The following is a 72,089-nucleotide window of genomic DNA, read 5'->3' as shown; positions in this document are numbered from 1 at the left end:
AAGGAGAAGTACTAGAAGGTTAACCATTTCATGCCTAGTTGTTAAAAAAGAAAGAGTTTTAGAAGACACTATTTTTATTTGCACAGTCTAATTTTTTGGCAGTGGACATCTTCCCATGATAACAAACTTCAACTACTCTCAAATCCTTCTAGTAACTCACTGTTACTGACTGTGGTTGAACAATGGACTGTGCTAGCTCCTGTGGTCCATATTCCTGCACGAGGCTCCAGCTGAAGCTCAACCTAGTATTTGGAAAGTTTGCTGAGGCAGCTGCTTGTACCATATGCACCTTCCTACCTCAATCCAACCATTTGGTAATTCTGTGTGCCTTTGTCAGAGTGCTTTGTCCCAGAAATCTGGCAGTGAGCAACTTAGCCGTAGGAGAGAGGTCAACATTTTCTTATCAAAGGAACCATTCTCCCATCCATGAGTGTCCTTTATTTGTCAGATTTCAGAAGTCATCACTTTAGGAAAGAAGTCAGCACCTATTAAAGAAACCAGATTATCAAAGGCTGCAGTTAATGGTGAATATTTGGTCTTGAAGAGAGCTTAAATGGATGCTGACTTCTTAAAAATCTCTTCCAACTACACATATAAAATTCTGGCATTCTTTTTATTGAAAATCTACTACAGCACCATGCTGCACTACATGGATGCCCAGAGAACCTTTATTTTGGACCTGCTCCAAATCCATGTGGAAGAAGGAAAAGCAGTAAGTGCCCATTTGAAGAATTACCTGTGCAGCAGATATGTCTGCATACTTCTTACAGTAATTTATTGAATTTAATATAACAGGTGAACTGGTGCTACTTGCTGTAATAAAGGTTTAAGAGGGATTATTCTAGGAGATAACTGCTAGTTTATTCATGGATTTTAATGGGAGCTGGTCTGGGCCTAATACAAGTATTACCTGAAATCTTAACCAATGCAAGCATTACTTAAAATCTACAGAAAGATTGCTGTTTTCACTGTGACTATGACAAGCTAACTACAAAGCATATGGAGTCAAAGAATTAAAAAGTACTCAATAAATAGTAACAATAAATCAGTAAGGTATACTTCTTGTAGTCTTTATATTGATAGGAAATTAAATTCATGTTATAGTAGTCTGTGTATCATAGATTATTTAAAATGTGCAACTTTAATAGAAATGGGGAAATAGTCTGGCATTTCAGAAACTGTACATATAGAACTTCTTTTTTCAAAATTTAGCTTTAACTTCTTTTTGGGCAGGCATGTTTGAAAGGACTTCAAATACTGTGGAGAAGCATTAAAATAGTTATCAAAGCAACCCTGAACACCTTCTGCAGTGTCCTTAGCTAATAACTCCCTCTACCCACACTGATACCAATGGATATGGAAGCAACTATCCTATGACAATTCAGTACTGAATTAATTCTCATACCAGAATGGAAACACTCATCCTGAATAATATTCCAGTACTGACGGCAAAATAAAAGACCAAATTCTGTACTGTACAGCAGTGTCAGGAACCTAAGTGCTGAACAAGTGAAATTGATATTATTCATTTATTAAATGAATTTGTCTTAGTTGTCCAAAAAGCTGATGGGAATGTATATATGATTGGATTCCTAAAATGAATGTTGTAACCTCATTAGAAAAAATGTAGAGCAGGTAAGCAGAAGTAAGAACATAATCAAACAACAGAACTGTAGGTACTTCCTTAGCAATTTATTTTGTGAATGACATGGTGTCTTCAGGTTTCTGAACCTGTTAGATGAGACAGGAGATTCATGATGAAGCTTTGAATCCCATAATGTCTTTGAGTTGAGTATAGGGAATAAGAGTTTCAAAATTGAAGACTTAGTTTGGCTAACATGTGCTATAACCACCAAGTAGAAGAATGACATCTTTATTTACAAGTTGTGACAAATTGCAAACAAACACTAAAACATGAACGTTGTAATGGAGCAACAGGGGGTGTCCACTGCAGAATATCAAATCAGACTGTTTGGCAGTACTTTAAGTACCTATCTGTAGCAGTGGAGGGGGGAGGATTGTTTTATAATTGGGAAGATAACAAAATAGCATTCACCACTGCCCTTTCCAACAAGTGCAATAGAATTTATAGGGAAGGTTATTCTTAGCAGCAATAATTTTTTAATTTAGAGTGTTGAAGGAGTATCTCCGTGACGGTAGAGTCGGCGACAAAGTATCTCTATAAGCAATGTGCAGGGTAACACGTGGTTTATTGTGAAGGCCTTGCTTGTAGCTGCTGGGCACAGCTAAAGCAGGTCAGGAGAGCAGGAACAGCGAACTGAGCCGAGAGAGGGGAGCCCCGAATCCCGTACATTAAATATCTTTCTAAGTTGAAGAGTATGAGTTGGACCAACCAATCTAATACAAGATAACAACACATACAGCCAATAGAAATGTCTTACCCCCCAAGGCAAGCAGAAGGGGATTGTTTAATCAAACGATCTGGCCCTCAGCTTAGCAGGAGTATATTGTTTAATCAAGGGGGCTGGCCCTCAGCTTAGCAGGTCGTTGTTCACAAGCTGATGGCCCTGCACCCCACACCCTAAATCTCAAAGCATGCTTTCATTTCTATCTCGCTTGTTGAACTCAGACTCCCAGAATCTAAACCACCATATTTGCAAGGTCTTTCTACTTCATCCTTCCCAACAGAGTGTTGCATCCACTGTAAGACAGAATTAGGGGACAGCATCATATATGAAAAATATGATCACAAAATTAAAAAGATAAAATGGAATGATTTGATCAAAGCACATGATGAATAAACAGTTTTCAATTTTAGAGCAATAGAAGAAGACAATAAACAGCAGCTACTAAAGCTAGAGATTTTGAAATAAATAGACATAGATAACTAATATTCAAGAGTCTTAAAAAGGTTGGATGAGGTTTTGCTTTAACATGAATATAGATTTCCAATAAACCTAGGAAAACAAATGAAGTTCTAAAAGAATGGAAGAATGCAAAATCTCTAACTGTATTTCTAAGTGGTAAACAGGACAGCATGGACAGGCCTGTCAATCTGATATCACTACCAAACAATGAATGAAATACAGGCTAAGCGATACACGGGGGAAAAGGAATGCAAACTGTGCAGAAGATATTTTCTGGGAGAGAATGGGTGTAAGACAAAAAACCTGTGTTGGAAAAGAACCAGCAGTATTAAAAATCCACAGGGATCAGGATAAATAATCAACCAAACAAAATTCCAGCTCAGGCATCAGTGCTAGGCTGTGATCAGAAGGAATGTGTGTCTGCAGTTGTAGAGAGAGATGGTTAAAACCTGGAAAAGGCTAATGGAAGAGTGACAAGAAAAAAAAATCATAATATCTGCAATATGTTTTGATAATAGTGGGGTCTTCACTGTAGCAGACAACATGTAAGAGATTCCAAAGGATGACATCTGCAGTGAGACAAATTCAGACTAAATCACAGAGGAACAATTTTAAGCATAAGATTGTTCTGGACAGTGAGAATATTCTGGCATTATTTCTTACATGCTGTCAGATTCCCCACCATAATCGATTTTTAAAGGAAATCTGGGTATTTTCCTAGGAATATATTATTATAGAATAAAAAATCATTCAGAAAATTTGCATATCCTAAGTGGTGCAGGTGTTAAGGCTCCATTAACACAAAAGCCAGGTCTGGCTTTCCAGTGTATGAGCAGTGTTCAGTTAGAATTGTCATCACCAGGTACTTAATGCCCCACGAAGATGAATGGGACCATACATGATATTCCTTATGGTTCCTCTTTCAGTATTTTATTTCATGAAGGAAGATATATGCATAAACAGAAAAAATATTTCTAAAAGAAATGTGTTGTTGTTATTATTATGAATATTTAAGGTGTTTATGTCAACAGCAGTTAACACTTGCAAGCTGAGGACTCTGTTGTATCATGCACTGTGAAAAGTCTTTCAGTTAGCTTCCAATGGATCCTACAACACAATTTGAAGACAACAGTAATCTGTAGCCAGGGAACAGATGTAGTCATTGCTCTTGAAGGTACACATCCTTCTACTTGGAAACACTTCTCCACCAATTCATGTGGCATGCGTCACTTCACTACAGCATGGAAAAAATTCTGTGTTCAAAGCTTAGCTGGATTCTGTTTTGTAATTATTCTTGATCTTTTATTAATGTGCTGAAATGAGTGGGAAAACATAAATATGAAACTACTGACAGCACATTTGCAAGTATTTAGTGGTTCATTTGTTAAACAATAGTTTAAGACGTAAAATACACTTCCTTGGTAGTCCACAAAATATCTGTGTAGCAGTAGTAATGTTGGTTTTGTATTTGACTTCTCTGTAACATTGCAAATGAGAGGAAAATTTTGCAATGAAACAAAGGATCTAACTTCTCTGGTAAAATAAAGGAATATTCCTCACAAACTAAGATTAGAGATATTGAAGACATTTACAAGTATTTCATCCCCCCACCCCATCCCCCATTCCCCATTCTCTTATCAATTCAGAGTGAAGACTTGAGGGCTGAGTGCAAAAAAGTTTCATTTGAACTAGCCTGAGCAACTTCTGTGTTCATCATTTTCTTAATTGCTTTTCACTGTCTTGTCCAAGGAAGACTTTGCAAGGCATAGCTGCATGGGCTATGATGTAATGAGATCTTATTAGTTAAACAAGACCAGACCTCAAGCTTAAGCAAAATAAATTCAGATAAAGTCTCTGCCCCTTGACCCAGCTATTTTGCAGTCTTTGAACAGCAAAGAAACTTGGAATCTGGTCACAGATGGCAGTGTGAAAATTCCCCTGGCTGAAGGGAGACTGTCAAACAGTGTAAAACCAGAGGAGCTGGTTCCCACTGCTTTCTGCCTTGTCCTGAAAAGCTTCTTAAGGGAAAAAAAAAAAAAAAAAGCTGAGAAATTCAAAGGGAAGATGAACTGTATCTTTATTGTGGTGATTTCTCACCAGAATATGGTCCAGTAGGAGCCAAAGCCAGCATAAATCATAAATCATAAATTACAATCATATAGAGCTGACAAACTTACTTTATATTGTAACTTCAGCTGAGGAGCAAAACAAGACAGGACAAGAGCAGACTATGAAAGAAGAAAGTTTAACTAGTTCTGAAAGCCCATTCAGCATTTCCTCTGAGCACATTTTTGAAGAGGAGCAAATATGCCCTTCTATGAAGCTTTTTGCAAAATCTGCATTGTTTGTCCCCAAAAAGCCTACAATAATAAAGAGATTTACACATGTATGCAATATACATATATAAAAATGCAAATATATATAACACATATATAATAAATAAATCTGAATAACACTGAAGAAAATAAGGATTATTTCTACAAAATAGAAATACTACATCACATATCATGTATACAGTATTTTTAGTAAGAAGTACAATTAAACTATTCTTTTCTGCCTGCTGAATGTTTCTTTCTCTTCTCATTACTTACTGCCTCCTTTGAGACAAGTTGGAGGGATAATGAATCAGTGATATCTTGAGATTATATATAGTGTCCTTACTATAAGATGCGACAGGATATTCCTACTCAGTATACCTGTAAAGTCTGTAATTTTGTACACCACTAAAAATAGCTCAGATAGTATCTTGGCTAAATATTTTTCTTTTGACCAAATCTTACAGCTTAATCGATTTTTTAATAGAACTGTAAATTTTACAGCTACCTTTCAACTAAAACCCATCATATTATTAAATTCTTTGGCTAAGAGGTGAGAAAAGATGTTCTGACCAATAGCTGGGATTCAGGAGGGCTAATGCTTGCTCTGACAGTGTTGCTTTGCAACCTACTTTGCAGAACAAAAATACAATTTGAAGAGATTTAATTGGAATTTTTAGAATTGGAAAGATAATTTAAAGCTATTTAACCCAGTCTTTGTATATGTTCTCAAAACACACTTATTATTACAGTATCAGTGATGGGTTAATATAGAACAAAGGAAAGACAATTGATCTTCACATAGCAAGTTGTTGAACTATGGCATTCAATACCGGGATGATACTGACTACCTTTACTTTGAAAAGTCTTTCTTATCAACAGCAACATGTAAATTTATAACTGGTAGAGGGAAGGTGACCACCTTGCTTACTTATCTCTGTGATATTCAGATATCCACCTTGCCGAGTTGTGCCTGAGAATTGTATCATTCTTATGGGAATATGTTCTGAAAGAATCTTCTTCCAGAGATTGAACATTAGGGCCCAGGTGATTCACCAGAGCTGGGCTATCAGTGCTCATATATGAAAACAAAACAGAGACTGGAGAAATGGTCACTACCAACATCAGGCAACCAAATTCCTTGAAAACAATACTGAGCTTACTCTGGCAAATATATTTAACATATCTAAGAACTAGCATTTAGCCTGTAATTAGCAGAATTCTGGGAACCAGTACTTCTCCAAAAGAGTTGCAGATCAGAGTTCACAGTCATCTGGGTATAATTTCCCAATGTGACATGGTGCACAAAATGTCTAATATGAGCTTAATAAATAGGTATCAGAGGAATAATGAATGAAGATAGGTGTCGAAAGTTATTATGTTACTGTTGTATTTAGCACTGATGAAATCATTACTGTAATATTTTGTCCACAGTTGGGGTCCATGGTTCAGGAATATTGTGAAGAAGTTCAGAGAGGAGTCACAAGCCTGACTGGGGGACTGTTAATCATGATTCAGGGTAAAAGATTCAAAGCATTCAATCTGCTTAAGTTTATCAGCTGAGAATACTAAAGATTGATTTGGACCTAACCTCTAAGCTGTTACCATGGGGAATTATACAGATTTGATTATGGACTCTTAAATCTATCAAAACCATGAAATTAGCAATATAAGGAAGTAAAAAAAAAATAGGAGGAAAATCTGGACAAAACCATTCTAGAAATAAAGATGCTTTTTTTGCAAACTGAAGTGAGCAACTTCCTGTGGTCTACGGTCTCAGTATAAATCTTTGAATATTGTTCTAAAAGATAGTTTGTAGCTCAAATAAGAATCAGCTTGCTTTATACAATAGCACTTCTGGTTTTATCATCTGCTAAATTTTGAAAAGACCAGGTTGAAATACCGATCTTTGGGACCTTGCAGCCATCAAAATAGAGGCCTTCAAATGTATCTGTACAAAACCTGTGAGTCTAAGGAAGGAAAAGAGTCCTCACTCTACTACTCTACTCTACTACTCTACTACTACTAACTGGTAGCATATTGTTCTCAGAACAAGATTTTAGGAGATACTGCTCTATTTTTTTTTTAATCTGAAGCCAAAAAAAATTCCCCCAAAACCAGGAAAATTTCAAGTTATAGGTATGGCACTGGAAGTTGTTTTACAAACATTTGATTAGTTTGTTAACTAATAAGTATACTAAAGTATACTAAAGTATACTACTTTATAAAGTATTAATAATTCTGTAAGTAAAATTTGGGACTTTCATATTACTTGCCAGCAAAAAAACCTCATAGACAACAATTAATGTCACATCACTTAGAAATCCTGAGAATTAGTAACTTTTATTATTTGTGTTATATAGAGAACAAATTGAGGGACAAAGAGTGATAAAGATCAAAGAGGAATTCTGGAAAGGAAACAAAATACCTTTGAGATGCTGGCAGGTGACATGCCTGTTCAAGTGTCAGTATCAACCCAATGCTGCTGTGTCCAGTGCAAGAAGACACACTGATGCTGAAAGTATCACCTCTTTTCAACAACACATGGAAAGTAAACATTTACTCTGTCATTTATCCTCAGTGCACTCATGTGAGGGAGAGGTGATACTGACTGTGGTGTCTTCTCAAAATGCCAGTTTAGGGCAGTAGTTTATTCTTACTTAAACTCCTAGAATTTCTCTATTGATGACACTTTTAATAAACCTCCTTACAGAAAAAAAAAAAAAATCTGTACTATTACAACAGAAAAGTTTGTAGTATTAAATGAACCAAAATGCACAGCAATATAATACACCTTCCACTTTATACAATTTTTGTAAAGATCCCTGCAGGAAATCAATTAACAGTGCATCACTGATTTGAAACAGGTACAAATAAAAATAAATTATTAAATTATATTTTTATGCAAGACTGTTCTGTGCCTGCAAATCTAAAATACATTTTTATACCTTTTTTTAGAAAATTTAAGAATTGCCTTCATGTTATCAAATGTTTATTCTTATGATTATGTTTTGGTTGGCAGACAAATTTAACTATAATTTATGAAAACTACAACAAATTAAACAACAATCAGCTTCCTGCACTAAAAGCAATTTTTCTTTACAAGAAAAAACCCAAGTCCCATCTGTTACTAGCACTGAACAAAATCAAAACAAAATGAACCAACAGTATTTTGGCCCTTGATCTCTTGGATGCTTTATGACAGAGGTCATAAAGCATGTAATTATTATTTGATATCAAGACAGCTCAAACTAACCTCATATTCCTAAGGCAGTGAGAGCCTTCATCACAAGTCAAAATCTGCTTGTGTGGAATAAATAGCCTTACAAATCTCTTTCTTCTCAGTTTAATCTGGGCTTTTGAAAAGTTCTTAGTAGTTCAAAAATGGAAAACATCATACTGAAATTCACCAGATCACAGGCATTTCCTGTTTGTTTCTGAAAGCTGTAGTTATGACTTGTAAATCACAACATCAGTTAGGTTCTGGCTACGATTAATTGTAGACTTCTTCATTCCTTTTGCTCCTCTTCATCAATGGAGGTCAGCTCAAGATGGCTCTATGTTTTGGCTGCTGAGACTCAGGAAAATTTGTACGGCCTTTAATTCTGACATTTCATTTCTGACATTGGTATGAAACAGCCTATATTTATGAACTTCAGAAAACACAGAGGAGAAAAGTACACACTTGGATTTTCTTTTCTCCAGTAGGCAGTATTGAATAAGACTGGGCTTTGGTTTTTTACCTCCTTGAACAGAAAATTTCCAGGAATATCTGTGCTTCCTTTTTTTTCTTTTAAACATTTTAAAAGTTTTTACTGTAAATTGCCCAGCAGGAATGATGGGCACATCATGATTAAAACACCTTATTTTTATGTATACAGCAGACAATCATTTGCAGCAAGCACCGTACATATATATTGTGAAAAACAGGCTCACAATAGAACTTCCTTCACAAAAGAAATGTACTTTTCCAAAAGAGTGATGTACCTGAAATACCATGTAACAAAAATATAGCAGCTAGACTAAGAACGTCAGAACCAGGTCACACAGAACCATGACCAATAATTCAGCATTTCGAGTACAAGAACAAGAAAAGAGGACAATACATAAGCTTCATAATGAAAAACATAACAGAATAAACAGAGAAGATTCTTTAACTGGCAACACTGGGAGGTGAAAGGCAGCTCAAAGGGAGATGGGCCGGGTTTTGTGCACGCCCTTACAGGATTAGGTAGCTCACAGAATGGTCTGTGTTTGAAAAGTTATGTGTAACTGCTGTCCAGGCAGATGGCAGGTCCTGTGTTCAGGCAGCCCTTGCACTGGTTTCCCCACCACTGAAATGAAAAACTAACAATAAACACAAATTTGAGAATCAGGAGGTTTTCTTCTAGTAGCATGTCACTTTTACTCTGATCAGTGTCTTCATGTTAGATTTAACCTCTGTTACTATCCAATGTGGCCAAACACTTCTTTGCTGCACTCTGCTTTTTGCTCTATCACTGTGCCTAATGGTGCAGCAAGATTATTTCTCTGCTTTTTAAATTTTTGACTTACATAGATGTAATAATAACAAAGATGACTGCTCAGATTTCTGAGTACTTAGCCAGAATTTTATAGACAGATATTGTATTAGATACCCCCATGATGAGCACAATGAGCTCCAGGCCTTGTGTCCATGGATGCTACAAGCTAGAGCTGGAGCTCAAGGCAGCATGGAAGGTGTGCAGAGTGAGCTCCCACACGGACCAGAGCCTTGAGCTAAAGGGCAGCACAGGGGTGCCAGAAGCTGGGGTGCTGTGCAGTCAGGGCCACACTGAAACAACCCTTCTGTTTTCTGCAAATTCTGCTTTTGTCACTGCCTTGGCATTTGAAAGAGATTATTAGGATCTGAGGAAGGTTCCTATTGCCCTTTTGTTCTGCATTCATGCATAAAAGATAGGGACAGACCCATCTAGTTCACAAAAACCCAGGCTACAAGGCACTGACTGTGAATCACACATCTAATAACTTGTCTAGTGCATGGGCAATAAAGTCCTACAGAAGTGAGCAAGCAAAGTTCACTGTTTTCGTAACTGAGACAGCAAAAAGTTAGGAGATTTTCTAAAATATTGAAAGCCTAGTTTCACTGATTTAGATGGATAATTCTGGCACTAAGGTCATCATCACTACTTCATGACTCAGTGTTCCTTCTTCATAACAAAGAAAGGGCAAGACAATGTACAGTATGGCAGAAGATCACGTATCAATCTCATGAAGAGCTCTGAAATTGTGAATGAAATTACATAATTGGATATATTCCATTTTGTAATGAAATTATATAGTGAAGCTACGCAAATTATGGTATACTATAAAGTTTATTATAACCAGAAGGAATGGAAAAAAAAAAAGACAAGATTTCTGAAAGAATCTACAATCACTATTACCTAGACAAGACAGCTCCTTTTAAACAAAGTCCACCTTTGACACACTAGTATAAATTAGGGTGAAAGACTCTGAAAATATTAGACATACTATTAAAATCTGCTGCAAAACACAGTGAAATATGACTTAGAGTCATGGGACAATGTAGCAATAGCAGTTCTTTTATATGTATTACATATTCTAAGCAGGTTAACATTAAATGGTGCAACTTCTTGAGTTCCCACAAATCTTCACAGGGGTGTCTGAAAGTTCTTTATTCTGCTATGCAAGCTATGATAGAAAAGAAAAATAATAGTAAGAAACATGTACACAGTCTGTATTTGAGTCTGTGTAATGGTAGATCCCAATGTGGATGCCCAAGAAGCACATGGCTTCATGCCAGATTTCTGTTCTCTTGGAATTGGGGCTGACTCGAACATCAAGTTAAAATAACTTGTCCTTTATGTAAATTGCATTTGGTCTAGCTACAAGTGAAAATGAAGCTAAGGGAAGCACTGCTTTCTGAACAAAATGTGTTGGACTCATCTTCATCTCCTCAATAAATATCTTTTTGGTAATCTTGCTTGCAAATATCCAAGAATGTCAGATGACCTCAGGCTTCTCTAAAGAGATAAATCCTGGGATAAATCCTGGGGTATGCAGTGTCTTATGATTAGAATAAGTAGTCACCTGAAAGATCAACATAAGTCCATAGAAATCAAAAGAAATCTATTGACTTCAGGGAATTTTAGATCAGACCCTGGAAGATCCTGGGGGTATAACTCCACTTGCACATCATTCATCTGCTCAGCAACTACAACTACCTACACATTTTGTGACAAGTGAGAGTCTGTCAAGTAACTCCCACAGCATTTTCCCCTTTCATCCTGTAAACTCCTTCATTAGTGACAAGCCTCTGTGCTCTAGCACCCATGTACCAGATGAAGGGAGGAACCTGTTTGTAAACCAGATGCTTTGACATATTTGGAACTTGGAAGGGAGGCAGCAGTTGTAATAAGTGCACTTTGTTTGAAATGTTTATAATTTTTTTCTTGAAAAATATGCTGAGAAGATGGGCACTAGACACGCTGCTCAACTTTGAAGTTCAAGTTTGAAGGTAGGGATCCTGAATACCTCCCAAAGAGCATTTGAAAAAAAAAAAAACCAGCCTAGTGCTCTATAAAGTAAAGAATGTGCTTGAGGAGAGGGGGCAGAGAATGCTACGAAGTCCCATTGTCATGCCACCTGCAGAGAAATTACCAAGGTCCAGAGAACGGCAGCTTCATTTCTGAAGCAACAGGTTCATATGAAACCCTCCTAATTTGCTGGTAGATCTTTAATAGGAAGCACACAGGTATACCAAGCACCCCTTCCAATCCATGTGAATGCTTTCAAGCTAGTAATACACTCAAAAATTAGGCAAATTTGTAAGCAGAAAAGGAGTCTCATTTTCTGCCTCTTGCTCTTAAAATTGGACATATAAAGGAGTTACTTTGCTTAGCTGAGATGTATGTGATGCCTACTTATGACCCACAAAATGTAATTACCAAGGAAAGATCAGCATCTGGAGGTCCTCCAGGACACGATCTCATCAAAGAGGAAAAAAACTCAGGTGCTTAAAACGTGAAGACTTGAAGGTTTCTTTCCTTTGACAGTCCCATTGATCTGGGGACAGAGAACTGCAGGTATGGAGAGTAACCTGAACAATTTTCTGAAATCAGGCTCAGCAAATTTATTGATGTTTAGAATTTGGCTAAATAAAAAGGAGGAAAGGCATGGCATTTTTATAGCTTCTGTCTTTGTGAACAAAGGAATTCGGCTCAGTGCAGATCTCAAGCTGGCAGGGGATGTTACCACATGAAGGGGAGTTGAGGAAGTTCAAAACCCTCAGGGATATTACACCCAGTTCACCTCCTACCAACTCCATTCCTTTTCCCTCTGTACCTACCTTCACTGCTTCACACTCCTATAATGGCAGAAGCCCTGCCTTTCCTGTAAGTCCATAAAAACCAGCGTGAACCAAAAAGGACAGGCAGACATGGAGCTTGTATAGCAAATGGCTATCCAGACAGGAGATACCTCCTCGACAAGAAAAGTGGTTGGTTATGCAGGGATCTGTCTTTGAAGATGTTGTGGAGCTCTGGAGGCAGGTGGAAAGCAGGAACCTGGCATGAGCAAGCTGAGTTGGCTGAGGCTGACTTGGTGGGCAAAGCAATAAAGGGCTCCAGTGGGCTTCTCTTGGAAGGCAACTGTTAGAAATGAGATGTATTTCACACCACTGGCAGGATCTGGAGTACGGCAAGGTTGGAAGGCTGGACTGAGGCATGTTAGCTTGAGACGAAGTTTCAACAAGGAGAAAAGGACTTGTACTCCAGGCATGGTCAGTGTGGCTGAAGGTTGGGGACCTAAAATCCCACAGAAAAAGTAAAGAGCTGAACTGCAGTGACTCGGGAATCACTGCCTTAGAGTCTAAGTCAAAAGACAGATAAGATGCAAAGAGCCAAGGAAAAGGCTACCTAGGGATTAACAGTTGCATAAAAAGCAAAATAATAATATCACAAAAAATTCTGTGTTAAATTAAGCATGTGACTAGTTTCAATGATACCTAGTGGGACTGTATGAGTAAAAATAAATACACAAGATAGAAACCTAAAATAGGAAATGGAGCATAAAACTGGGAAGAATGAATACGGAATAGAAAGGGCTGAGGAAAACAAAAGTGGAGAGAGAAAAGAGAAGAGCAAATATAATTTTTAAAGGAAACAGATGCAGAAAATACACTTTATTGATTATTTTCTGTTGATAGTTTAAATACACAAAAACATACTTGATACTGATAATGCTTTTAAAAGCTCAACTAAGAATATATTAAATCAAGTATATTCAGTTCCCTTGGATTAGTAAGCCAGCAAGATTTGCATTTAAAATAAGTGTCCAGATCGTGCACCCTCTCAGGCAGGGTTAAACCAAACCAGAAAAAATGGCAGGGTCAGGGCCAAGGCAACTGCCTGCACGCCTGTTATGTCTGTCATTGTTTGTTTTGTCTTTCTGCACTTGTAAGCCCTTCAGGCCTGGAGCACTCCCCATGGGGCCTGGCCAACCTGCACTGCCTTCGGTGGGCACCAAGGAAGCCTTTGTTTGTCCAGCGTTTGGCTCAGGGGAGTAAAGCCTGGCTGAGACTCATAAGTTATAGATAATAAGAGTAATAGCAGCAAAACATCGCATACATTCACTGAAATATGGCAGTGCTTGAATGCATTTTCTGATACTGGGACACTGCAGCCATGAAGTTGTATCCATGCAGAGCAAGACAGTATTGGGTTCTTTGACACCATTATGATTGGTGTGATTGCGATTTCACCCAGGACAGGTGAAAAGGCAGTTTAGAATCCTATTTTAAAAGCACATATACTTATTTTCTCTCAGTTGTGGTGACAGGAGCTCTACTGGCACTGGCACCATGGAGCAGCACTCAGAGCAGGAGGGTGTTGGGTGATTGCTTTGGTGAACGCAGATGAATTGCTGTCCTGTTTCCACGTGCCAAGAACAAGTACTACAAGGGCAGGGAAGAGCTATCAAAGGTGCCAGAGAAACTCTGCCAAACACCCTCACCCCGGCGCTGGTAAACGCCCCATTCACACCTGACTGAAGGCGCAGAGTACGCCCGTCGCCCGCGGCACCCTTCAGACAGCTCTTCCCTTCGTCCAGTGACCTGCTGACGGGTTAGGGTGCAGCGGGGCTGCGACCCGCGAAAGCCGTGCCCTCAGGGTTCCGCCGTGCCCTCAGGGTTCCGCCGTGCCCTCAGGGTTCCGCCGTGCCCTCAGGGTTCCGCCGTGCCCTCAGGGTTCCGCCGTGCCCTCAGGGTTCCGCCGTGCCCTCAGGGTTCCGCCGTGCCCTCAGGGTTCCGCCGGGCTCCGCTCTGCCGGGCTCCGCTCCGCCGGCCCTCAGCGCTCCGCCGGGCACTCAGGGCTCCCCCGGGCCCTCAGCGCTCCGCCGGGCTCCGCTCCGCCAGGCACTCAGCGCTCCGCCGGGCACTCAGGGCTCCGCCGGGCACTCAGCGCTCCGCCGGGCCCTCAGCGCTCCGCCGGGCACTCAGGGTTGCCCCGGGCCCTCAGCGCTCCGCCGGGCACTCAGGGTTGCCCCGGGCCCTCAGCGCTCCGCCGGGCACTCAGGGTTGCCCCGGGCCCTCAGCGCTCCGCCGGGCTCCGCTCCGCCGGGCAGCGCGGGCAGCGCGACGCTCTGGTGCCCCCGCGTGGCCGGCGGCGGGGCAGGGCGGGCGAGAGGTCGAGAGCCGGCCCGGGCCCTTCCCGGGCTCATCGCTCCGCACCCTGCTAGCGCGGCGGGGGAGCTTGGGCCCGAGCGAGGCATGCAGGGAATCGTTCCGGGATTCAACAGCACTTTACAGAAAGATTCTTACTCGGGTTTTGTTTGTTTGTTTGTTTGGTTGGTTGGTTGGTTTGGCTTGGGTTGGGTTGGGTTTGAGTTGTTGCTGTTTGTTTTGTGTAGGCTGACACAGAAGCCGGCGCGGCTCGGAGGGATGCTGCTGGCGGGGCGGTGGCTGTGCCGGCTGCGGACCCGGGGGATGCGCCGCTCCCTGCGCACGGCACCCCGGACAGAGGCACAGCTTCGGTGGAGGAGCTTCGGGACAGCCCGTGGTGCCTGGAGTGCAGCAGGCCGAACTCATCCTCTTTGTCCGCTCTTGGCTTGTTTGGGTTTAGTTTTTCAAACTGTTCTCAGGACTTATCTTTTAGAGTCAGTTCGTGCAACACTTCTTTTAACATTGTGCCAGAGATCAGGAATTGCTGCTAAAGTGCAACAAACCTAGAGAATAAATCTCAAGGTAAATTTTTACTTCTGGTATGGGAACAGTCTTGATGTGAATCAGGTCTGTGCCACCTCACTGAGGGTTTTATCTGGAAGCCTTGAACATAACGTGGTGTAATTTGGGCAGTGTCTCTCCATTCTGTTTATTGGAGTAAACAGTGTCTGAATAAAATCTGTCAGAGAAACTAGGAGTAAGCACAATGCTTGCTGGAAGGGTGAACCTTCATTTTATTATACATCTGGAAAAAGAGTAGCAAATTCTTCTTATAGTGCAGCCATTTACCTTTTTGGCCCAGCTTCCCCCCTTCCTTTGTGGCAATTACCGTCTGAGGAGCAGTATCAACCTCCTCTTAACAATTAGGGTATGCAGAAAATCCTGTGGACAGCTGCTTAAAAGACCAGAGGGCCCAGAATAGTCTTCATTGCAGTCTCTATTCTTGGACCTTTAGACTTGAAACTTAAAGTCTGAGTTCCTACCACTGGAAGTATATTTCAAGTGTTACTTGTGTGCAAATATGTATAATGTTAATTGTAATTCAAGGTTGCCTTTACTGGGGGTTTTTAGGCTTTTTGTCTTCTTTTTAAAATTGTTCTATTAATTTCTATTGTTCTATTGTTTTATTATTCTTTTTTTTATTTTTATTGTAATTTTTCTACTTGTAAGGTATGCTTCTGCATCTAAGGTATGCTCTGAATTTATGCCGTGAATTTAAGACAGCACTCTACAATGCTAAAACCAACAGTACAAAGTGCTGCATGAGCATTTGGACAATACTCTCAGGCACTTGGTGTGATTCTTGGGATGCCCTGCATGGAGGCGGGAGTTGGACTCAATCCTGATTCCTCCCTTCCAACTCAGCATGTTCTAGGAGTGTTTGAAAGTAAAACTCACAGCGAGTTCAGTGCTAAATTTCCTCTGGGCCCAGGAAATTCTGATCCCATTGAAGGCAGTGGCAGAAATTCCAGTGTTTTCAAGAGTGCAAGAATTTCCTGCTATCCGTTGTTTATATAAAATTGATCAACAAGAGTGAAAAACCTAGCCTAGTTTTAGAGCTCTTATTGGAAATAAATTGTTCAGAAACCCACAGGTATTTTATCTGGTCCTGCGTATTATTTAAACTCATGAATCAGCTTTGGGACTGCAGAAAAAGGCTTTATATGCTTGATCCTAAGGTTGAAGTCAATGTATAGTATTATAAAGGCCATATACTATCTAATCCATCTATACATCTGGTTTATGGACAAAGCTACTTTTCATAGCAGTGGAAAAATGCGTAAGTTTTGTAGTGGAAAAACTCAGACATTGCAAGCCAAGAGAGAAAGGACCAATACGATGAATTGCCTGCAAGTGGAAGACTAGGACCTGTCATATTCTGGAATTTAGTGATGACCCATCTTGCATATCTGAACATCTGCTCACTACTTAGAGCTGGCATTAGCTGAGTCACTCGCTACTTTCGGTTATAACTCCCTCACAGAGAAGCTATATTAGAAAAAATCAATAGAGAAATCAATACATTTTACCCAAGTTATCAGATGTGCTCCTGATGCTTAAGTTGCTAAATAGTATTTGGTTCAAATAAAACGGATCTCATGTCCTTTCTATTAAACTGAGAGTTGGCATATATTTCTGTTCCCTCCCCTCGCCAATCCCAGTTGAGAAGCATCTGCACTCTGGCACCAATTTATGTGGAATTTCAATGTGGTTTTGAAATAAAATTGATTAACATTTTCTCTTCTGAAAAACATTATCCCAACAATTATGGGAAATTAGATTGTATAAAAATACTTCTAGTTTATTTCCCAAATAAAGTAATAATGCAGCATAATGAGGGGTTATGCAAGGGATCTCTAGGAGTACTTGGAAAAAGCAAAGTCAATGAAGTAGAAAAATGAGAGAACAAAGACTGGATTTCACAGCAAACTGTTTCCATTGGATTTCATCTCTAGATATTACATTGATATTTTATGTGCATACAAATTATGTTCCATGGGAACACTTTGGGGTAAATTAACAGTGCATTGCACATGAATTTGGGCATGCAAATGACAAAAATAGGAGATAAGTGTGAAGAAATTGTGTCCCTAAACTACCATGTACTTAACTCATTGACAAACAGGCACATCAGGAAAGAATTTTAGGATATATTACATTTTGCAGGAAGACACTTAGATTTTGCTAAAGGTACTGGTATTGCTCTTTTTTTTTGGTAATGCCCTTCAATTCTCTTACAACAGTATTAACCTTTAGTGTAAGACTGATAAGCAGCAAATTTTTTTGGGGGGGGGACAAACTAATTCTTATGGCGGATATATGAAAAAAAGCTAAATCCAGAGACTACATGGTTTCAGGGAGGCAATGTAACAAAGTGCCTCTTATGTAGGTTAGAATCACACCCTGGCACCCTATCAGTGAACTTCCAGTAAAATGGAAATTGCAGTTATTTCCAAAGCTTCATAACCACATCACCAAAGAAACCTACCACTACAATCTGCAACAAAGACCATCCTTATTGACAGTTCTAAGCAAGTGACCAATGTTTGAAGAAATGGAAGCACTGATGCTATAAAATTCTGTGGAAAGGATGAGGTTATTATACAGCATGTACAGTTCCCCCATGCAGTATGTTAGTTTGTTTACACAGACATAAAAGAGAGCTAGAGAAGGACTATTTACAAGGGCATGGAGTGACAGGAAAAGAGGTAATAGCTTTAAACTCAAAGAGAGTAGGTTTAGATTTGATATTGGGAAGAAATTCTTTACTATGAGGGTGGTAAGACACTGGAACAAGTTGCCCAGAGAAATTGTGAATTCCCCATCCCTAGAAGGGTTCAGGACCAGGTTGGATAGGTCTTTGAGCAACCTGGTCTAGAATAAGGTATACTCTCCCTGACAGGAATGTTGGAACTAAATGATCTTTAGGATTCCTTCCAAATCAAATAGTTCTTTGATTCTGTATGGTACTGCCAGAGTAAGCTCTGAGTTAGACTGTTGTTGACACAGACTGCCAGCATCACCCACTATCTTGTTTCAGACACAGTCAATGCATAAAAGGGTTTCATCTTCCATCTCAGTCTCTTGTGTCAGTCTTGTGTCACTTGTCTCCAGGCACAACTTGGTATAGCAGGATGCTACTAATTCACTAGACCCAACCAGAACCTCAGAAAGATTGACCTATCATCCCCCCCTTCAGATCCCCTGCCAACCAACCTTCTGCCTCTGAAAATATCTCATTTTGAGCTGAGTATCGCTGCTAAGGGGACTGAAAACAGGATTGTACATGCTTTAATTAAAGGTCACAGGTCTGACAGGCTGTGACGTTATCTAATATATAGCTTTCCCTTTAGAGTTGCAGATCACCGTTTTGTGAGGCTGTACTTTTTCTGAGTTCTGAGCACGGCTCCCAGTTAACTGACTCACACCACTGACATGATGGATCCAAAGCAGTGATGAAACTTTGTGAGAATGCAGTAGCTCAGCTCCTGCTTGTGCCAGGTCACTGCCGTGCTTCTTTTTTTACATTTCCTCCTGACTGAACCAGGTTTTGAGAGGCAGCTGGAGTCTGTGATAAGCCAGAGTGAGCAGTCTCTCTGATTCAGGGATGAACAGGCTTTATGCCAGAGCCTACCCCTTTTCACCCCATTGTCTATCTTCTCCCCATTGAAAAAGTGGCCCTGTCGCTTCCACATACTCAGTATGGTGACTTCATCTGTATAAAACTTTGTTTTTCAGAAGTCCTGTTGGTTCCCACAATTCCCCTTACACTGCTGTGAAAACTGCAAAATAGTAAAAAACAGTAGAAGCTTGTGGAACCTTCCAAATCCAAGTCCAAAGTGAAGAGAATTCTCAAAGATAGCAACTCAAAGGACACAGAAGAAAGAGGAAAGGTTCTACCTCTTCTCAGGGCCTCTTTCTGGGCAGGTAGCTGCCAGGGAAAGGATGCAGGACTGGAGTCCTGCCCTGGCACAGGAAAATGCCACAAAAGGCCAGAAAGATTCTAACTCAGACGATGAGATAAACTATAGGAAGAGTTTTGTGAGGAACATGTACCTACATACTGCTGTTGTCTTCTCTATCTCTTCACTTGAGCATCCCTGGAAAGTCACATTAAACTTGATCTTCACTGGCTCCCATTCTACAAATTTGGGAGCACTTCTTTTGTTATCAGCCTTCAGTACAGATGCTGTTCTTACTTGTCTTTCCCTCATAACGTGTCCTTTTGATTCTTCCAATCAATCAGTGTCATTTAATGCTATTAAAGATTTTGACCTGATCTGAAATACCTCTAAGAAGCTGGGATGATAAACAACTGTTAGATGATCTGCACTGAACCAGGACTAACACATTTTTAATTCTTCCTTTATTCAAAAATATGGTATTGGCACTTTTAAGAACATGGAGAGGGTTTGTTTTACTTGTCAAATGGAATATTTGTCAAAAGCCAGGTATATTGAATGTGTTGGATAAATTTCTGCCACTTAGTTAAGAAAGTAGGCAGTTCGACATAGCAGGCACAGAAAGCCCTGCATTTAGTCTGTCTCTCTTGCATATCACAGAACATAAAAATTCATAAAAGTACACTTGAGGCTGTTGTCTTCACTCGTATAGGCACAGAGGGCCATACTTTTTGTCCGTAGTGGCTTGCATTCTGCAGTAAATCCTGGATACCGTTATTTTGCAATAGGTGTTCATAGGTACTTTACCTGGAAGAGTCGACCATTAATGTGGAAAAGTCTTAGGTATTTTGTTAAGATGCTACAGAGAAGTTTACCATTCTGCAGACAAAAGTTCAGAGTAGTTGCTGTAATAGTTTTCTGGAAGAAAGTTACTTCTGAAAAAATCTGCTTTCCAGTAGAATTGAAATTTTGTTTCTTCTTTCAAAATTTGTCTCTTGTGGGGTACTATTTAAATCACAGCATAAATTCACAGTGACATCCACTGGCCATGTTAGGCCATATATCTTCCTTGGTCTTCCAAGTGACAGTATTCTGTTGAAGTGCAGTTAGAAAAATTAGCTGCTCCTGTTGCTTCTCACATGCGTACAGCAACCTGCCATTCCAGGAAACAATTCACTGGCATGCTGGATGCTGGAAACTTGCCTTTGCTTTTGTTTGCTAGTAGATTACTTTATTAATTCCAAAGGTTTAGCAGCACCTTGGTTTCTTTTCCAGCAGAGTTTAATTCATCTATTCTCATTCTATATGAATAGATGTCTTCTGGTCACTGAAACATAAGACTATGCTTTCACATTCATTTCTCATACTAAGTATTTGAAATGTTTGATACCCTAAATGTACAAACTGTCATTGGTCTCCGTGGAGTTTGCCAGATTGCACACTGATGGCAGATTTTAAAATAGCATTTGGGCATGTTTGAAGTCTGTAAAATAATGCATTTATTGACTGTTACACATTGCACCTGTTTTCTGCTGCCTTTCACAGTCATTTACATTGGCACGAAAGGTATAGCTGACTTCCATAAGTTAAGAATTACGCTATTAAGGACAAAAATAAACCAAAATATGAATTTGACAAATAAAATTCCTGTTTGTATTCTCAGAGTTATGACCAAAGTGGTTTTTTGTTGCCTTTTTTTTTTTTAAATCTGTTTAGATTCTTTTTATAACCTACAGTGCTGCTAACACTCAAACAGTGAGAAGTGAGGTGCCTAGAGGACCAAAAGATTGTCCTGAATGCTGTCTTTTTGATTATATTCTGAAACAAAGAGGAAAGAAAATAGGAGAAAGGAGGAGTGAGAATCTGTCCTTGTGAGTGTGTTTATGAAACTCATTTGAGAGGCAGAGGAAGATCTCTTATCTGGGCCCTGACATACCACATATTTGGAGTGAACAGAGAAGGATGTGCTGCAGCAGAGACTCCATTTTCAGACATCCTTCCTTGCAGGAAGCTGCCCTGTGCTACTGGGCTGTAGGAACATACAACATCCAGTTTAGCTTTTACCGACTGTGTGTTCCAAAGCTTTGCAGAAGGAACAGCTTCTGCAGGAAGATCAGCATGCCTGGAAATACCACATGACCTCTTGGATGGTTCATCTTCCTTAAAGTGAGGTTTAAATCTATTGTATATAATAGGAATACAGTTAAATACTTTGAAATTGGTATTTGAATTGGTAAATTTTTCATTTTTAGTTTTAATATATACACACCAAAAAATAGCACTATATTTTCATCTTACCTTAAAGTACAACAGGTTTACCAAAGTCTTAATGTCACTATGCTTGTGATGCACAGTAGTCATCAAGCTGGCTGCTGAATAATTTCCTTATAAGATCATTTAACTTCAAAACTTCATATTATACAGATCACGTGCTCTGGTGATATTCAGAAGGGAATTGTCACTTTCAGACAACTAATATCAGTCATTCTTTCTGTCTATATTTGGATTGCAGGCTCAGGAAAGTGTGATGGCAGTTATTAACTGCTCTCAAGAAATCCACTTGCAAGATGGATTTATTTCTTGATTAATGATGGAGATTATTCAAGTATTAATTCCCGTTTTTTATATCACAAACTTGATATCATCCTTGTTCTCTCCACCCTTAAAATTACTATGATTACTCTAATTGTTAGAAAGCTATTATTTGATTCAGATTTGCAAAGTAATTATCAGCTAGTAGCACATCTGCCATTTCTCACTAAATTTTGGTACGTATTGTTGTATCTCAATTAACAAAAGATCTACTAACTGAAGCACTGCTGTATGAATTCTAGTACGGCTTTCAAGCATGACATAAATTTTGTCCTGATTGATTCTGACTCTTACTGTGTGCTCTTTAATTTGTTGCTTTGCATTTCACAATTGTCTGTGAATCTGGTGCTTGATGTTTTAAACAATGATTTCTTCATCTGCAGCAGTCAGATGTACATCTAGGTTTTAACTGATGGAGTATCCTTTATGACATTATTTCTGCTTCTGATTCAGGGGTTGTATTCTCATTACCTTTTTTCTTTGATTGTGTCACAGGCTACATGGATTAAACAGAAATACTGTTTTTAATCTCATCTTTGAGTTAGTACTACTAAGATGATGGGATAATTATCTGTACATATCTAGCTTTTCTGTCATGAATATGAGGAGCAGTGAAGGCAGCCAACATACCAGCTATTAATACTGGAGCATCACTGATGTGCTTTTTACACCCACTGTACTTCCTATATGGATTTTTCAAGTTGTTACAAAGTTATACCATTTAAAGATGAGATTTTGAGCACTCATAAATATGAACAATATGTGCTTGTGTGCACACTCAAACACACACACATACTTCAAATGTCTGAAAATGTTTATGTATTAGATAAACAATCTCAACAGCCTACTATTGAGCAACTTAAAATGTGTCTTTTACTGAAAATATCCTTAGTACAGTTCATGTGCAACATTGCTTGGTTAACACTGTAAACTCTTCTGGATTACCAAATTCAGTTGACATATGTTTTCTGTAAAAACACTCTCGTGACCTTTTTTAGAAACTATTAGAGCCTGAGCTAAGAAATCTGTCAGGCACACAGGAAAATTAGTGCAGTATGGTCTTATGATAGAAATAAAGCCTGCAAGCCTCAGTTTTCCTTACTTTGTGATCTGTTGCTTCCAGAGAAGTTAGTTCTTTTTTTAATGACTGTTGATAGAATCAGAATCAGTCACTAGAGCTTCTTTCTATATTGTTCTTTCAGGAGCCAAGGTCTTATTCCAGTATGTTGACATAAGCATCATTTTGCCTGTGATGAATACTGGGAATACTGGGATCCAGGACTCTTCTCTGGCAGGGTTAGCTGAGCCATGCATAAGAAGGTAACACAGGAAAACCTGAAGTGGAAAATTCAGACTGCAACTGAAAGGCAACAAAGGAATACAGAAACAGAATGACAGAGTAAATGCTGAAGGAGCACGAGGAGAATGAAAGGCTGACATAATTAATGCTGATGACCAGATCCTCAGTTGTTCTGGGAACAGGTAAGACAGCGGAGTTATTCAGAGACATCATATATAATGTCCCATTACACATAGTGAAAATACAGACTAAAAGAGTTTTAAAGGTCTCAGGAGAGTGTGACGTCCAACTTTTTTCAGTCACATAATGTATGCTAAAATATCTCAGGGACAAGGTGGTCTGTGGCTTCTATGGTGGCTTTCAACCATTTCAGTAGCCTCTCCCAGGACATTTCTCACATGCTGGGATGCACCTGTTCAGGACAATTGGCAAAAAGGTTCAAATTTTGGTCTATGGTACAACAATTGTGTCATTTGACTCATGTCTGCATGATCCATTTGACACGACACTACCCCTTACACAGAAAGAATTAAATTTATAAGTGATTATCGCTATTTTGTGTGTATATGTAAATCAGGAGCTTTTATGCTTTTTAAAAAAATATTTTTAACATACACACATCAGATTATACCAGCCTAGGAAGATCCTAATTAAAATTACACTTCAAAGAAATTAAAAGAATTCGATACAGGAGGACACACTTAAATCAATCAACCATGTTTTTGTGCCTTATTGATCCCAAATTGTTTCTGTGTGATTGGGACATTTTCATTTTGATAATCTCATTTCTGATTACACCATCTCTCAAAGAAGCTTTGAGTGTTTCCCTTTTTTTCTTTTTTTCCCTCACGGTGTCACTACAGGCCAAACCTGACAAATTCTTTATGCATCCATGTACCTGAGCCTCAGCACACTGGATGAGGCATTTCTGTTCTTCTGCCTCCAAAGGTCATCTGCTATAACCTGTTCAGGGGGTACAAGAAATGGGTAACTGTTGGATGAGCATAAGTCAGTGTGCATAAGTGAGTGGTTAGAGGGCTTGTAGGCTTCCCTTTCTATAAAGCTTTCATTTGTGCCCCTGGACAGTGGCTATTTTCAATATGAAAGAGGACAAGTCTAAGAGCCAGAAATCTTGCTGGGTAGCAAATGTATCAGAAATTTAACTGTATACTAACTTTTTGTCCTTAGCAGGCAAAGCTAGCTTAAAACTTTCATTTTAGGATAAATATTTGTATAACCTGGTGAAGGTCAACTGCAAAGTTAGTGTTATTATCTGGCTTAAAATTCTTACCTCTGAATTATTACCTGAATAAAAGGTTGTCATGTTCAGGCCCAGTTCTCTTACTGCTCCTCATTAAGGCATAGTTTATTTAAAGTGTTAACAAATGTTCAAAAATTTATTTAGTGCAAAAATGAAGATGAAAGCAATTGACAGTTTTTATTTGTGAGAGCATATGTGACCTCCATCCCAGATATTTATGTCATACACTGGCATTGCATCTGTGGGCTCTTAAAGTTGATCTCCTGGAAAAAGATGACCTCTGTCTTATGTATGGCTACAACAGAAATTATAGTCAAAATGCTAAAATTCTAACTTCCTGACATTTTTATCAGCCCCAGCAATACATTTCACCTGGAAAATGCTGAAGTTGTCAACATGCAAGTTTTAATTATTGTGGTGTTCTTGTTGAATTTTCTGTAATTCAGCATCTGTATCTGTTGGTTTTGCTTCTTAAGGAGTCTCTTACACCTTAAGTACTGCCTCATAAATTTCTGTACAAGCATGTAATTAATCTGTTTAATTTTCAAGAACATTTCTGTCTTCTCATTAAATGGTAATTTCCTGTATCAGAAATCTAATGTCCTCTCTAATCAAAGGATTATATTTCAAGACCAGAAAATTATTTATTTTTCTATGCTAAGTGTATTTGGGGGTTTAGAATTCAGGTAAAATACAGAACCTGATTTTTTTCTTATTTCTCTGAAATTTTTCTTCAAGCCGTTTTCAAGTTAGTACTTTGACATTTTTATCTCAAAATGACATACTAACCCTACTCCTTCAGCTGAAATGAAAAAAAAAACCCCATTATTAAGATTGCAATGTCAAACTTTCAGACACTGGGGCAGGAGAAAAATGGCATCTTGTCTAAATAGTGTATTGGTAACTTGGCCCTTGCCTCAGCTGAAGGCATTAAAATGTTGCCTGTAGTTGTATGAAAAAATCTGGTGTTTTGCCGTATTTCCTATCCAAGGTGGACCTTTTGTCTATATTAATTAAAATCATGCAATGAGGAAATGGTGGGTATTGTTTGTTAAATAACTTCAAATTCTATTTGGGTTTAATGGAAGAAATAGTGTTTTCTATATTATGGCAGTTGCAACTTGCCTTGGAGATATGGATTTACCTCTTTCATCTACTGTAGGACAAGCTATCAAAACAGAACTTATCAAGATGGTCACTGGTTTCCATGTTGCTTTGTGTCTTGGGAACATTCTGAACACTCAGAGCTGAAAGCCAGGGCAATGGGAGCTCAGCTGCTGGGCTTTGAGAGCAAAAATGTAATACAGTGATATCACAAACCTGATATCTAAAGTGAATGTGTACAGCTGACCTCAGACTTTTAGGTCTGTGCTTCAAGATGTTCTCACAAGTAATTTTGAAAGTAGATTATATTATGGCTTTGAAGAATAATAATATAATAGTGATTAGGTAATTTTGTCTTCAGAGCAGTGTTTGAACTATGCATAGTTAGAAGGCAATGGACACCCACTGGATGATGAGGACAAAATAAGTAGTTGTTTATTACTTGAAAAGAATCCTCCTCCAATGTGTCATGCAGTTGCTGTACAAACAAACAAAACACATTGAATAAAACAAAAAATATAAGAAAGTATATGGACAGCTATATAATCATAGTGGAAATATCTAAGATGGGAGTTTTCATTCTATGGTATGTATATCACTAGTGGTATGACAACTATTTCAAAATGGTCTTCAAATGAAATCTGAGCATCTAAGCAGAATGTCTCCTTCAGATGAGTCACTAGTATTGCATTCCCACAGGAAACTGGAACAAAGACCTGGAATAGTGCGTAGGGACTGGTACATGCCACATTTCCACCATCATCACTAATCTGGTAAAATACAATTCTTTTTCCTGAGCAAACTGAAATGGTTAGTTCAGGCATAAAGGATAACCTGGTAAGTAACAGTAGCTCAAGCAGAGTGTCATGTTATGCACTTTAATACCCTTCTCCAACTCTTACTTAGCAGGGAAGATGGAGTTAAATGACACTGTCATCCTGGGAATATCCTCAGGTGTACTTTACAAGCTTTTCCCAAGTAAACCCAGTGAGGAAAAAACAGGAGTAAGTTGTTCTCTTGTGTAATTTTAAAGTAATTTGCTGACATCTAAAGAACTATGAATATTAGATTTTATGCAACACATAAACTGTAGCAGGCAGAGACTTTTCCCACCTACTACTCATCAAACCTGCCCTGACTCTTATCCCTAGCTTTCATTCTCATCTGGTTATAATTGCCTGGCATTCACAATTTGTGTTCCTTAGGCTTCTCACAGCTCTTTGATCAATATGTCTGAGCTCGTTGTCCCAATTCCAGTTATCTGTGTTTCCTCTAGCCAGTCTTCCCATCCCATCTTCATCCTACCTTCCCCATCTTTGTCCAGTTCTCATGTTTTGTCCACACACAAGGGCATTTCATGACTGAAGCACTGCAGTGCCTTCATCTGCATTTTCTGTAAGTGTTTCAAAGGAAGTTCTTGTCGTTTTATAATTTAGCAGAGCTGGGTTTTTTCACAATGTTTGTTACCACTTTGTGTGAAACTTCAAAAGTTTCTGCTACCATGAGGTTGCTGAATAGATACATACATTTTAAAAATGTATTTAAATGGGCACTTCATAACATCATACACTCTGTAGCTATGTACATAAGTATGACTATGTGAACTAAAAACATAGATATAAGCCTAAGCAATAGGTGGAAATATCCCAAAAATGAAAATTTCTTAAATGAATTATACCCAGCTAATGGGTAAACTCATAATTAGCCATGTTGCCTTTAAGTAATCATTTAAGTATGTTAATTAATATGTGGCCATGCATTTAAAAAGCAGATTTGAACTTAAAACACATTTTAGATAGTATTGCAATCCTATTTCTCTTGAAATATTTATTAATCTGAAAAATTATTCAAATGAGAACAAGTACACAACTTAATGGTTAAAGATATATAAACGTACAGAGATTTTTTGATCAATACAATGCATCAGAATTAATAGTGTCAAGTGAGTACTAACCAATGTACAATATTAAATGAGTAGAAGAATAATTCAGTATTGCCAGTGTGGGAGGTGACAAGTATAATTTCAAAGACATTCTCAAATGACAAAGGAGAAATGTATTTATCCTTCCTATTCAATATAATGTAGAAGTAAATATATGATTGTACATATTTGAATATATAGTTATAAATACACATACATTTGTATTAATTTGAATCCAATAGACCAGTCTTATACAATAATATGATTAATACAGAACAATTTAAAAATAATTTCATTGGGCAGTCAGTGTGAATGGATTTACTTTTATACTGAAGTAATCTATGCATGGCCATTGATCAGCAGAATGATTAAAAAATCATTGTTATGGTTTCAAAGCTAATACACTTAGGTAATAATCATGGACAATCACTGGCTAATATAAGTAAGCAAGCTCTTCTGCTGTCTTTAAACATATACAAAAGTTCAAAATTGTGCAACAAACATTATATCTTGACAGAGTCACAAGCTGCCTGCGAAGTTATTCAAGCACTTCAAATACTTTCTAGTACTTACAGATGTGTCTGAATGCTTCACTTTGGTGCTGTTTTTGAGAAAAGAGTAAAAGAGAGTTAGGGAAACCTGGCTGAATATTTAGGAAAATATTCTGCTGCATAACTGAAGTGGCAGGAGCTCCATAAAACCAGTCCTCAGAAGTGCTGTGGGGTTTATCAGTCTGTAATTGAGGTGAAAACTTCCCCATGATTAAACCACTGTTTACATTCCACTTTTGGTATTCATGCACAAACTGCAATCTGTCAGCATAGAGAAGTTTCCACATTGGATCCAGAAAATAATGTGTTTGGTAAAGCCAGTTTGGTGCTGGACAGGAAGGATAGTGTCCCCATGGTGTGAAATAATTCACAGCAAGGCAGTGCTTTACCTCCTTTTGGTGCCCTCGCTTTCGTGACCTCCGATGTTGCCTGAAGTCCCCGTGAACAAAGTCATTTAAGTTTGATGGGTGAATACTCCAGTAGTTTCCTTTTCCATCCTCACATCTTCCCACCTTGATGAAACAATCATTTAGTGAAAGGTTGTGCCTTACACTGTTCCTCCAGCCTCGTCCTTTGTTCCTGTAAAAAGGAAAATTATCTTCAATATATTTGTAGATAGCAGCTAAATTCAGTTTATTTGTTGGGGAAGAAAGTATTGCCTTTGCAATCAATGCTATGTATGACAGAGGTGGTTTATCCAGAAATCTTCCTTCATCCACAGTCACAGGAAGACTCTTCTTGGCATGTATGTGAGAGCTGAGAATTCGGGGTGGAAGCCCTTGAGCCAGTTTTTCTTCTTCTTCTCCTACTGCACAGATGTCTAGACTTCCTTCATCGTTTTCAGAAGAGTCTTCAGTCATTATAGCAGCCTGAAACCCAGCATTTATTTTAAGCGTTCTGATATTTTACTGCAAGTAGCCAGTTGAATAATTGGTCCACTGAATAGAACCAGCAGGAGAAATGAAAGTTGGACTTCAAATGTGCTGCTGTCACGTACCCAGATTTCTATTTTATACTCTGCTAAGTCAACATCCTTAACAACGAAAACTGAACTGCCTATGTTTACAAAACTCAAGGTGCAAGTCTTAGCTGAATGAAAAAAACCTTCAAAATAATTATACCATGTTAAGTATGAAGATAAACAGACCATGACGTTAGCCTCTCACTTCATTATAATCTGAGAAAACACCCTTCAGTGTTCCCCATTGAAACATAATGATTAATGAGGAATTTATGATGCCTAGATAGAGTTGCGAAAGGATCAGACTCTCCAGTGATATGTAGAACAAACTGAAACCAACATGTTGGTTCCTGTGTTCTACACTTAGTCAAACATGTTGTATTTAGTACAATAAACATTTGTTTTACCTGCTAATAGAAAGTGCTGTGTGAAAGGAAACTACCTATCAAATTTTATAGCTGCAGTGTAGCTATTCTTGGTGCAACTGAATTAAACCAAAAAAACCCCTCCAACACAAATTGCTCCCCTTTTTTTATTAACTCTCTGATAGCAACTAGCTTTCATGCTGAGTATGCAAGTGACCAGTCCTGCCAACCCAAGAAACTGCTTGAGGGAGCAATTACCACTCAGAGTTAGAGAGTTCTGTGCTCTGTCACCCCCAAAGCACAAACTGTCACTTGAACTTTGACATGGCCCTCAGCCTCCTGAGGTCTGACACTGCTAAGGAAAGGACAGTCATCTCATCTTGGAAAAGGTTGCCCTGAGAAGTTGTGGATTCTGCTTCCCCTTAAGTGTTTCGGGCCAGGTTGGACAGGTTTCTGAGCACTCTGGTCTAGTGGAAGGTGTCCCTGCCCATGACAGTTGGAACCCCAAATCTTTCTATGATTCAATGATTCTATGATCTCACGAGATTAGTCTAGCAAGGTTATTAAATATGCTGAAATATGAAAATGAAACAACATGGTGGAAGCTTTGAAAAAGGATCTTCTTTTGGGTCACTTTTGATGTTCAAAATATGTATTAACAAATGAGGTCTGTGTTTTTGGGGATCAATAATGGCACCAAAGTTTAACTGTACAAGGCTGAAGTTGATGCTGTTGTTGAGGCTATTTTGGGTTCTGGAAATAACTGTTGATTGCTCCTTTCATATGCTAGTTCTGTCAAAGAGAGAGGACATTAGGGTATCTATTAAAATGATCCCTTTCTTCCTGATCTTGAAGTTCATACCCTGACTGATCATCTTGATTGGGCCCTTTGTAAGACTTGTCTTAGGATCTCGAATTGGCCAACCAGTGTTTCAGTTGGTAGCCTGATGTTTTTAGATTAGAAAACAAGACTGATAATGCAATGCTATAGGTCACATGGATTATCTAATATTCCTGTGCCAGAATAGAATTGCCACCTGTCTGCTTGCAAGATACAATAGAACACCTTTCCAGTAATCATTGTGAATGGGATCTACCTGGTGTTTTAACAGCCTTGGCTGTTCAAAAATCCTAGTCATGACATGATGAACTATTTAACAGGCTTTTTTTGTCTTCAGTCTCAGCAATCATTTCTTTTGAAGAAACTCATTTGACCTGATCTATCCCTACTAGAAATTGTTGGCCTTGAACATCCTAAAGTTGCCATCATCTTGCTGTTGCTGGTAGTTTTTCATAACCTTCTGATGACTAATTTACCCAGTTTTTTCTCCTCCTCTCTTATTTGCAGATGAATGGTTGCCAAGCCATAGCAGAAATTCTTGAGATTATCTCTCAAATGTGTGATCTGGCACATTAGACTACTACAATCATGCCATTTCTGCTGTTTCAGCTTTAAGCAAGTTATACCTAAAGGGGTTCCTACAATAATAATATAAAAAACATAATTTAATTCAGAATACCAGATTCTCTATATTAGGTTATTTCTACTGAAATTTGTGTTTTTATGAAACACTCAGTTGTAGACTGGAGAACGAATGCTGCTCACTGTGACAAGGACTGTGTGTTCGTTTCCCCATAGCTCCAAGAGGAAAACGCAGAATCAACCACATGTGCTGCTATTTTAGTAGTGACTTTGTAAATTGAAGGATTGTAATGCAGGACAAGGCACAGAACCCAGATTTTGAGCGCCTACAAATGTCCAAATTAAATTAAGAATAAGGAAAACAATCTTACTAGAGTTTTCAATTTTAAGGAGAGGCTTTCAGAAACTGAGGAAACTGAAGTTATTAAAAGGACCCAGTCTGAATAATTAGGATTTTAAATGCAGTAAATGCTCAAAAGTCCAATGCATGATACTTTTACTCAAATCTTATATAAGAAAAAAAAATGTGTTGAAAAGGCTCCATATCTGAACAGATGAACAGTTTTTTTCCGTAGGTAAAGGAAGGTCCTACAGGGAATGAAAGACAAAAGGGTGAACAAAACCCCCCTACATTTGGAAGGGTTGCAAGTCCTGATCTCCAAGATCACAATTTTTGTTTTTCAGATATGCCACCAAGGAAAATATTAATCTCATACTCCTGGGTCTCTTGCTTGTTCCTTCTTTCTGCACACTATTTCTGGAGCTAGCTTTTATTTTTCTCTGAGTCTTATCATTAAAGATAAAAATTTCTCTCTTTGCTCAAAACAAGATTCCGTCTAAAAAAGTAAGACAAGTTTCCTGGTTTATCCTTATTCTTTGTGGGAACCCTCTTGTCAGTGTCTGAAATGTCTGCAAAGCTCTTACATTAGAGGAGCAACATTCACTGGCTCAATGTCCAGTTTTATCTGAAAAGAAGAATAAGAGACAGGGAAAACATACTGGGTATTCTTACTATGCAGAATTTTTCCAACCTAGGGAAGCAGATTCCTCTTCAAATGTCTGCACAAACCTTATTAAAGCATCATTTTTGTCACCACATTATCTTCAAAGCTGTTAAAACACTGCACAGATATAAATCTGAGATTTCCCACAAAGTACCATAAAAAGAAGGGGCTGGCTTTATCAGCCAGACCAGTTAAATAGTTTATCCTGTAAATTTGTGAATAAATGATGTGTTCTTGAAAAGATTAATGAAGATAAAAGAGCATTTGGAAATTCTGTTCCAGTAATGTAATCTGTTCTGAATTTTCACTGTACAAGGACTGGTTTTATCCGCTGCCCTTAATTTAGGTTAAAGAGAGTTTTTCAACGTCTTAGCTTTGATTGTATGAATCCAGGCTATCCCCTTACAATAATTCTAATGTTTCTTTTCTCTATACATATATTTGCAAAGCCTGAAATTTTTCTGCTTGGTACTGTGAAAACAAGCACATCTTTTAGGGAGTGGTCTGGTTTCTACTTTGGGTCACAGAGTAGACCAGCTGCAGCCATAGGACAAAGTTTTGATAGAAAGTCTGACAGTGCATACAATCTGTAATGAAGAGCAGAAAACAACTGAGGGAAGCCTTTGTCCTCACTCAGCCTTTGTTACTAAAATTTGACTACAGTTGTATGGAATTCAGAAAGACAATATTGCTTAAGTGTAATACTGTCTTTTCTTCCTTAGCTCTACATACTTTCAGAATTAATTGCTGTTTCAAAATACCTCTCAAAATATGCCATCAGTGTTTCTTTCTAAAGTATATAACCTTTAAAATATTTCTTTTACCTCTGGTTCAGCACTTTTGACCATTCAACAGTCAGCTGGAACAGCCTTCTCTGCAAGGAGAAAATGTATTTATGCCTTATCCTAATAGATTTATTTAACAGCAAAGCAGAAAGTAATACATCTCATACTATTTGCTAAAGAAGGGCAGTTTTCTAGGCACTGGGGAATACTCTGTTAGGAAGCCAAGTGGAACCAGATTTTATACTGCTCATCTTTAGTCCATGTTTAAGACATAATTGTTTTCCACTTGATGCAAATATATAGCCTCTTCCAGTTAAGGCAAAGAAAGATCAACTGGTCAGTGCTAATAACAGATATGACAAAAATATTTGACTTCAGTTTTTATTGCTCCGTTGTGTGTTTTGTTAGGTCCAAAGCCTGCTAATTCTGTAACGTTTTTCCCTCTAATGTTTATATGCTGTTCAATAGAGGGGCTAACCCATATAGAGTTGTCTTGTTTACTACACATTTTTAATTCTATCTGTTGTTTCCACTGTTACTTAACAGTGTTTAAGGACACCTGGAAACGATTTGTCTTGATTCAACATTTGGTTTTGATGTGTTCAAAGGAATGAGTCTTCAGTAAAGAAGTCATTAAAGAAGTTGTCCTGTTAAGATGTTCTAAAATGACCTGATGCTGTTATATACTTTGAAAGGAAATAGCTACACTGTTGTCTGATTCAGGTATTTTAGGACACCATTTTAAAAGATTCAGAGAACAAAGATATTATTCTCTTCTGATATTCCATTGTCTCAAAGTATGATTAGTGAATTAGGAATGTTTTTGCAATAGCAGATGGGATGGCTATTGAAGGGTTTTGATGGAGCTTTGGTAAGACCTGGAGATGTTCTCATTGTGTGATGGGGGATGCTTCATCAGAAAAGAGGATTAATGGTAAGATGCTGTTTACCTTATTGTCTGGAAATAGACATACCCAGATGAGCTTTAAAGTTACCAGTGAAACTATAACAGCAGGGAGAATGATTCAAGGTGTCCTGAAGGAAGGATTAGGTCTCTAACCTGTAAAGAAATCTGTGATGATGCTGCTAATGCTGTCAGTTTCTGGCATTGTTAATTTCAAGATAGTCTTCCTATATATTTTAACTTGTACTGTACTATTAGATTATATAGACAAGGGAAATAGGAAACATTAAATGATGTCATGGAAAAAGGTGACATTTTGAGTTCAAGATCTTTGTTCTATAAAGACTCAATCTTCCCATGCTTTGAGTGCCATAAAAGTGAAAGTCAAATGCTATCTGAATAAATTGATAAGAATCCACTTGTTTAATTTCATATCATAGGACAATGTCCTGCACAAAGGTTGAATATCCTTTAAGAAGTTTAGTGTCTTTCTTCCTCCTGTGGAACAGGTTTGTGTTTCAGAGTTGGCTGCTAAAGTTAATTCTTTCAGTTGCTTTTCTCTCCATTTGGCTGGGTGATGATAAATGCAATTTAGTGCAAGATGATTTCATAATCTAATTAATGGTGAGCCCAGCCATATTTACAATGGTACATTACAAGTTTATTTCCAGTGTACTCACCTCAGTGTTTTATTGTAGTCCTGGTTTATTGAAGTGGTGATGGCCAGTCCTTAGCTAGAAGAAGCTGGCATAATCCTAGTATCTGGCTCACTGAGTCAGCATGGTATAAAGTCTGGGCAGAATGTGACATTGCATTTTATATCTAGAAATATTGAAAAAATGGCCTTGAAAATATATATAGGAATATTTTATCAATATGGAAACTATTTACATGAGGAAGCATACATCCTAATCAGAGATGAATCACTCCTCATTACTGCAATATGATGAATTTTTTATGCAACATAAGTTGATCATCTTAAATAGCTCTGAGCAATTTAACTATGCAAAGAAGACAGTTTTAAAATGTTGTTCTTCTTCTTAGCACATAGAGCCACATAAAAATAGGGAATACAATATTTGAAATGTGTCACTGAAATTGTAACATCTAATACTGTCAGATGGAGAAAGGCCAACATAGCTCACACACCACAGCGTCTATTAATAGACCTGACTCCTTTTTGCAATGTCAAGTGTAACATTAATCCTTGTTTTAAATCATAGTATCTCAAATAGCAGCTGCTACTAGTTGTACAGTTCTCTTTCAGTCTGATCAGAGAGCCCAATGGAGCCTTTTGAAGGACCTAGTCAGGTTAACAGTGCTAACTTATTACAAGTCCCCACTGGAAATGATTCCACTTCAGAGGAAGAAGATGTTAATATTGACATTAAACTTCGTTTCTCCCCACGTCCCCGAAGACGGAATTCTTCAGCTTCAGAAGAAGAGGAGGCAGATACTCCCACCAACATCTCAAGAAAAGTTTCGTTTGCTGATGCATTTGGGTTTGATCTTGTGTCTATTAAAGAGTTCAATATCTGGGAATTTCCAAATACAGAACAAGAAAATTATACAGAAGATGAAGTTTTCCCTCAAGATGAATTTTTTTTCTCCCAGCAGTTTACCTTACCCACTTCTCAAGAAGAACTTTTACAAAAAGTGCGAGAGCAGAAAGTAGTGTTGGAGTCAGTCCTGCTCCTGCCTGGGGTTACCTGTATGAATGGCATTGTACGAGTCCTCAATGTATCCTTTGAAAAGCAGGTGTATGTTCGAATGACATTGAATAACTGGCTCAGTTATTATGACATCCTTGCAGAGTTCATGCCTAATTCTTGTGGTAGTGAAACGGATCAGTTTTGCTTTAAGATTTCGTTGGTGCCTCCTTTCCAGAAAGATGGAATTAAGGTGGAATTCTGTATACGCTACGAGACATCAGTTGGCATCTTCTGGGCAAACAATGATGACAAAAATTACACTCTGATTTGTCACAAGAAAGAAACTGTGCCTAAGGTGGATAATAAACCCCAGAAAGAGGTTACAGATAGGTGTCTTAAAGGCTGCTTAAAGACAACACAAAGCAGGTGAGGTTACACCTTAATTTTTGGTAATTTAGAATATAGCTGGCTAATTCAGACTTTCTAATTTCTGACTAATATGCTTACTCAAGTCAAGACTGCCCATGTTATTTTCATCTATTTTAACTTTTTTTCCAAATGAAAAATTAGACCAAGACCTGTTTTCAGTAAAGTGTTTGTATATATCAGTCAGTGGTTTTCTGCATATAAATTATTGGGATCATATTTTTTGCATGCCATTCATTTGAAAAGCAGTGTGATATAAACCCTCTATGCACTGTGTACCAATTCTGATCTCTGTGGGATATAAGCTGAACTGACACCAATGGGGTCTTTTTTCTAGACTAAGGTAGCTGTACAGTTAAAATAACTTGCATCCACTTCCTTTGTAAGTCAATAAAAATTTAAAAGCAAAACAAAAGCTGTGTTTTCAAACAGTTTATTTAAGGGTTCTTTCTCTACATGCAATTATTAAATCAGAAACGGCAGTGGTGGCTCATGAAGCAGAAGTGGATAACTTAGGGAAGAATCCAGCAATTAAAATAGCTGGTACAAACTTTTCTGCAATTGGTTGGGCTATTCTGCATGTTGTATATTAGGGCTGCAATTCTTTTTCCCTGCCACTGGTTCATGCTTCTGTTTCACAAAGAATGAAATTAAGTATGTTTATAAGGTAGAATTGGTAATATATTAAAGAAAAAGTATATAGAATTTATCTTCTATATACTGTTCTGATTAAAAAAAAAAGACAACTGATAGGTTAATTATGAAGTGGCAGTTGTTAACTTATACTTTAATCACATATAAACAGAGACACTTAGGAACAGTAACTTCTGGTTTCCTACTGTTTTTAACTATATTCATTCTGTTAGCAAAACAATGTTGCATGCAAAAATCCAATTATCAATTATTTTCCTCCCCAAATTTACTATAAATCATTTGGACTCCTGCAGAATTAGATCTGTATTTTACCTGTAATGTCCTTTGCAATAGTTGGATGCCAGAACTAGGTTCATGTTGGGGTTTTGAATTTATGTTGGAGTTTTAGTTTCTCTACTCTTTCCAAATAATACAGTGCTGTTTGATTTTGCTGGTGCTTTCCACTGGACTAAAGTGGTTGTGAAGGGGGAACAGAACCACAGCAGTGGTGGGAGCTTAAGGACGAGGCAGACAGCGAGGGCTCCCTCTGTGCAGAACCTTCATTCCAAAACCAGACTTGCTGTGCTGGGAACTTCTGCCAGCCCTAATCACACATTAGCCCTGTGGGGAGAAGTGCACAGCATGGCTTGGTGCTAGTATCAACACCACAGGGTAGAAGCCACCCCAAGGCTAGCCCAAGGCCTGGTTCAGAGCCAGCCCACAAAGCTCTCCTGACGAGTGTCCCTTGGGCCAGCTCTGGAACCCTCATGATGATATTTCTATGAAGGAACATCCCAGTATGTCAGAGCAGAGGGAACGATGCTTTTACATATCCTGTGGTCAATTCATGACATTTGTGTCTGGTTTTATATATAATTTCTTGCTTTAAGGAGTGTCACATGACCCATTCTGGATAAGTACAATTGTCTAATACACCCTGCAGAAGGGCTGTGATATCAAACACCATAGGCACCTGCAGGCAGTATGACTCCAGCCTGAGCTGAGGTAGCTCACGAGGAGCAGATGATGGACATGGAGACCTGAATCTCCATTTAGTAAGCCCTGGGCTTCCAGATGGTTTCAGGAATAACCTGAAAATTTAGATACCATTAAGTACCATAATCTGAAAATTTAGGCATCTGAGGTCAAATGACTCCTACGTGTTTAATTCCTTAAAGTTTCTCATAACGTGCATAGTGCTAGCAAATGTTGTAGAAGCCTTCCTTCTGGGGATACTCTTTTACATGGATTTACTAAGTGATTTATGTGTAAATCAGACAGAGAACTGTTTTGAAAAATGGGGAAGGAGATAACATGTCTTCTCAATGTAAAATTACTTTGTCTCTAATCAGACTATAAAGTTGTCTCCCTCTATGTCAGACTGAAGAGGAGTGCATATGTGTACATGTGGTTATACGTACATGTATATGTACGTATGTGTGTATACATTTATGTGTATATTTGTTCATATAGACACATATACACAGGTATGTTTAAAAATATTTAAAACAAACTGGTCAGATTCTTGTCTACATTAGCATCTACTATACCTTTCTGTTAAGCAGTTAAGAAGCAGACACTTTCAAGGCTCTCTTTAGTGGCAGAAATATGTACAGAGATCTTACAATAAATGCAAAAATGAGCTGAAAGTATCTTTAGAATATTGTTACAGTGGTCACCAAGACTTCTGAAAGACAGTTCTGGCAGTATGTAATCCAGGACTAATTTTATGCTACAGGGACTTCTTTGACTTCACAGGAGTCACAGATTTGCCAGTGTAAATGAGGTCAGCATCGGGGCCTTTTGTTTCAAAATAACTAAGATGCCAACTTCCATTGCTCACTTGTTTTTCAAAGTGTCTTTGTACATGTTGCCCCTTTGAGTGAGGAGGAACACCCTGCAGACATCTGCAAAAGTACCTCATTATTCTCCTTCAGACCCTCATTAAAACTCCTTTGCTTTGATATCTCAAAAAGAGCACAAGGAAAACAAACCCCCCAAAAGTGGCAAAGTGAGGCTGCTGATGTGCTGTTACTCCTTCATCTCGCAGTGAGCAGTGCTGCCCATTTACCAGCTCTCTTCCACCAGCCTGGCTCTCTCTCTCCTCTTACTTTTAGTTTGGATAATAATCTCTGCAGCTTTCATATGTTCTGTGCTGGGTGGTTATAGAACATTTAGTAGAGTCAGACATTACTAGCTTGTCCTTGGAGTTGCCGTGCTGCAAATAGATAGAAGTAAATGCAATTTTATCTGTGATTCTCACAGTAAAGTGGCAAGTAGGGACTATTGCTATCCATACCCATGAGTGGCATATCTTAAATTAAAGATTCCTTTATACCAATCTGAATAGAAGGATCATTTTAAAGAGCATTCATTTAGGCCTCTGCTTCAAATTTAGAAATTTGTAATAACTTTTTCAATTTTTTAAACTCTTGGCTCTGAGATATTTATACTTTTTCTTAAAATGTGCAATTTATCTCTGCAGTTAAAAAATAAGACATGAAAGGATCATGTTTTTTAAGCAGAGAGTCTGATCCACTGTAGGGCATACTTGCGTGACTCATTAACTGTCATTAGAAAGGATTAGTTGTGTTAGTCAAGTGAAAGGAATAATCACTTTCAGAGGAAGTTACTGGGGAAACACAATAATATGACTATTGCCAGTTATGCTTAAGAACATGATCCAGGACTGAGTGAATGAGGGCAATAGGCTGATTTCTGACACCATTATCAAGAAAAAATTTAACATTTAACTTAACCCTCAAAAGTTGCATGTGAAAAAAAAATTATAGTAAAAAGCAAAACTGCATCAAATAATGGTGAAAACTGTCTATATTTGGAAATTTGGAACCAAATCACTTAAAAGTTTGCCTCTTCATTTTATTTATTTATTCATTCATTCATTTGCTTTTGCATTCATGTCTAGGCATGAACATATAGTCTTCTAAAGTTTCATAAAGTATTTGGTTCTAGCTGTTTTTTAACAACCTAAAATTATTTCCTCATAAACTTTAACAATTTTTGTCATTTTCAAAAGTCTTCAAAGGATGCACAGGGACAAAATACAGTTTGGGAAAACAATGTTTAAATTAATTAATTTATGCTTGGGTCTATATGAAAGTGTTTGCTTAACTTGTACATAGTTATAAATATACTTCAGGAGAAAAATTGACTCCTAAAATATTAAGACTCACTGGAAATGAAAGAGCTCCTACTTATAAACAGGTCTAATTTCTATCCTATTTATATAAATATATATACATGAAAATTTTATTTCTATATATATAAAGGTCAGAAAAATGTAAATTAATTGCATCAGTTCCACTCTTTTCTCTTTTTTTGACTCTCATGCTTTTGGGATATGGATAATGACTCCAAACATGAATTCTTCCCAGCCCTCAGATTTAGACCACATAATTGTATGGTGGACACCAGGCTCCTGCACTGGTCTGACCACACAGGACCTGGCTGGGTGTTGTGTCAGGCAGACTCCTGGAGATCATGTTGAAAGGTGCAGAGATAGAGTTATGGAAGCCGTGTTCCCTGTCACTGGGGATGCTCCATCCCATTTCTGTGCTTGGCCTTGCCAAGAGCAAAAGCCACAGCACCAGGAGAATGGCTGATGAGCATGAGAATTGTTTTACAGAAGGGTATTGTATGTTTGGACTCCCGTGCTCTGACAAGGAAGGGGAAGGCTAGTATTTTTGTCACACCTGTTAGAGTTGTCCTCCCTTAGCTCTCTGAGCCCACAAATATATCACTCTGAACTGATTCACAAGTGTATCACTGTGATCCACCTGATATTGATCCTATGCTCTTTTTTGTAATTGCTAAACTGGATCTTTTTTTGAGTAATAGTGCATTAGTTCCCTTCCCTCCATGATGCCACTTTAAAACACAGCACAGAACAGTGGCTCTTAAAAGAGCTGCTCTTTGCACAATGCACAATGAGAAAGAAGGTATTAAAATCCATGTCTGTGGCCTGCCAATGCCAAATTTGACAGCATATATACTGAATGGTCTCTAAGAAATTGTCAGTGAGAAAATTTCTTCTGTGCATGAATACCTTTCCTTCTTCAGCTGCCGATCACCTCCTTTCTGATGGGAGGAAAAGGAAGTAAAAGTTGCTGAAGACGCAGCTGGCAGGACTGCACAGTGCTCAGTCAGTCTTCCCAGGCAGATGGCAGACAGTGCCTAGGTTGTGCTGAGAAATGCAGTTGTGCTTCAGCTCCTCTTGGCCTTTCCCACAAGCTCATGATGTGATTAAAAAAAATAAAATCAAAGGCTTCTGACAAGATGTTTGGAAATAGTCTGTCATGCACTTTGCCATGAGGAACAACTGTAGCATTCCCATCTAGTCCATTTAAAATATGGCATTTAAATTCTATTCCTTTTTAATCCTTGTTCTTTTGATTGTGTGTCACCACAATCAGGAAGGGAAAAGAAGAGTGGGAAAGGTGTTAAAACACACATCTTCTTTGTCTACCTCTATTTAATCTCAAGGTTGTTTCTGGCATTTTAAGTCACGAGTTACATCTCGATCAGCATACAAATATGGGATTTGACTAAAGTTTATTGCTATTAATAGGAAGTGACTGCAGCCACTCTTTTTTACCAGGAGAGCAGCTGCTAGAGCAGCTATCCATTCACAGGGAGCCAGCTAAGAGGAACACTCCTCTCTTTATGTTTAATGTGACTTAGTATTCCCAGACCTTCTCTTGCTTTCTGGTCATTGCCAGTCTTTCTCAGTTGTAGAATTAGGTAAGACTGGCACCAAGATATAACTTTTCCACATACTTGAAGACCATGATTATCAGGGACACAGGAAGTGCTCTTTAATCTTTAATTTAAGGTGCCCTAAAATATATTATTCAGAAGGGATTCAAGTGGGATAAAAGAAAGCTGTGGAACTGAGTGGACTCATCATTAGGAATGCTTCTTAACAGCAACTCTAGGGTTGTCTTTTAAGGAAATTGCTGCAGCCTTGCTCTCCAAAGTGATTTAAAATAAGCTAAGATAAACCACTTGAAAAATATTCTATAGAGAACAATTCTACTTGGCCAGAAACTATGCTCAATGTTTTTTTTCTGTCTGTTTAATCATAAAATTTCAAAATCTGGGTATGCATTCTATTTGAAATATGAAACTTATTAAAGATCCTAAAGATAGATAATGACTTATGGTTAATGGCTTAAGTCTTTGAATGCTACCACAGAAGTGTTAAAGAGGTGGAAGATGTGGATGAGAAAGGCATGCACAGACAAATAGACACATTCTTCCTGTACTTGTGGTCTCCTAATTGGAGAGTACCTGAAAGCTGAAAACCTGTCACATTTTTGCTTTTGGTGGTTGTAAACTGTGCCACCCATCTGCCATCCATTTATTGCACTTGAAGTATTAAAAGAAGTTTCTAAAATTTAAGGGAACAACACCAGAAAATAACCTGTTGCTGTACTGGCAATCCCAGCATAGTATTTACACTGGAATTTATTAGTATCAGTGGTTTCTCATTAATTTCCATTATCTGCTTTAGAAACTGCTCTCACCAATGCTACAGAACAGAAATTTGTGTTCTGTTGTGTGGGAGATACTGGTTGCTACAAAGCTTTTTCAGTTGTTTGCATGAAGTCATATAAAACCATTGCTCTGTAATCTGGGTATCATTTCTCAGCCATGATAAGTACTTGTATTATACAGGCATTGCTTGGCTTTACACTTGTAAGATTTTTTTTCAGTTACTACAATTTCATCAACTTATTTATATATGCCAATACTGTAGCACTATTATGACTGACTCAAATAACTTTTTAATTCAGCAACTGACTTGTTCCTGCAATAGGCACAATAAATAATTTAACGAACATCAGGAATCTCACTGAACTTTGTAGAATTCTTCATGTGTAAAGGTATCCTTGAATGTTAATATTTGCAGGACCAGATGCTCTTTCAGATTGCTACTTAAGGACCTTTGGAAAGCTAGAAGTACATTGCTAAATGAACTCCTGTATGTTCAATGATTCTTTTGTTTAGGAAGATATCTATTTTGCAAGTTGAACCAGGCTGTAAATGACAATTTCAATACTCTCTCCTGTCCACCATTCAGGTACTATAGTTTATAAATGTTCAGTTGAAAAAAAAATTGTTCCTTTACATTCACCTTGACTTTGCTAAATGTTAGTCTTGAAAAGATGTTTAAAGTTAGTGCAACATTAGCTGAGAGCACTGGAGTCATGTTTAATCATTGCAATGACTACCAGTGTCATTTGAGCTGTTTATTCTGATTATGAACTTTAAGCTGTGATCCAGTCCCAGCACTGCAAGTCTGAAAATGAAGCAAATTGCAGCATTGAAATTGAAACTGCAGTGTAGGTCCAGGGAACCAACTGCCCATGATATTTTTAATATAAAATGTGGAATATCTTCTCATCTACAAAAGGTAGAAAAAAATGGTCCAAACAAATACTTTGAAAGTTAAATGAAGTCCCTCCCTTAGGGCAAAGGAGAGGGTAAGACCTTTTAAACACCGTGGGAGAATGTTAGAAGTGGCTATTTGATCCCTAGACCTTCAGTGACACACACAAGAAGTATTAGTTGACATGCCAAAGCATAATAGGGGGCTTGGCTTTCTGAGGGGGCTTGGCTTTCTCTCCACCTGATTCGTGAAACCAGCTGATACTCTAACACTAAACCTGAAGATTTATTACTGCTGGTTACTAACTGTAGTCCTAAAGGGCACTGGGCTACACAAATGAATAGGCAAAGCTGGCAGGTTTTTCTTACCTTAGGTGCACCAAGTGGATTGGTATCTACATTTTGTTTTGATGCACAATTTTTGTCCCTGCAATAACATTTGTAGATGCTGGGTGATAAATATGCTAGGCTGAAACATTTCATATTATGGTGGAGGGTTGGGGAGTTTGTCAGTCTTTGCAGCTACCCTAGTAAATCTGAACCAATGTCTCCTAGGTTTTTTCCATGTCCCCCTGATAGAAACATTGATACCTATCACACAGCTGCCTTCTTGCTGTGTGGCAGTAAGCATGTGAAATTTTTTTTAAAAAAGTAGAAAAGTCTCTTGTCATGATAACACCTGGTATTTTCATCCTATTGAGATACTCACTGAATTTGCAGTTGCTTTCCAAGATTTAGGTCAAAGTTGCCTTCTCTTAAGAACAACTGTCTAAGGTTTTTCCTTTGTAGTCACCCTTTCTGTTCTCCTCCCCAGGAGTGGTATCTGTGTCTTAGTCTCACCTGACTGCCATCTATCTCCCTACAGTCTATCTAAGGCACTTACCACCTTCTTGTATACGTGCCTCAACACACTGCAGGCAGCCTCTCAGAAAATACTTTCTTCTGATACACCAGGAGGAGACTGCTCCTTCTCTATTTTTCCTATGTGAGATGCAGAAAAAGACCAGAGGCAGCATAGGTTAATGGTTTTCTCCTCTCAGATTTAAAATAGACACATCTTGGAAGTTTCTCTCCTCCAATATTTTAAAGCAGCAGGAAAAAGAAACAAGAGACGAACGAACGGGCATTATCCCCAGCTCCTTTCTACAAAACCATTTTGATATTTGATCATGCCTCTTCCAGACAAAACAGTGACCTATGAAGCCTATCCCCTGACATGGGGCTGAGGCTAGCCCTCAGAAAACTTGATTGCTCACTCACTTTTTCCTCTTTTTCAGCAGCTTGGCCCTGGAGATAGATATCCAAATAGAAAAGTCCTGCATTACTAATTCACAATGGATCTCTCAATAGACTTTCTAACACTGCCCTGGAGAATCTTTTTGAAAGAGGTTCTCTGTTTATGAAATACTTAGCCCATTCTGTGAAAGGACTCAATGAATTTTCTGACCAATCTGCATATAAAACAGCTGTGTAACACTTCTGAACAGGTACTGCTGCAACATTGCTACATGGATATCACAATAAGGTACAACAATCATGACAGAGCTGTGAAAGGATTTGAAAAAAGTGGCAGTGTTCCTGTTTATAATTTCTATAGCTTGATTTAAGGTATAACTGACTTATTACGCAATGGGCTCTTCCGCAGTCTTCATACTTATAGTCATGAGATTTGGGGACAGACAGTGCTATATTAAAGGTTTGAGCCTGGCACCAAACTGGTGTTGGGCTCCTGGTTCAGACTGGATGGCACCAAAATCTTCAAATGGACAGATATACATCTATATAGATATACATTAAAAAAAAATGTATTAGTGTTTTTCTATTAAAACTCAAGGTCTTTTTTAATGAGCTAGAAAATAAAGACTAATTTCTTGGGACTTTGTTTGCTTTGAGGCAATGATTATTCTTATCCCAAGTCAGGCCAATGCATTTTGTTCTGTGCCACCCATGTCCCTGCTTCAATCATAAACTAAGACTGAAAAATGAAAATATTAGTAATTGGAAAATATAATCCCCTGGATAACACCAATCCAATAATCTTAATAAAAATAGATTTATTACAAACATTGTGTGGATCCTACTGGGAATTATCTTTGCAGAAAAAATGCTTAAATTCCCTTACAGCTGCTCTCTTGATCAATTGTCCCCCTTGATACTATTAATCATAATACCATATATTACTTATTCTGAGCATCTTTTTCAACTTCACTTTCCAAACTTCTTTTCTAATTTCTCCTTGTGTAGAAGTTACTGACAATCCTTAATTGTCCTTTTTCAGGCTCACCTTCTTTCCTCTTCTGGTAACAGCCCCTTTTCTTAGGTGAGAAGACAAAGACTAAGGGGTATTTTCTCAAGGTGGAGAAATACCACAGGTTAATATTGTCTTCTTCAAATTTCAAACATTGAAGTAGAGGTTCTTTGTGGCTCTGTTTTCATTCAAAATGCTTGTGAAGTTTGCTTGACTGACTCTCCTGGAAGTGGTCCTCTATTTCCAGGGTATTTTCCAGGAGGCAGCCACAGTGCCAGCCTCCTTTGCCATGCCAGTCAGCAAATGCCCTCACCCACTGCTCTAAGAATGAGTGCACCACGCCCTCTCCTGCCTCTGTCCTCTGTTTCCTGACTATCAGCAAGGAAGCTAATTAGTGTCAGTCCCATTTGTTGGGTGACACCTATTTACCAAGAACTAGGTTGAGCCTTCTCTAACACTGCTGGTAGTTGAAGGTCATATAAGAAAATCAGTCTTGCCTACATTCATAATCAGGGCTCCTATTTTACATACAGTTTCATTTTAATAGGATCAGTTATAATGGCAATATTTTAAAATGTCATTCAGTTATTTCTGCTTGGTGTTCACAAAGCTCTTAGTTTATAGATGTTGATTTTGTCTGCAGTTTTTGCTTCTAAATCTTTTCCTTTGTGGTCTCAATCAGTTTTGAATGTAACATAATTTTAAATTATGATTTTCTGCATTGTTTACATTAAATTATTTTTCTGTTTTGCTTCCATTTTTTATATAGCTCCTGAAAGAATGTAAAAGTATAAATGGAAGGCCATGATACTGCCACACATGACATATAATAACAGTGTTATGGTTCAGGCAGGTGTAACATGACATCTCTACAAGGAGGGACCATTTGAAGCCAAAATGCTCATAGGTGGGAATTGGCCATATTTCAGGTAAAGCCTCCTGAGAAGTCAAAATTCAGGAGTGTGCATTAAGAGCACAGAAGCAAGGATGGTGCTGGCTGAGCTTCATTTGTCTTCTGTTTAGCTGTCAGCGTGGACAGCAATTCTCCTCATCGCGCTCACACTGCTCTATGCAGGCCTGTCTGTCTCTAGTGCAGCTGTTGGCTTCTGCTATACTTAAGGTCTAGTTCCCAGGACTCTGCCTTTAGTTTTGGAAAGAGGCAATTATTTCAGCCTGAGGATGCAGCCACTGCCCAGGCCCACAGCTCTGCCACCTCCCCAGCTCTGCTCCCCAACACCTCCCTGAACTTCAGTGCAGCTCCATCAAATTCCAACACCCCTACCTCATATGAAGATCATCCTTTTATAACAGTATGTAAAAGCCTGAAAATTACCTAGAGCATTTCCCTGAGAATTGTTTTAGACAAATACTTTGTTTCCTTGCAACTTGCTTTCAGAGCCACTTTAGAGCTTTTTCAGCTTCCTCTGACTAATGGGTTTGGTAGTTCAGAGCTCACACAGGCTGCTCACACTGACTGCCCTTTGCTGGTTGCTATCTTTGCTCTGCTGCTCACTTTATCCTCTCCTCTAAACCCTGGGAAGACCCTTCTCTGATCTGATTTTATGTGCCCAGTACCTCTTCCTTCTTGGACAGCTGTAATTCTGTGTCCAGTTGTTTAGTGCTCTCCCTAGGGTATAATATTAGAATTTTATTTAATTTTCTTTTATCCCTATGTCTTGTCTTTTTTTTAAAAAAGGAGGACCTTTTAATATTCTCAGGCAGTAATGTCATTTTTCTTGCATTTTCTTTATATATACCACAGTTTATGACAACACATCTTCCTGTACGGTGTACATGTTTTTTATGCACCCTGATCTACATACACTCCAAATCTGGTTTGAATTATTGAAATTCTTTAGCAATCATAGCAACAACCTTTTTCTGTAGTTAAATGATTTCTAAGGAAAAAACATATTCCCTTAATTTCTGGCAAATTCTTATCAATACCTTTATATACAAGTTGCTATAAAGATTAGCTATTCTTATCTAATTGTTTCTTGGAGTTTAAGACTGTCTCAGCAGGAGTTGCTGAGGGATGAAACTTCTAATGATGATTTAAAGCAGTGAAGTGTGTAGGCTGAAACTGAAATAATTATTGCTGTAACCCTCTAAGCACTCCATGTTCCTCAAGAGAAAATACTTTGTTCAGAACAGACCCTGAACAACAAAATGCGAAGAAAGTAAAATAATAAAAAAAACCCTCCAACCCTTGAAGCAGGATGATAATTTAGAAATAGAATTGGTATAATGTGAAGATGTTCTCAACAACTGCTCACAAATGCATCAGACATCACAATTAAAAGGAAATAATAATTATGGCCCCATTCTAAAGTATGGAATATTCTATTCCATTCAATAAGTCATGAACACTTTAAAACCATCAGTGTAATCTACAAACCTATATTTACAACATTAAACTGGATGTTCTGCCTTTTCAATAACTGTCATCTCATCTCTATTATTTTCACCTCAGACTCTAATTGTTTCTTTTATAGGAGCTAACCTACCAGTGTCCTTGGCAGTACAGTTTATGGCTCATGCATTTACTGTAATTGTTTGGGCAATTTGCCACACGGTATAACAATCTTCACATCACAATCAGTTTTTATAATAAACAGCATTAGTTGTGAAAAATACAAGTGATGCATGATTCTTATGGTTGATAAAGGGCACTGAAGATGCCCTTTAGAAAAAGAAAGGCTCAAGCCTTGAACTACTTGAGAAAAATACTGATGTCACAATAGAGCTAATTAATTTGATGGCACAAACAAGAGGGGGAAAGGCCTTGCATTCATTAGTGTCAATTCCAAATGAGAGCATACTGTTCATAAAAATAATATTCTACCTTCATTTAGACAAAATATGCAGGTAAACAAATAAGAAGAACCCGGTCTGGCAATAACAGTGATTTTGCTCCTTAGCTTTATCAAGGCTTTTTCTTTTCTGTAGACACAGGGAGCTCAACACCTGGGCAAATACAACTTGGAGGAGGCCAGATGCTACTGCCCACCAGCTGGTCAGCTCCAGTGGGGCCAGCACTGCCAGGCTCTGCTGGACCCTGGAGCCTCTGTGCACAGCACTGCTCTGCTCCTGGGAGGCTGAGCATGCCCCTCATGGCTTCTCTCCATAACACACAGGTGGTGGCACATGAATGTGTCTCACACATCTCTGCTGTGGATGCTTTGTGGCCTCCCAGTTTTCAAGAGCCCTGAAATAGGAGGTCAAGCACTGATCAGTGGTGAGGCTGTTGGACACACCTCCAGCAGGCAGTCTTCCATGTTAGAAATTTTCCAGAGGAGAAATAATATATTTGCCCTTTTATGCCAGTGCATAGACAGGTAGCTCTCATCCACGTTGTCACCTGCACACCACATCACAGTGCTGTGGCACAGCCAGAAATGGCCCCAGGAGGCACAAAGGTGGCTTCAAGCCAGGGCTCTACCTCCTCTTCCTGAGCTCAGCTGTGGATTCCCTGGCAGCACCAGGGCTTGAGACTGAGAACTGCATGTGATGATAAATTATGGAGTGGCTGTATTCTTAAACTATAACTTCAAATTCTGAGAACACAGATATCAATGTAAATCAGTAGGGAGACTTGTCCCTGTAGTGAGTTTTGAATTGAGCAATATGGAGGCAAGGAATGAGTTTGTCTTTACTCATTAAATATTTAGTTCATATATTCAGTCAGTGAGATAGAATAAAATTAACTATGGAGACACCATCACAAAAGAAGTCAAAGTCTACACTTTGAAAGTCCCCATCAGGATCATTGGTGGCTCCTGAAACAGAATGAAGCTTATATTTTGCTTTGCTTTATGACTTGCTTTTTGTTGTTGTTGTTGTTGTTTGTTTATTACTGGGTTTTTAAATAGTACTAGGGTTTTTTCCCATCTTGCGTATTCCTTTCAGTGTGAATTGGTTTCAGAAATATTTTCTCCCCTGTCCAGCTGGTATTTTAGAACCAATACAAATAGGGCAATATTTTAATGCAAGGCAATTGTTATGGGGGTTATGTTAGTAAAAAAAAAATCTTGAATTCTTATTCTTCTAAGCCATATAAACAATTGAATAGAACTTGAAGATCTGCTTAGAACTTTACACATACAAAACCTTTCTTAATCCTTTCCAAAATTCCTTCTTCCTGAGAAATCAATTCTTGTTGCATGTTTGTAGATTTCAAATGATATTGCATACAATACTATTGAATTTTATAATTACATGTAGAAAAACTTTCTCTAGTTTCTCATGCAGGTCTTCAAGATATCTTGCAGGTTTTCTGCTTTTGATGTGTACATAAACACTTCAAAATAATTTTTGTTGTTGCTTGTTTAAATGCAGATATTTCCTTCTCTACTTCCTTCTGAAATTACATCTGCTGCTAATGATACAAAAATAACCAAACTAAGCTGCCTGCCCTTCCCTCCCCATATTCCCTTTCCCAGCTCCATGGGGTTACAGTTCTGTGCAGGATTGCCTTTTTGGCTCCAGTGACAGCTCAAACATGAGTACTTAACTGCACTAATTTCCTTTTTGCTCTTCTGTTTCTCAGTAAAACGCTGCTGACACATGTAACTACTTCATTTCAGGGATCTCACATGTTGTTTACATCCCAGTGGCATTCTTCAGCAAGGCTAGCTATTTTTGGCACTAGATCCAAAAGCACTAGTTATATTGAAGGCTGCTGCTCTATGAGGTTACTCTTAGGCTTAGAAATCTGTCCTGAAATTAAAATATAACTATGGTTTGGTTAGCAACTTCAGTCTTGCCAGCTCTTTTCATGAGGACATTTTAACTTCACCTTGACTTGAACTTCAATACATTCATTCCTACCTTCAGGGTAGCATTTTAATTTGTTTTGATTTGGAATCTAGAGTAAAAATCAGAAGCATGAAAGAATCCACAAAACCTAAGATTATTTTTAAATAAAATAGTGTCAAAACTTTTTTCCCTTTTACATATTTTAACTAAGTATTTGAGAAATGCATTCTTTGAATACTTTAACAACCTCATATCTGAATTTCAGGCTAAAAAATATTATCCTACGTTTTCTTTTACATAGGAGATAGTATAAAATTAATGAAGTTGCATTAATTTCAGAGTTTTTCAGGTACATTTTCATCTCTCCATACTCTTTAGCCTTTTTTTCACAGTTTTAAAAATAAATATCATATGATTTAGATAGTAAGACCTAGCATAAGTGGATATAGCACAGAACAAAGTGAACAGTATCATGGGTTATACAAACATACAGATACAATTTTAGGCAAATATTGGTGTGTTAATTAAAATCATGACAAGCTATGATAAACCCCACCCATTGTGAAGAAGTTGGTTACTCCTGGCTATAGTCCCAAACCTATTTCAGGCCAGACCAAAGCACCTCCTGTTCCATAGTGAAAACTCCTGCAAGAATGGCTCTCAGGATTTGAAATAGGGCTGGATTGAGACTATGGGATCATGAATTCTTATTCTCTTGGGAAATGTGTTGCATCATCTCCTTCACAAAAATATATTCATGTTTCCATACTAAGACCTTCTCAGTTTCTTGTGTCTGATACTTGTACTGATAAACTACAGGATATACTTTTCAAATGTTTACAGATCTTCTTTTAAGTTTTCACAACAAATGTTTTTGTGAACCCTTTATATTAATGCATTAACACTTGCTGCTTTTTTTAAAATCTTTTGAGTATTTACCCCTTTGCTATATCAATAGAGGGCATTTATTCCTCCTCTCAGACTTTGTTTTGTTATGCTGAAAATGGAACTGCTCAATCTGTCTCCTTGGTTAATGTAGATTTTTCATCCTGCCTGTCTTGTTCTAGTCCTCTTCTGAACATTTTTGTTTCAGTTTGAATCAATTTTTCTTGGACATTGTAGACAAATGTTCTAGAGGAGTTCTTATTGGTGCCTGGTGCCACAACATGAATATTTATTGGAAATCTTTCAGAACTGGGACTACCTTCCCTGAGACATTACTGCTGAACTTGGTTTGCCTTTATACCACAGTGTCTATCTCATCTCACACCAGTGGGTTGGAAATGGTTTCTGGCAAAAAAAACCCCTACGATTTTTCTTGTTCACGTGTTTCTTCCAACTTCTGAGGCCTAGTTTTGTGGCAGAAACTCTTTCTAGTCCCTAAATGTATAACCTGACACTATATAATTTTGAATTTCATCCCTTACCTATTATTCCGATCCTCCAGGCCACCGATTTCTTTTAATCCTCCTCTGTGTTGGTGATGTCTCCCAACTTCCTCCCTGCCACGGATTTAATTTAACTTTGACTTCTTGTGCTGTGGTCTGTAATAACATGACTGAGTAAGTCTGATTACACGACGTGTCCCCTCCGATTCCCCAGCGAAGCCTGCCAGCTCCACAGCCCAGCTCCGGGGACCCTGCTCAGCGCCGAGCCCCTCTCCCGCCGCCCAGCTCCTACGCTCATCTCCCTCTTCTCCCGGTTAATTAATAAATTTCCCATGTGGCTGCACAACAAATGCTTTAATGAAGTCCAGATAACTGATTTTTAGACAAGGGAAATACAGTAATCTTATCAAAGACAGATATTATCAGGTGAGTCTGGCATTTTTATGCCATTTTCCATTTATCTGTATTTCTTCTCTCATTTTTGTTTTAAGTCTATTGTGAAAACTTTTTGAAGACACATGGGCCTTTAGTTGCCTTGACACTATTTCTCTTCTTTTTCATAAATATAGCTTCTACTTTTTCTACATTTCTGTTATTGTTACAGTATAGGACCACTTGAATAGATATGAATAGAAAAGGTTTTAAACCAATGTGTCTTCCTCTGTTGGATCTCTGATATTTGGGTTGGAGTTTATCTGCTTCTCTTAATTGGAGCATATTTAAACAACAAGTTTGCTCCCAAAGTTTGGATGAAATAATATAATTTTCTAAACTGCTGTTCCTATCAGTTATGCCCTGCAAGATTTCTCTTTCTATAAGAGTCTGCCCCACCACCAACAGTATGACAGAACAGTTTATGAGAAGTCTTTTGTTTGTGGGGTTATATATAGTTTATCTGAAATTTTGATGAAATCTCACTTCTAAAATATTCTTATTTAAAATATTGTTAAAAGGGCTAGTTCAAAAGCCTCGTCATGTCTGAATTTTTTTCAACCCTTCATGAAGTCAAAGAAATATTGTTTATTGGTTATTTTTTTCTTCTTGTCATTTGGACATTTTCTGTCTACTCTTCACATCTTTAGGGTTCAAGTTTAACATTTCCTCTCTGGGATGCCAATTCCACATAACTTTGGGACTTCTGAACTCCTTCCTTAATGTCAATCACATTTTAAGTCCCCTCAGTCCTGGTAACTAACCCCTGAACTTCGTATTTGTTCTCTCTAATGCAAAATTACAATGATAACATGTTGTCAGACCTGACTTATAAAAATAACTCAATACAAGTGAATGATAATTTCATCAAGAATGAATCATATGAGTATAGTTTTGGGTTTTTCAAGCTGGTAGAAATTCATAAGTTCCTGGTGTACTTTATGAAGATGTGCAACATTCAGATAAATGAGAAAAAGCAACAGAGCTTCTGGAGATTTATGGCTACTTATTCTGGAACAGAATCGCATCATCTGACATAACAGATTTTTTTCTAGTTTGCATTGTTGTCAGAATACCTGGATCACTTAAAAATAAATCTAAACCCTTTTTAACAGAATACAAATGTAATGTCTCTCATCATGTAGGAAAATTTAGACCCACTCCACAACAAAGTGCAATAATTAATTTCTGAAACAAAAGCTTAATTAATATTCTAATTTAAAAATCTGCTCATGGAATGCTGATACAGTGCTAGGACCTTTTCAGAGAAACGTGGAGAAAAAACTTAAAAACTAGACAAACACCTTCTAATTGCCCCTGTTTGATGAAGGGGCTAATTTTTATTGGCTTTTGGGAAGCATTTCTGTCCTTGGGATATACAAATAGGTTTGAAATTTTTCTGTAGTTATATGCACCAGTAGCCTCAAAATATAATTTCTTCAATTGAAGAAGTGATTTAAATTACTATTGTTGTATGCTCCTTGTGATCCTCAAACACTACAGTAACAATATCTTCAATTTAAGCCAATTTTAAATTTCCCCTGAGAATAATTATATGAGGACAGATATTTCTGATCTAAAAATATGAAAAATAACTGTTACATTGACATTCCCTGTACTCAGGTATTTTCAGGGCTGGTGTGCACAAATAATGGACTATAAACCAGAAATCTTTATAAAATTAAGTGCAATAGGCAAGAAATTATGCTACAAGCCCTGCAGTGTAGTTGTGAGGCTGTGTTATTATTGCCATTTTTTACCTGTGTTGCTGTTGTGAAAAGGAACTTGTGGACCAGGGTTTCTGACACTACTAGAACAAAAGGTAAGGAAAAAATCAGCTCTAATCACAGCAAAAGTAAAACTGAGGGGCTCAGGTCACACATACATTGAGTGCTACAGTCCTAGCCACTAAAATTCCATAACTACATTCCAGTTTGAATTTAGAATTAAAAGGTAGGGGTCATGCATTTAGATAATAGCCAAAGATGTAGGTTCCCTTTATGGTCAGTCTCTTTCAGAGGTAAAGAAGCATTTTTGAAAGATGTATCACTCCATCTTAGTCATGATTCCCATGTTAGAGGGAATCTCCTTTTGGAAGTGATAATCTCTCACCACTGACAATAGGTATGATATACAGCACTACCTGAAGACAGATGTTAGAACAATAAGGTTAGATAAGGTGACACTATCCTGGCACACACCCATAACTGTCCATTTTGAAGCATCTTTATACCTGTACATTGAAAGGTTTATAAAATTGGTACTCAACATCCTTATTCATCTTTATTTGTCTATGTTTTTACCCTGAAAATTTCTTAATCAAAAGAAAAAATACTCGCTGCATAGGAAACATAGGAATGAGGCAGAATTCAGTTTCTCCTTTCTGCAAGGTATGAAAATTAAGGTAAAGATTAGGGATCCTGCTTGTACATCCAGCTCCATTAGGAGTAGACAAATCTAGCATCTAGTTTTTCCCCAATTGCTCTGTATTCTGGTAATCTGGGTATTTTCTGCATGAACGATGTGCGGGGGGGGGGGGGGGGTTTATCACATGAGGGTGTGATAGAAGCTGAAAACGGCACTGCTACTTGTGCCACAGTAGTTGCTGTGAACTCTAGCTAGCAGTAGAATATTAGCCTAGATACAGGCATTAACAGCTCCCCTTCTGGGAATGCTTCTTGAATGAAAAATTGTCAAACTTGTTCCTTTAAGTAGACAAGAGTGCGTTCTAGCAGCAAATAGAGCCATCCCTGCTTTCCAAGAGTTGTGGCATCTATATGGCTGAACACTGTAGTCACACAGTCAACGTAGTCAGCTATGTTCAAAGAAAGGTAGACACTTTAGGATGCTCTTTTTTCCCCCACTGGAAAGTGGTGGAACGTTTTCTGCTGGGCCCATATGGTTTGGGGGTCATTGCTTTGGGATGGAGATTCATTTCATGTGTTATGTCTTGGCTCCTAATTTGGGGTTTTTGCAGACACCCTAATAGCACCGAAATGTTTTGATGCATCGGTATCATGGTTATACCCCAACCTACACAGTGTCTAGATTTATGAAAGCAGGTGAGTGAAAAAGATGCAAAAGGGCAGAAGAAAACTGGGAACTATATGTAACACTAAGCCAAGCCTTTGAACAGTAAAAAAACCCTGACCAACAAACAAACAAAAACCAATCACTGTCCCCAAACCCCTATGTATAAACAACAAGCACTAATGATTTACCTTAAAACCTCCACAGATCAACTACAAAAAAAAGGTGGATCTGCTACCTTTTTCAGAATGAAATGCAGATTATAGCAACTACAGGCAGAGGAAAGTACAACTCAGTGTGAGTGGAAGAGAGAAAAACACATGGAGGTTGTGCACATACCAGAATTCAAGAGCGACATGACATTCATACAGATTGCAAGAATATTTCGCATTATTGCAATTAAAGGTGAAAAAGAATCACTGAGAGAGCATTAAATCTTGTGCTTCAAGGACAGCCTCTAACAAAAAATGGCCAAGAGGAAATTTAGGAGGGCAGTACAAATTACTCACAGTATTTCCCTACAACAACTCTACATCTTCCCCTGAAGTCTCTGATAGTGACCAGTGTCAGAGATCAGATGCTAGACTGGCAAGAGCTTTAGTCTGGCAAACACTATCAAGACTGGTTTTTAAAAAGTTGGTGACAGTAGATGTCTATGTTCTTTTAATAGAGTATAAATTTAGCATCCTCCTTCTGAATTAAGCATTTAGGTGGCAGAGTTAATGTTATATCAATTCAAATGAAAGACACTGGGAGAAAATAGAAGGGGAAAAGATTAATATTTAAAAATTAGAAAGTAATTTTCAGAAACAGAGGTGGACGGCTGGTTGAAAATCACATAAATTAAGACCTACAGAAAAAAAATTGCTCCTCATAGAGGAGTCATTAGGAATGTTATAATAATTTACATTTTACATAAGTGACATTCTCTTAACACGTTTTTCTTTTTCCACTGAAGGTTAGATTCCTATAAGCACACAATTCAAACTGCTAGGACTTGGCATTTCAATTGATAACAATTGATATCGATGAGGACTGCAGGCACTCAACATCTCTCTGTAGGTGGTTTTTTTTTTTGTTGAACCTGGGCTTTGTTTTCACAGCCAGCAAAGCAACAGAAAAAATTGCACTGGCTGAGGGAAGCAGAATTCATTCCTGCTGGCCAGGCATAGTTTAGCAACAGGATTTATACTGTACACATGCAGGGAGGATCTTTTGATTTATTTCAGGTAACAAAGATGCCTCTTTCCAGCCATCTCTGTAAACATACAAATATTTGAATAACACAAGCAAGAGAGAGCCCTGGCCTCTTGAACACATATATCCTTCCAGACCCTTGCCTGACCCTAAAATTATGCTCTCCTGTCACTGACCCATCTAATCACCTTTGTGTGCTTTCTCAGAAAAGGCCTGGGAAAATCCATCAGATTTGCAATGTAATCTGAAGGTCAACATATTCACATTTTCTTGGCCAATTCTTTCTTATGAGCAAGCCTTAATATCAGGTTACTCAAAAAACACTATATTTTATGTAGCTGTTACTTTCAGAATTTCAAACAGCATTCAAAATGTTGTGTAATTTACAAGTAGTCTTTATATTTGAGTCTAAGAGGAATTGGAACAATAATTTTTGCAGAATAACATAAGTTTCTTTTTGTTTAACAGAAAAGAAGAAATATTGTCAACGTCTGATGATGGCACATGGAATAACTCAAGGACTTCAGGTACAACACCCAGTTTAATTAGTTCTTCTTTACTGCACATGTTAATTAAAAATAGTGTAACAACCAGCCTCATGGAAATTATTCAACTGTTTTTTTAACTCTTCAGACACAAACATCCCAGAGATTGTTTATTCACAAGCAGAAGACAAAGACACCAAACTAGCAAATGAAAATACAAAAGAGAAAAATGCAGAAAACAACCAGGGTGATCACAAAGATGATGAAAAAGAATTGGAGTTGCTGGTAAGTGTTATACAATTATATCTACAGTATTAAATGATTTGAATCCATTTACGCTTCAAAGCTGGTGAAATGCCCCCTTTTAACAGGGCTGACTGATGTACTAATTTACAAATGTAAAGCCCTGGTCTGTACTTACACTGAATCTCTAACTGATTCAACAATAGAAGGTACTTTGATTTCGGTATAGTGCATCAACTTTTTCTGGTCTTAAATTAATGACTTCTCCCTTTTATTTCTTTACCAGAGGCTCTAAAAGACAGTTCTAAGGAATTAGAAGGGTAACATTTTAAAAGATCTCTCCTCCTAGTCTCTAGGATGGGAATATTTTTAAATACATGCTTTCTATTTGTAAAATTTTTATATTTGTAGTACTCTTTACTTATGAGATTTTTGAAATTATAACTATATGAGCATAGTAAGTATATATATATTTATATTAGCAGATTCTTCTCTATCAGTATCTTACAATATATTTTTTACAATGAATTTACACTCAGTGAATATTCAATCTATTTGGATTTGTGTGCATGCATGTGTGTGGTTTGTGCCTTGCATTTTTCAGTATGAAAGAAAAAATGGCAATAAATGAGACACGTACAGCAATCTATTATTGCCAGTGTCTGTTCTCAGCTCATATCATTTGGGTGCACAGATTCATAATCATAGATTATAACAGCTATCACCTGTGAAAATGTGAATGCTGAATCAGACAAGAGAGGAAGACGGGAACCGTCTTTTTTTTTCTTGTTGATAGAGAGAAAATTTTCCTCTCATTTTAATATAAATTTTTCTTGTCTTTTACTTTGATAAGTTTAAAATTGTTGCATATTGTGGGACCTTTCACTGCCTGAACGTCAACGTTTTTGTTCTTTTTTTTCTTTATGGTGAAACGTGGAAAAGAAGGACCTCTAAAACCCCTTGTTGTTCTGAGTCTACCCTTTTACAAAAAAGAGGATCAAATATAACCATTTGTTTATCAATTGCCAGACTTGTCCATACAATAAATGAAGGGGGAGCTATAATTTAGATGTTAATTTGCACTGTGCGCTCTTTAATGAATTAAACAATGAAGGCTTATAATACATGGAAATACAACCAAATCTTTGAAACACACAGGCATTGGCTCACAAGACAGCTGTGCAGTTGACAAGTAACATGAGCCTTATGTGAGAAGAAGGGGAAATCGTAAGATTTGCATATAATTATTGAGATCATGCAAATGTCAGTTATGAGGAGGGGAAAAAAACACAGGCATCTCACTGTTAAATCCTGACAGTTGGCATCACCGAAGAACTCAAATACACTTGAGCACTGGTTGGCAGAGGGTCATTAAAACAGAATTTGCAGAGACATTAGCTCCCTCACTTTTCTTTGAGTGACGTTTTACTATTAATAGTTTGCAGAGGCTTTGCAGAAAACATATTAATAAGAGAAACTGTAATGGGGGTATCTACAGCAAGTGCAAATGTATAAAGGGGTGCCCAAGAAACTAGCCTCTAATTGATCAGCTAGTGCTATCAGTGTGACTGCTAAAGTGAGAAGAGAGTGCAATGACAAGCAGGCATAGCTGAGTAATACAATATGATATTTGGGAGCTAGGAGGGAGAATGATTAGTTTCTGGCCTTTTACTTCGCTAATCTCATTTCCAACTCATGTCTTACCAGATTGTCTAAAACCAGTCTGGTTTGAAGCCTGTAAAATGGTCCCTGAGAGAAATGAGGCACAGATAATCCTTACAGTATTTGTCAGTGTGAAATGTGTCTTTGTTTTACTGGACAATACTGTACATTACCAGACATTGATGTACTGTATCAATGCCCTCGTTTAAGCACCAATCCTCCCCCCTCAACCCACAGCTTCCTGTCTCCAAATCTAGAATCAAATGTATAGAGAACAAATTAGCCTGCCTTTAAGGGAATATTCTCTTCAGATTTAATTTGTATAAAATCCACCAGCAGCTTACTGAACTCATGAATAAAGAGAGAGGTTTCTGAGCACTATTTTATTTCCTGCTCCTTTCAGCACCATAAAGCTCATTACCTATGTTAAAAAATACATGCAATGCAAATTTTGCAAATGGTTTGGAACATGTTTCCATAAGAGCTTTGTCACTGAAAACAAAACTTTCCATAATGAAATCCTGCCTTCTTCATTTGGTGTATTTTTGCAAAGCACTTTTTGATCATTCTTTTCTATTCTATTGTTTCAGTTAAACCCGCACTTCACAGGAACTAGAGGTACCTCTTCCAGAGAGGAAAGGAATTTATACACAACAGAACCAATTAATTTTCTAAGTGAAATTGAAAGATTGGTGAAAAAGCCAACCTGTATAGAAAGAAGCAGTGACTTGCACCCTATGCCTATCAGTTCCTCATCTGAAAACTCTTCATGTGCTACAGGAGAAGAATTAAAAGATAAAGGTAAGTATTCTGTAAGAGATTATAATAATCAGCTACCAGAGAAGGAAGTCACTGCTGGCTCAGTAAACAGCTATGAGCGGTCTTTGGAACATCCTGGTACCAGTGAAAGCCTTTTATTGGCAAAACATTTTCCTCTGACAAAGCAGAATGAGGCTATCAATGTTATGGCTACCTGCCCAAGCCAACAAGGAGAGAGGCACACAGATACTTCCAAAGGTAAAATAGATAGTGCCTCGGGAAGTAAGATGCTGGAGAGGTTATTCATCAATGAGGATGCTGCTGGTACCTCAAAAGGGGCCTGTGAAACAAGACCAGAAACCGTTTTGCCAGGGCATGAGGAATCCATGCAGTTAAATGAATGCATAGCAAGGATGTTGGATGGCAATGCTAATCCAGCTCTGGAGCACCAGGCACCACAAATGTCTCACCAAACTTTGGATTCATTGTTGTCTGATGCTGACAAAAATGAAAAAAAAATCAAGATGATTGAAAGCAAAGGTCAGGTACATTTAAGAGGAGATTTATATGCCAGCACTTTTGCACATGCTGGTGTCCCAACAGATTCCACAGAAAAAAAAGGAGTTGGTGAAACATCAGAAAAGAACACTGATTTAGGGAAGCTGAAGAAAGTCATTGAAGTAGCAGACTTGGCATCAATTGGTGAGGAGGAAGCTTCCAAGCCTTTCAAGTCACACAGGAAACACAATGCCAAAGCCCTGAACCCAGCATCTCTGCCAGCTGAGAGCAACAAGCAGGCCCCCAGGGCCACCAGGGTGGATGAAAGGCAACCTGAGGACACTCAGGAACACAGAGGATTCAGGAGGTTAACAGAAAGAGAGAAGCCAGACAACACAAATAAAGGGAGACCAGTCGGAAGGGAAAGCAAAGCAAACTTCGTAGAGCAGAGGTGGCAAGAAACAGGGAGTGAGTTTCAGTGGAGAGTGAGGGGGAGCATGGAACCTCAGACCGTGACTTCCACAAAGGAGTTGCTTACCTGCCAGGAGGCAGAGAGCTGTGAAAAGTCTTCTGCCTCTGAGCAGGATATTACAGAGAAAACAGAGGCAGGTACAGCTTATATAATTAAAACAACATCAGAAAGTGCTCCAGAAAAAATGCCTGGCAGTGAAAAAGCAGTAATTGCTAAGCTACCTCAAGAGACTGCACTAAGTGACAGGCCCACAGAGGAAAAGGAAACAGCATTTGATACACGTGAAGGGAGAAATGATGGTTCACATTATGCTCTTTGTCAACTCAACACAGTGGGTGTATTATATGACACTGAATTTGAAAAGAAATCAGTTTTAGGTATTTATAATGCATGCGTACATGAAACACTGCAAGGAGAAACGAAGTCTGGATGCGATAGCAGGGAAAAATGTGCCAAAGCACAATCAGACAACATTGTACCTGTAGGAGAAGCAGTAAAGGCTTCTGCTATGGGAAAGAAAGATTTGCGGGAGGGTTTATGTTCAGAAGTAGCTAAAAGTTCCCTGAGCACTCAGAAGCATCTATACCGTGAGAAAGCACAAGAGCTCCACAGGGAAGAAAGCCATGGTGATGCACTTTCCTGTTTATGTTCTAAAGCTGAAACAAAAATGCCACCTTCTGGTACAATCACTGTGCCTAGTTACAATTATAAAAGCTCTCCAGTGGCACTTTCAGAAGGGCCCACTGTGGAAGGAGGCATGGAGCACCTGTATAGATACTTTGAATCCAAAGTCATTGACAAGGGTGCTGCTGAGTCAGGGTACAATTTAAATCTAACGAATGAAATTGCATGTATTAACAAAAGCTTCTCTCCTGAAGTTGAAAAAGGAGAAGTACCTTCTGCTTCAAATACAGCAATTTCTGGAGAAGGAAGAGGAAGAAATACAGGTCAATTTTTCCATCAAGCAAAGCTCCAGCAAGAGAAGTCATGGAGGCCAGAGGTTTTAATTAGTAAGTCTACCAAAGAAAATGGAGGCACAGACTCTCAAGCTGACCATTTAATAACTGAGGAGAAAACACTAAACTGGTTTGATGACTCACAGAAAGAAAACCAACACGCTTCTGATTCTGCAGATATTTCTAACCAGAAGAGTGAAGCACTCAAGTTACCGAGTGAGTCTCCAGGTATAAAACATATGGCCCTCAAAATATTTTATTTCTTCTTGTTTCTTCTATTTGCTGCAACACTCTACCACTATGATTTGATGGTCTGCCTTGCACTCTACTTGTTCTCCCTGTATTGGCTATACCACGAAGGAAGAAGAAACAAGGAGTCTATAAAGAAGGAATAACATTGACTGTCAGCTATGCTCAGGATCCATGGTCAATAACCTCCAATTCCACCAAAGCATTTTCACTATTAAAGAGTTTATTCTTTGTTAGAACCAAAGCAAGATTTCCACAGCAGCATCTTTTATTAAAAGATTACATATGAAGTTGAGCCTTCATATAAGTAATTAAACTATGCAGGACCATTATATTTGGATCATTAAATACCTATATGAATATGAGTTCTGAAGCACATCAAGTTAAAATGAAGTACAGCTGTTGCGTCTTAGTAGGATATGAAGAAGCAATGCTTCATGTCTCTGTAGTACTTAAACCCACCATTTACTTGCTTTAATTTCTTTTGCATTAAAGCTTCATATTTTTTCTGGGAATTTTTTTTCTAAGATTCTGTGTGGTACATAACAACACAAGTAACAATATAAAACCCAATTCAGTATCTTGGTGCTGATAATGCAGTTGATACTCTGCAGGTGTAATTAGCCAATGATCTAAGCAACACATCTGTTGATAGTTTAACACATTTTTCCAAAATTTTAATTCATTATTTTGACATAGATCTTCAGGAGTACTACCCCTGTTTGAAAGATGTAAGGCTTTGACTTCAGTAGCATCATGTAACTTCCAGGATGTAACTGCATAGCAGAATAGATGTGCTGTTTCCAGCCTTTAAAGAATGAAGGTCATAACCAGAGGTCCCTTACTGATCACTCACATGCACAAAAGTTTTTATGTTTTGCAAATGAGGACTGTGTAACAACCAAGAATTTCACTGAACTGTTATTCTGGGCAAAGCATTTGAGTGACATTTTTCGTCAGAATTGCTTGAACGTATCTACAGAGCATTAAATAAATTTTACAAAGGAATGCTATAACTGTGTGGAGCATGTCTGAATTAGATTTACTGCTTTTTTTTCCTATGGCTTGCAACCTAGAGTTAATCAAACACCAAGAGAAAACACTGGGCACGACCCTGCTTTATAGTGAGGCTGCTTTGTCTGGTTTGGGTGAGGCAGAAACAACTAGTATCCATCCTAAGAAGAGCCAAACTGCTGTGCAGCAGATCTGTGGGGCAGAAACATGAACATCTTTGCTGCTCCAGCACTGCGCATGTCCCACACAAAATCAAGCCCAAATTTTGTCCAGAAGGAAAAGAATGGATGGATTATGATGTTCTTTAGACATTTCCCAGAGGATGGTCACAGATGCTGTCACAGGTAGGATATTAAAAGAAGCACCAAGACTCCATAATGTTGCTGAAACCACAGAAATTAAGAAGAGAAGAGTTGTTTTAAAGCTCTGTTTGTTTCACTTTTTTTACTGTCACTGTGGAATACCATAGCTGTGAAAGTCTTAGTGGCAATATATGGCTGAAGTTATGCAATAGCAAAATTATTTAGTTGTTAGCTTAGCTCTGAAATAAATGTTTTCAAGTCTATGTAAAATTTATTCACAAGTTTTGGGATGATACACTGCCACCGGAGACACCTTGGCATGCCTGTTCTGCAGGGGAATAAACCTTTGAAACATTTTCATTTAGTAATGCATTCAGTGGGGTGAGCAAGTATATGTGTAATCTATTGGTGATATTTGTTTTGATGGCTGAATACTTTGACAACTTTTGACAGCAGTCCATGAATGAGTTATAGCGATGTACTAGAGGCATGAAGGAGCTACATGGAAGGCTGTGTCCAGATGTTCAAAGGTATATATGAGGAAAATATTCATTGAGATAAAGAAATTAATTCAATGGGCATTAGGAGATGAATCCAATAAAAAGCTTAGGCTTAGACTTAAAGCAGGATTGAAGTTAAATCAGTGTAAGTCCAAAATAATGATTGCAGACCTTCCTTTATCTGGAGACAACAAATGCTGAACGAGCCTATCCTTTTCATGATGTTTATACATACTTCTCCAAAAGGCACAACCCTGCCTTACTTCTAGTAGCTCACCTCCTGCAGTGTGACAGGTCCCTGGTCTGAGCAGATCAGATTTTCAGCTTCACTGGGATGGAGACAGCAGGAATTGCTTTACTTCCCAGCATGGGGGAAACTCTGAAATAATATCTAATATATTCTGACAGAATCAAGGTCCTCAGATAGAGGGATAAAAACTGAAGAAAGCATCCTACACCTGTCCTGCTGAAAGTGTCACAATGCAGTCGAGTACCAGATTCCTCAAGTGAGATATATCAAAGACATTGGACACTTTTCAATCTTCCAATTGAAACAACCATGTCAGAAATTAGAATCTTTAGATTCAGTTAGCAGCTAAAAGCACTTACAATCTAATTTACCACATAGCTCCTTAAAGCAAAATTCATAAACTTCAGAGCAAGGACCAAAGTCCAGGTTCCTGACCAGTTAGGTAAAAGCTCTACACACTAAGTCACAGGATTCAAACCCGTGTTTGAATATCTTCAGTTTCACCAAACCCAGGCCTTTCATCCAGCAGAATGTACTTTAACCATTGGAGGAGTATTATTATGAGGAGGACTGTGGTCACCAGGGTTTGGCAGTACCACCATATATAGATGGGTTCCTACTTTCTCAACTTCCTTAAACTGAAAGTGGTTCTCTGCACAGAGCAATAGATACTTTTTTTTCTTCTTTATGAGGCTAGAGACTCATTTGATACTCCCATCACAGAGGAGTTTTCCCACAACTTGTAATGTCCATTTTTTAGAGAGGTCTTAATCTGACAGAGTCTAAATCCCTAAGCACCTGAGATAGGTAAAAAGTTTAAATTTCTTGGACATGCCTTAAGCAGAGATGAACAGTTCAGTCACCATAGAACTAGAAAAGCCTAGTTGTGGTTTGTTTTTTTTGTTATTATTGTTGAATCTTGGGGATTCTAAGCAGTATGCATTTTAAGGACCCTTTAAAGCACAGACATCCTTGAACCACACATTTGTGTGGTAGTTGTCTGTATGTAATCTGCAAGATGAAAATTTTGTTCCTTGTGCATTTCAACCCAAAATATTTGGTTTATTGTCAAAGGCTCAGCTCAGCTGATTAAAGAGCAAGAAAAGGGTTTAGGAATGATTGATGGCTCAAGACCATGCATGGAAGAAAGACAGTGAATTGAATCAGTCTCTGGACAATGGCAGGAAAATGTTACAGACAGCTCAGGAGAGTCAATATGACCTAAAAAAAAAAAAAAAAAAAAAAAAAAAACCAAAAAGCAAGGGATAAACAGAGAGAATCTATTAATTCAGAGATTCATTAAAAATTATTGGGCTTTTAATGTGTGTCATAATATATTTTAAAGAATTCCCAAATATCAGCTAACATTTAGCTAAATTACTTCAATCTCTACAGAAAGTGTGCTTTAAACAGCTGTATTCCTGTGTCCAACAGGTTAAACATCTGGGTTTGCCATTTTAACACGTACAGTCATTCAGAGTTGGAATTTAGGGTAAATATTTGAGTGGCAAAATAATCATATTTCATCTACACACAAGTGGAATACTGTTAGCATTTCTCAGATTTGGGTTGGGATTTTATGTTCTATATTTAAAATATTTAATCGGCATATCATACCTTATGATTGCAAAACAGGACTCTAGACTGATCTGTGAGCACAGGTGCCCGAACTTTAAAGTATGTATGTGCTTAAAACAACAAAGCAAGTAATTTTATCTCTTTTTATTTATCATTTGATAAGCTATCTTCAAAAAATCCTCTTACTTTTGTTTCTAGTATGGAAGAAACACCTTTATAACATTAGCAAAATATTGGGTTTTACTTACTTCAGGGAATAAGTGGTGTGTTGTGCTCTTGCAATGCTTCATATTTAGCTTGCCTACAAGGCAGCTGTAACATATTTCTAGTTAATACTTTACTTTCTAGTAGATTCTAGTTATTTCTTCAAGCTGTGCAACAGAAAGAAGGTGCAGTCCTAGGTGGTAGGGTAATCCTGTGGTCACAGAGGGTTCAACTCTGGTACAATATAGTGATCAAAAGTAATGTCCCATGGCTACTATCCAAACTGCACATGTAACAAATAAATTCATTTTCATATTGTGGCATGTCTAATCTGTTGAATTGGCTTACATATAAATTCAGGACAGAAGAGAGAGGAGCAAAAAGAATTCCTGCATTCAGGTACCTTTCTAGGAGGCAGTCAGAACAAGCTACATCGTTAATGACCTAAGCACTTGTTGTTGCTAATTGCTTGCTGGTTCTTATCCATCTGTGACTTCTGGCTCAACAGAGGATAGGCTCTGAAACAAGCCTTTAAAGGCCTAGTTAATATTGGAAATGAAAAAATAAAGAGGACAGAGTATGAACTAGATCCCTAAAGGAAGGTTAATATGATAATGTTCTGAGTCACTATACTAAATTTTAAATGCCCAATAGTATATGCACCCCTGAATAAAACACCTAAACTCTCCAGTCATTGAACAAATGAATGAGAATCAAAGCAGACAACGTGTTATATATGTAACTGCCAAAATTTTCTTATAAAAACCCCTGATGGCAGAGTTAGGTCTTACGCCCTTGCCTTGCCAGTGAGATTTATTTACTGCTGGGTGGCAAGGACATGCTTTTTTGAGGTCAGGCTCGATATTCTGCAGCCCTCTCATGCACTGAGGTGCCTAAACAGCTGTCTTCAGGAACAGGACACTTTGCAGGAAACAAACCCAGTTTTGGGACAGGAGAAAGAGAATGCTTAACCCTTTAAGCCATAGTTTGGAGGGGTATTTTGATATAAACTTTGTTCCAAGAATAACTCATACATTTTATGTGAAATTCTATTTAGATAAAATACAAAACCAGTACCAAGACCTTTACATCTCCTCAGTGAGGTCTGCTTCTTCCTTGTGCTATAAATTTATTTTTCCAGGCCTATATCAGTGCCTCATGAACCAGGACTGGAGAATTATTCTACCCATGAACTGTGAATTTCTCTCTGACACCTACAAAGGTACTTAAATCCCAGCACAGTTCCACTTCAGGCAATCATGTCCTTTTGTGACTCTCAGCTGAGCTTTCTAAGACTTGCAGCTCTTCTGAGAGCACTGTCTGCAAAGGAGACACCAGAACTATATGGATAGTGACAGGACTCAGGATGTTTTTCTGATATAGGAGGTCTTGATGCTGCTGAGGATTCAGAATTCAAGTAGGTGTCAGGGGAGATTTTTTGACCAAAACTACACATGCCTGAGTGAGAACAGTATTTGTCAAAAATATGGGGAGATTGAAGGGGACAGGTAATTTCTGCATTCAGAGTAGGCATGAACTAGGTGAGCTGAGATATTTAACAAGTGTGATATGTATGATTTGGTGATACATACGAGATGTGTTTGTTCATATGTGCATGGGTAGTTCTAGAAAAAGGGAATGGAAAGGTGAGAACTAGATTCCATTTAAGAATGGAAAAGAAATAGTAAACAGAATGTCTGATTGGAAAGTTTCTGAACAGTTTTCTCTAGAGACGTGAAAGTTTAATAAGTTCTGAGTAGGTTGGACAGATAACACAAATACTGTATTAGCCATATAAAGTATAAAAATTGAAATACACGCTAATTTCGTTTTGTAACTTATCAACTACCACTTAATGGAATTATATTGGAGAATATATTGCCCTTGACCTTAATATTCAATGATTCAAGATTAGAGCACTGCTCTGAGGACTAGAAACACAGCCTCCTTCTCAGGACACTGTAACCCTCCAGGGGGGACAGCCTCAGGCTGGAGCCACAAACCTGCCCCATGGCTGTTTATGCAGGTCAGTCCCCAATGACATGAAGCTAAGTGTGTCAGGAGAAAACAAGAGTATGTGTCAGCCTGTGCTTATTAGTGCAGAAATATGAAACTATCTGTAAATAGGTGAGCTCCCACAATCCCTGGGTTGTCTGGTATAGCTCAGAGCATGTAGGAGCTTCTCTGATTTTCTAGAACACATGGCTGCAGGAGGACGTTTAGATTCCTAAGGACCATAGGGCACAAGCATGTCTTGCATTTATGTGATGACAGGGAGATCACAGAGCATACAGGCTCGTTGAAGACACTCTACAAGCTGTATCTGTGTGGAAATTTCTGATCCTCCCTACCAGTGATCTTTCTGGGGCTGCCAGCCCTTGTGCTCCTGGCACTACCTTCTCCAGTGGAGGAGAAAAGGCAGCTCCACACTGCAAATTTTCCAGCGTCTCTGAAGGGGAAATGAGAACTGCTGAGGAAAACACAAAAGCTACTGTATTAAGTCCCCTTTACCAGGGAGGAATTCTTTCTGCTTTCAGGACAACCACAGACAATTAGGAGTGGCCTGAACTTTTTAAAGACAAAAAATGATGGCTGGCCTGGGGGGAAGTCCCGATTAGGCTCCTCAGAAACTCTTATTTATTCATATAAGCTACGTGCTGGTCTGTCCCTCTGTGCTATGAATGAACCAAGATCCGTGACTGATAAAGGACAGGAGCAGGAGGCCTCTTGTGCAGGTTTCATACCTCCTAGAATGGTCCAGGCTTTTGAATGGCTTGGGGCAGTTAGGCACACTAAGCAAAGCCTATGGGAAATGTCTCGGTAGTCACAAGGGGTCTTGACTTGCACCCATCTTAGTTTCACGTTTTGGGAGACAGAAGTCAGGCTTTTATAAGAGCTTGATGAAATTAGCTATGAAAGAGAAATACTGCTTGATAAACTGGCTTATCAAGCAGTTTTGTACAATTTTGTGATGTAATTATAGTGTCTAATCCCTCTATATAATGCAGCATTTTTGTAGAATTATGGCAGAATTACTAATAAAACTTATAGAATAGAGGAAAGAATAGAAGATAAAAATAGCTGGAAAAGAGAAGAAGAAAGCAAGAAAGGAAGCAAGCAGGCACATGCCTGCACTGTTCCATAGTAGACAAGAGATTTATAAATGGGAAAATTCTAAGTTCAGGTTGAGTTTATGATCATCACATCACTGTTCTTTAAGCCATGCTGCACTCCAGAAAAGGGCACAAACACAGACAAGTCTTTTCGTTTTCCCTCCTTGTATATTAGTAAAAAAAATTCATCAATGTTAGAACGTCAGTTAATAAAGGCTTTGCTCCTGGGGCAGAGGCAATGCCTGCATTAACCTTGCAGGTGAGGTGGCAGGCTGCTGGAAATGCAGTGTTTGGGTGGCCAGGACATGCTCACAGTCTGCTCTGCTGGGACTGGACTCTGTGCATTTCACATGCACCCACTCCTGTGGCCATTAGCAACCACTTGAGCTACCTGTATCCTTGTCTGCAATCTTATGCTAGTGTGCATGGCAAACTGCATGTACAGCAATTCACTGTGCTATTCTTTACATTACATATAATTTGGTATAAAGAAATGTTTAAATAAGCTGTTATTATCTTGAAATTATCAAACATTGGAAGACATATAGTGTAAGAAACTCAACACTTTCAACTGCAGTTGTGACCTTTTAGACTAACTGATCTGAATAGACTTACAGCTGTAGCTGTACATCATCCTTTAACGTAGATATATCAAGTGAGAAGCAGACATGTTTTTTTTATAAAGTGTGTTGGCTTATACTGCATAAGGCAATAACATGACTTACCATGTACTTTTCTTTTAATTCTGCAAAAGTCAAGAATTGATACATTCAATAAAATTGATTATAAATTAGATTAATGACAACTGTAATCTTATTAATTATATTTTAATAAACCAATGCGGAACTGTGTTCAATTGCATGGATACAAAACATTTTCTGCTGTGCATTAGGCATCACAATTTTTGTGTTTGTTCTATGAGATATTTAAGCCAGTCACATTGCTGTGGGCAAGTTTTCTTCACAGTCCACAGGACTTTAAGCAATGGACAGCTTAGGTGCCCATCAGCTGTAAGTGCAACCCAGAGCCCCGAATAATGTTTTTGTGCTCACTGCCCAATGCAATGGAAAACGAGCTGTTTCAGAGTGACATCTCAGAAACCCACTGAATGTGGACTCATCCCACTTTTGAACAGAAAGGTACTCGGAGAATTTAAATAAATTCAGAATTAGGTAGAAGCTGCAGTCATGCGTACACAGTGTAGCTGATTTGCCAACACTCTGGTGAGTCTTAGCCCTAGAGAGCATCCTGCTCCAAACTCCAGGTTGGGGATGACTGGGCTGCCCCTCCACTCCTCTGCACATCTGCATTTCCTTCTCTGGGGTCACCGAGAGGAAATGACGTCTGTATATGCCAGGCCTCCTCGTTAGGTGACCAGGAGACCATAACTTGGGACACTCTGTGGATCCTGCCTTACATGTTTCACTGGATTGTGACTTTGGCTTTACATTATTCAGATCCACTTGGTTCTAAGAACTTGAGACCTTTATTATACTTAGATTAACATTGTTTGGCCTCAGTATGTGAGAAGAGACAGTATTTTGAAAGAAAATTTAACGGTTATCTAAATTAAATTCGTAACAAAAACTTGCATCTACCTTCCAATTCCTATCTTGTCTCTTTCTTGACCTTATTTTCCTCTTGTCTGGCATCACATCCATAATTAAGACAACTTCCTTTTCAAACATCCGGTTGGTGAAAGATGGTTGGGAATGCAATTAGAGGAAACCATGAAGTTTTATTCACATCCTAATGTAAATTATAATGGTTTGGAAGTTATAAAATACAGTTACTGGTCCCTGGATGGAATGAAGTCAGCATACTCAAAACCTATTCCAGATGATTCCCCACACCACAGCACCTGCTAAGGGGGATGGAACGGAGAGTGGCGCAGAATGGAGAGAGCCATTGGCCAGGCTCTGTTGGAATCCTTGCAGGGAGGTACTTTGCAGGTGGTACTTTGCTGAGAAGCTGCATAACACCTGTCAACCAGGGGAGATAGAAGATGCCTTACTGTTGAGCCAACAGCTGTGGCAAAATCACTCTCCTCAGATGATACCCTAATTGCAACCTTAACACACACCTTGATCCCAAAGCTACCCAAGGTATGACCACCCCACACTGGGCTTGCACTCTATACTCTTTTTGACTGTATCTTTAAAAGGGAAGCGAGAGAATTTTATACCCATCAGTAAACCAAGTATTATTGATAAAGTCACTTGAGCTCTACCTAAACATAAAGAAATAGTATAAAAGTAAGTTGAGAATAGGGGGAAAAGTTAGGGAAGATTCCATTGCATCTGCTGAGATCAGTCAATGTGCTGAAGCTGTCCTCGTCCTCTTAGGGACGCCTATTGGCATCTTAATCTGCAGTGAATAATTTTATTGGAGCTCGTCTGTGTACTGCTTGGAATGCATTTTTGCAGTCAGCTATTATCACCGATATCCCTTGAACCTTAACCTGTCACAATTTTACATTAACGGTGTTACTCTGGTAGTGTGAGTCCTCCACAAGCACTGACAGCTGCTGGCAGTGGGTTGTACTTAAATAAAGATGAGGACCCACTGAGGGGTCATAAAGTGGAAAGAGCTGCTGAGGGGTTTTCCTCATGCTGTTGGTGTGTTTCCCTGACTAAGCCAGTCAAACCGCCCTCTGATCCAGCAGGACTGCCCCGTGCAGAGTCCCCCTAACAGAATGCTGACAGTCTGGTTGGGCACAAGGGTCTTGCCTTTCCTGACACACAAATTCAATACTAATGTTCAAGTAAACCTCCCCAAACTAAGGGTCCAAGAAATCTCCCCTTTTTGCATGTTACCCATTCTTTAATACCTATGTCCTTTAAAATATTCTTATTCCACAAGCATTCCCATTCAATTTGACATTATGAAAACTGCATTTGAGATTTTTTACGTCAGCTTAGTACAAAGACATATTAATGCAAATTTATGGCAGATGATTTACTTATATACAAATAAAAGCATACCATAGTACAAACTACATTACATTAGTGGTAAGCAAATCATGGTTTAAAGTGGGCAGCTGCAAAATAAACTGGTGCTGGCAGATAGAGCTCTGCTATGGTGAGTATGCTAGATAGAAGTAACTATACAAAAGCAGAGAATTCAAACTCCTGACCCTGGAACACCTATGGAATGGTTCATCTTCTAAAGATACACTCCTACAGCTGCTGAAGTTTTTAGAGAGAACCTCTCTAACTGCAACATTTAAAATTGCAATTCCCCTTCAAAAAGCGACCTTGCTGTGTTCACAATATTTTCCCTCGTGTCTGGCACCACAGACAAAGCTGTTTAATAATCCCACTCTAATTGTCCCTGCTGGCATGGAGTCTCCTGCAGCTGTGCAGAGGTGCAGGTGTGTCTCACCAGTGCACTGCGGGCCAGTGGGGGCTCAGTGTCCTCATCTGGGTGAGCACGAGGCCGCTCTGCTGGTGGGCAGCAGGGGCTGAGCACACTGCCAGGTTCCATCAGTGAGCTCTCCCTGGGATGGGCCACTCTGAACTACTGAGATGGGAAAGCAGTTTTTGGTTTGCACAAAGGATGGCACAATGAGCCCACATGTGCTTGGAGGAAGCAGAGGAATAGCTCATACATAAACTAGGTAATGGTGAAGGTGCTGAAGGACTGAAGGTGAATGGATAAAGTCGAGCTAAGCAAATTACCCCACAAATTACTCTGAGTCTGAAATACATGAACTTTAGACAAATTCTTCACATAGATTTATTCATAAAATACTAATGATTTCATATAAATTAAAAAATTTATAAAATTAAAGTTTCATTGTGTCATTTTGTGATGCCGCAAGAAATTGATGAAATTTTTCAAGAAATTGATGAAAATTTCATAGTGATGCTTAGAATTGACTCACTCAAATTCATAGTGGAAAATCTTTCAAGTAAAAATCTGGGGATTGGACTGCAGTGATAAAAAGAGAGAAAATCATATTTCAAAACCATTTAAAATGCTTAGGATACAGCCTGTGGAGCAGATTTGAGTTACCTGAGAGTGACTGGAAAGTCTAAAAATTGCTTTAGGAGGCTTTCAGTAAGTTTGGCTACAGTTTTTGTTATATGCTACATTGATAAACTATTTTGTTATACTTTATTAACAGCCTCTCCTTGCTATTATTACTTGTGCTCTATATTATGAAGACTGTAGGTTTTGGGCGGAGTGTCT

The 72,089-nt window shown here is 38.3% G+C and overlaps 2 protein-coding genes across 2 annotated transcripts; one reads left to right on the top strand and one right to left on the bottom strand.

Moving 5' to 3' along the window:
- Positions 1-26,016: 26,016 nt before the first annotated feature.
- LOC134549376 (forkhead box protein D1-like) lies at positions 26,017-28,958 on the bottom strand. Its single transcript, XM_063394924.1, has one exon. The coding sequence runs from the start codon at positions 28,851-28,853 to the stop codon at positions 28,005-28,007; it is 849 nt and encodes a 282-aa protein (XP_063250994.1). The 5' UTR covers positions 28,854-28,958; the 3' UTR covers positions 26,017-28,004.
- A 5,761-nt stretch (positions 28,959-34,719) lies between these two features.
- On the top strand, positions 34,720-61,080 carry PPP1R3A (protein phosphatase 1 regulatory subunit 3A). The gene is made up of 4 exons (XM_063394923.1): positions 34,720-35,513; positions 56,079-56,137; positions 56,244-56,380; positions 58,591-61,080. The coding sequence occupies exons 1-4, from the start codon at positions 34,720-34,722 to the stop codon at positions 61,078-61,080; spliced, it is 3,480 nt and encodes a 1,159-aa protein (XP_063250993.1).
- Positions 61,081-72,089: the final 11,009 nt, after the last annotated feature.

This window comes from Prinia subflava, chromosome 4, assembly GCF_021018805.1.
Source record: "Prinia subflava isolate CZ2003 ecotype Zambia chromosome 4, Cam_Psub_1.2, whole genome shotgun sequence".
Lineage (NCBI taxonomy): Eukaryota > Metazoa > Chordata > Aves > Passeriformes > Cisticolidae > Prinia > Prinia subflava.
This window is presented reverse-complemented; position numbering and strand designations above follow the sequence as displayed.

Coding starts and splice junctions, on each gene's coding strand:
- LOC134549376 (XM_063394924.1), bottom strand. CDS start 28,853: ATGACTGAAGACTCTTCTGAAAACGATGAAGGAAGTCTAGACATCTGT.
- PPP1R3A (XM_063394923.1), top strand. CDS start 34,720: ATGGAGCCTTTTGAAGGACCTAGTCAGGTTAACAGTGCTAACTTATTA. Junction 35,514..56,078: donor TTAAAGACAACACAAAGCAG/GTGAGGTTACAC, acceptor TTTGTTTAACAG/AAAAGAAGAAATATTGTCAA. Junction 56,381..58,590: donor AAAAAGAATTGGAGTTGCTG/GTAAGTGTTATA, acceptor CTATTGTTTCAG/TTAAACCCGCACTTCACAGG.